The sequence below is a fragment of the Eleutherodactylus coqui genome, chromosome 2 (genome assembly GCF_035609145.1).
Source record: "Eleutherodactylus coqui strain aEleCoq1 chromosome 2, aEleCoq1.hap1, whole genome shotgun sequence".
NCBI lineage: Eukaryota > Metazoa > Chordata > Amphibia > Anura > Eleutherodactylidae > Eleutherodactylus > Eleutherodactylus coqui.
The window spans coordinates 203497285-203558037 of record NC_089838.1 but is presented as its reverse complement, the minus strand read 5'-3'; the positions used below and the strand labels follow the sequence as shown (position 1 = coordinate 203558037).

The following is a 60753-nucleotide window of genomic DNA, read 5'->3' as shown; positions in this document are numbered from 1 at the left end:
CAACCTCTCTTCATACAGTGCGGGCATCAGCTGTTTATAACAGCTGACACCCGCGGGCAATAGCCGCGAGCGGCCGCGCGGCCGATCGCGGCTATTAACCATTTAAACGCCGCTGTCAATTCTGACAGCGGCATTTAAATCCCCCGAACGATGTTCGGGGGTCCCGCGCGGCCCCCCCGCGGTAAGATCGGGGGAGCCTTGCACGTATCATGGCAGCCGGGGGCCTAATGAAAGGCCCCAGGGCTGCCTTAGCAGACTGCCTATCAAGCCGTCCCCGTGGGGTGGCTTCATAGGCTGCCTGTCAAAAAGCAGTATGACGTAATGCTATAGCATTACGTCATACTGCAGGAGCGATCAAAGCATCGCATCTTAAAGTCCCCCAGGGGGACTTCAAAGTAAAGTAAAAAAAAGAATCAATAAAGTTTTTTTTTAATTGAAAAAAAAAAAAAGTTGTAAAAGTTTAAATCACCCCCCTTTTGCCATATCTATTATTAAAAAATCTAAATAATAAATTAAAAATATGTATTTGATATCGCCGCGTCCGTAAAAGTCCGATCTATCAAAGTAGCACATAATTTTTCCCGCACGGTGAACGTCGTCCGAAACAAAAAATGAAGAACGCCAGAAATGCACTTTTTTAGTTACCCTGTCTCCAATAAAAAACTCAATAAAAAGCGATCAAAAAGTCATATGTATTCCAAAATGGTACTATCAGAAACTACAGGACATCCCGCAAAAAATGAGACCTTGCTCAACTACGTCGACGGAAAAATAAAAAAGTTATCGCGCGCACAAAATGACGACAGAAAATAATTGAAAAAAATTTTATGTCTTTAAAAAAAAAAAAGAGGAGTATAGTAAAAAAAAAACCTAAACAAGTTTGGCATCGTAGTAATCGTACCGACCCATAGAATAAAGTTATCATGTCGTTTTTGTTGCCATTTGTGCGCCGTAGAAGCAAGACGTACTAAAAGATGGCAAAATGTCGTTTTTTTTCCATTTTACTCCACTTAGAATTTTTTAAAAGTTTTTCAGTACATTATATGGTACTTTAAATAGCACCATTGAAAAATACAACTCATCCCGCAAAAAACAAGCCCTCATACAGTGACGTGGATGGATAAATAAAGGAGTTATGATTTTTTTAAAGGGGGGAGGAAAAAACGAAAATGGAAAACGAAAAATGGCCGCGTCATTAAGGGGTTAAATGCAACAATAAAAAAAATACCTTTTTTTAAAAAGCGTGAAAAAAAACGATATCAATTTGATGTTGGTGTAATCATACGGGCCTGCAGAATTAATTTAACATATTATTTATACTGCATGGTCAACGCCGTTAAAAATAAAAATATGAAACATGCTAGAATCGCAGATTTTGTTAATCTTGCCTCTAGAAAAAATGGAATAAAAAGCAATAAAAATATTATATGTTCCAAAAAATTGATTAAATAGAGACTAGAGTTCATCCTGCAAAAAACAAGACCTCATAGAGCTCCGTCGATGGAAAAATACAAATGCTATGGCTCTTGGAATGCTGCAACACAAAAGCAAATGTTTGTGTACAAAATTATCAAAACATAACAAAACTGTATAAACTTGGTATCGCCGGAATCGTGCTGACCCAGAGAAGAATGTTCCCACATTGTTTATTCTGCACACTGAACGCTGTAAAAAACAAATGGCAGAATTTATTTTTCTTCCCCAATCCCCTAAAGAAATGTAATAAATATGATCCATTATACCCCAAAAATGATGTCATTAGAAATATAATTTGTACTGCAAAAAACAAGCCCTCATATGCCGATGAAAAAATTAAAAAGTTATGGATTTAGGAATGCGACAATGAAAAAAATTGAAAATTGGTTGATCATTAAGGTGCAAACAGGCTTTGTCACTGAAGGGACCCTTAACATGGGACACAGTGCAGATGGAGATTTTGTCAATTAGTGTGCATTTTATTGCGTTTTTTAACTGTGGAATGTGTTTTGCGGAGCATCTTGTGAAAATCGCCCATGTGGAGGCAGCCTTATGGGATGTGGGACAAGAGAAAACTCTGCAGGCAAGCTCCACCCATGATGTACATGCTGCCTTTTATTTGTCTCTGAGCTGTCGGTAACCATAGTCCTGCCATTTTTTAAACATGGTGTACTCTTGTACAAAAATCTGCTAGTCATCATACCCCTCACATCATGCATCAATAGGAGTTCTGACAGTTAAGTTCAGTACATACTGTGTCTGGGCCCTACATTTAGCGTATACTGTATGTAAGTGATTGACTTTGCATAGTTATGTATTACATACACACCAGGAAAAGACTCCAACCTATATATTCAAATGATTCATGGAGTTCCTTTTACCTGATAGAGGCTAAAAGAGTGTCCTTTTAGTCTCCAATGGAGTACTATGCATTGTCACACTTTTTTTTCCCTGTGTAGGAAAGATCAGTAGACTGTATTTTTATTTACAGAGGACCCCCATAAAAATGGTACACCATTTTTTATGGTATACAGGTTTTTTTTTTACCAATGGGATCTTATTGGCAACGTATGTCTAAATATATGTCGTAACCCAGCTGCTATTTCTATGAGCTTTATAAAAAGGCTTTTGGTACTGGTGTATCTTGTCTCCACCGGAACTAGGGGTGGAGACATAGGTTGGCCCCAGCAGTGGATTGACAGATGCAGGTCTCCGGCTCTGTTACACTCCTGGCTTGTGTAAGTGTCCCACTGCCAGCTTCCTTGAGGTGTTGTGGCTACAGCAATGTGCTCTGGGCCTCCTGCATCGCCGCTGACGCTGAGCGCACACTGCCAGCAGGTCCAGCTGATCGAGGGCGGACAGGAGCAGCTGGTGCCAGCTGGGGGTGAGACTGCCAATCGTGCCCCCTGATCGAGAGCGGACAGGAGCAGCAGGTGTCACCCGGGGGTACGATTGCCAGTGGGGCCGGCTGATCGGGGGCCACAAAATCAGCAGCAGATGTGTTGGGCGGGGGTGCATGCTGGGGCGGAACACTCACACGGCATGATGTCATCCTCGGTCCTCCACAACCTGTGTGAGCTGCTGCAGCCAATCAACAGCTGGGGGTGGTCCCCTGTCAGTGAGCCAGGCCAATCCATGTCTCCACCCCTAGTTTCGGTGGAGACAAAATACAACAATACTAATGCTTTTAGTTTTTGCTTATTTCAACTGTACATGCCTCATGCTCACTTTTAATCCCCCATTGCTCTGGCGCCACCACTCCACATTCCTCTGCCAGTCCTTGTTTAGAGCGGCTGAAGCTGTAATATGCCATATCAGCACAGAAGCAATCCAACTAGTCGTTGGCTGCAGAGGTTATCTCATTATGTATGGCAAATGTACATGGAGGCACATAAAACATCAGCTGGTGTAAAGAGACCATAAAGTTTTTTTCTGTGAGGTGTATACACAGTTTAAAGCACTTGTTTTAATAAAATCCCTCAAAACACTTTATTTATTTGGCAAATACATAAGTACAAAAAAAACATTTCTAGTAGTTAATTTCATATTGGTGAATAATTCTAAGGAAAAGCCGTGGAACATCTGCAGTTAATGTGACTTTAGTTGAAGTTACACAATGTCAAAAACTTTCTAACTAATCTAAAAAATTGACCTTAATAAAAAAAGATTAGATGAGACAATCTAAGATTCATAGTTCTCATAATTAGTAGAACATACATTCTTTGATAAGAGACCAGATATAATAGGACAGTATATTCCGCTGAGGAATGCTGAGATATGATGCATTACTAGGACAGATACAAGGTTCCAGGGAATTCATATGTAATACAGTGCAATACATTGAGGTAAAAATCTCTGCAACATTAATGGAGTAGTTTCTACAAGCTATTTTTGAATAGTTAGGAGACACTGAGATGAACGCATGTTCTCTATATAATACGTTGACTATGGAAAAACTGCTTTCTTCACTGTGGACATTCATTGTGACTGATGCTATGGCCAAATATGAAAACCAGTCAGTGTTCAGGTTTAGGTGTTCAGGTAGCCTGATGAAGAGGTCTAAGTAGCCTTGAAAGCTTGCTGCAACATTATTTATTGTAGTTAGTGATTAAAAGGTATCATATCTACAAGATTATCTTGTTTCTCTATTTATTATGCTTAGTATTCAGTGTGAAAACTACCGGATTTAAGGATTTTTAAAAATATGGGTTGTGTCATCAAAATTATCTAAAAAATCACAATAAGGCTTCACATGAGCGTTTTTACGCGGCTAATTTAGCCTTGATAAAAAATTGTGACCATGTGAAGCATTGGATTTCTATCCAAAAGATAGGTCTTGCCCTATCTTTTGGCTGTGATTAGCTGGCAGCTCCCATAAACTTCTATGGGAACTGCCGGCAAAGCGAGGTGAAGGGAGTTTAGCAGCGGCTAGTGCCACTATTGAACCAGTCAAAGGATTTATGCCGAAGGAATTTCGGGCTGCGGCGTATATATGCCACACACGGCCATGTAAATGAACGAGAAAGTGCAAGATTTAGTCACTACTTATTCTCATTCACGCGACTTTCGTCTGCAATGCGGGAGGGCAAAAATCGCAACACTCGTAAAAGAAGCCTAAACATATGTAACAGATAAACTTGATTAATACAATAGGTAATTTTTTATGATACGTTCTGTTTGAGGCCACATATGGAACATAAGTCACATATGGAAATATTATAGTCAGTCAAATGTCACACAATTGGTTGGAAATGGGTAGAATTCTTGAAGAAAAAAAATCTCGTTGGAGATTTATTCAGCCTGGCATTTCTTATGCCTGGAGGCAATTATGTGAGGAGCAGAAGAGAGAAGAGCAAAAATTGAGGCATTATGATGACTGCAGAATTTGTGGTAAGAGGCATCGGGACATTAGGTCAGAGATGTATGGAGGGAAGAGTTTTTGGAAAGCCTTGTAGGCAGCTTGTCACATCTCTTGTTAAACAGGAAATCTTGTCTTCAAGGATGGCATAGTTAGCTCTGCATCTCATGAATTAGCTTGACTCTTCTTGGACAGATGACTCAGCCCTGCTGATTTGCATACTGAACAGGATAACTTCGGAATCCAATTGTGGAGGTACATGGGTTCATTAGGAAAAGAGAGGGCATTAGAAATTATTGATTTTTCATCCCCTGCTCACAAGGGAATTTAGTTTTGGGGGTCAGATGATGGTCATGAGTTCCCTTTAACTCTCTGTAACTCACACACATACATAAAAGTACCAGGGAGAAACATTATACAGCAGTACTGAGCAGTGTAAATGTGATTCCAGTAGTTGCATATCTGTGTCTTTGCTTTTGTCTCTTCCTTCCCCTCCTTGACTTCTATGAGCAGCATTTGTCATCATCCTCCTTCATTTTCTGTTATCCATCTTATTATCTCTGTTACTAGAGATAGATTTCATCTGACAACAGTAAAGTGACAACAATAAAGTGATGTCCAATAAGTTATCACATTGCTATCATATTAGCATAGGTTAAATTCCCTGAAAGGAACCCACAAAATTTTAAATTATTAAAAATTAACTTTTATTATAGATATCTTAAAAGTGTGGAACCCACTATTATAAACACACAAACAAAACCAAAAACTATTAAACACCCATGTAGCAAGAAAAACCTATGGAGTGGATAAATATACCATAGGTTTTCACAACAAATTAGACAAACGGCTTTATGGTTCAAAAGTTTTTATTTTGTCTGTTATGCAGATATGAAAGTTACAAAACTGTGGTATCATTTTCATCAAATAAACATTTTTACGTTAACCTCAGACAAACGGCTTTAAAGGATTCAAGAAAAAGTCCCCAGGATAGAAATTTAATGGGGATTTCTTGGCACAAGAACTTCAGAGTTAGTTTGTCACCAGTCTAGTTAGAGTGAGCACTGCCATATGAAGTCATTCCCCTATAGATAGCCATACATTCCTCTGTTAGACAGTTGTGCTAGAGTGCGCCAATCCCAAAGGTTACTCGGTAACGTCCCTTATAGTTTCTCGAGGATTAGGCTTAAATCATAGAGATGTATGGTCTAGATTAAGTTACAGGGCAGACAGAGTAAATGTATCTCCTATTACTCAAACGGACGTACAATATACCGAAAATAAACAGAATAGTCTGTCCAAATGCAGTAATTACTGCTCGTTCACGACCCCAGATTTACAGTAGTCGTGTAGCTGTCACGAGCTTAAGTATTGGCTTAATTTCCTCATAGCCACTAGACCAGAAAAAAAGGTTTCAATATCTGTATACTTATGCAGCATCACAATTGATGGTGCATAAATCCTCCGGATATCTAATTTCTGATGTCCGGTTACGGCGCTCCTAAAATCAACGTGTTTCCTCAACTACATTTAACTTGTAGTTGATTCATCAGGATTATAGAGCTTGATTTACGTCTTCCTTCACTGGTTTCAATACAAAACTGAACCCTTTCCTGTTACAGAGTTGTTGATTATGCATCCAGCGATAGGTACAATATTACAGATATTCCAACTATATATCTGGCGGAGGTAAAGGACGCTATGCATCACTGTTGTTTATTGTGCATTTAGCAAGTCCAATCACAGTGGCAGAGCTGTGATGTTTCACTTCTGATGTACACTAAAGTGTCATATCATGCCCTGCTAAAAAATGAGTGATGTAGTTGAGAGGAGCTAGTGCGGCTGCTCATCCACTCTAAATAGACTAAAATGAATTTGCAGCCTTAAGGCTATTGAAGTTCAGCCTCACTTAGCCCAAATCCTCTCAATGTTGAAACTGTGAGAAGACTGGATTAGACAGTTTAGAGGTGTTGGCTTAATTACTTGAAATAGTAGATATCAATGTATGTAAAGCCCAGAGTTATTTTGTGAGCACGAGGGTATAGGTAAAGGGAAAGGTGATAGCTTCCCTTCACTGGTAGGTAATCACATTCAAGCCTGCAGAACTGATAACTTCTGCTGCTACTTAGGGCCCTTGATGAACAGCCCGAGATTACTATTATGCTCACACACACCCACACATACAACCGCCGGGATCAGAGTCCCAAAATGATCTGACAGACTTGGTAAGTGGGAGTCTTGTCAGTGCTTAAATAGGGCTGGCTCCACCTCCCTCTGCTGAGGGCTCGTACTCACCATATTAGCATAGGTTGATTGAAAAGTTACTGACCATTAAAAATTGAATTAAAAGTTAAAGGGGTTGTCCCGCGAAAGCAGGTGGGGGTATACACTTCTGTATGGCCATATTAATGCACTTTGTAATGTACATTGTGCATTAATTATGAGCCATACAGAAGTTATTCACTTACCTGTTCCGTTGCTAGCGTCCCCGTCTCCATGGTGCCGTCTAATCTTCAGCGTCTAATCGCCCGATTAGACGCGCTTGCGCAGTCCTGTCTTCTGTCTTCTGAATGGGGCCGCTCGTGCTGGAGAGCTGCTCCTCGTAGCTCCGCCCCGTCACGTGTGCCAATTCCAGCCAATCAGGAGGCTGGAATCGGCAATGGACCGCACAGAAGACCTGCGGTCCACCGAGGGTGAAGATCCCGGCGGCCATCTTCACAAGGTAAGTAAGAAGTCACCGGAGCGCGGGGATTCGGGTAAGTACTACCCGGTTTTTTTCTTTTATCCCTGCATCGGGTTTGTCTCGCGCCGAACGGGGGGGCTATTGAAAAAAAAAAACCCGTTTCGGTGCGGGACAACCCCTTTAAATAAATGTAATGTATAAAAAGATTGTATTCACAGAGAGGGCAGCACAAGTCGACTGAAAATTTGAAAAAGCCCTATTCACAGACGTGACTTGGTTAAAAGTAATAAATTTTATTAAGTTTTATCTAAAAAAACACGATTGGGCACAACAAAGGACACAACACAAAATCTAAGTTGTAATGGAAAGGCGTTAACCCACCAAATAGTGGATAGAAAAATGATTGGTGGGTTTCAAAATTACAACTTGGTATTACTTCTGATACTCCGTATTTCTTAAATGTCGCACGTCACTTAGGAATACAGTCTGCATGGGGGCTGTTCATGGATTTCCCAAAAACCGGAACCCCAATTAGATATCTGTAGTTTTATTAATATAATGACAGAATTCGACCAGAGATACTCAGGGACTATTGAAAGTAGGATTGATAGAGACGAAGGGTTTAACATTTGAAAGAAATGAACCTCGTACTTACAATCTTTATCTATTCCCTCACCGAGGTTAAACCCTACTAGCTCAAATTGAACGCTAAGAGCTCATTTCCTGATTGAGGATTAAATATTTTAGTGATACTCTATCTATGGAGTGATACCCTAATTGTTTACCATCATAACTCTGTAAACATTATTGTTGTTATTACTACTCTCTAAGTACTAAGTCTCCTGAGGATCCACGTACACTCAGTGGTGAAACGCGTAGAGTGGGAGTACTGTTTATAATGAGTAAAAAACATTGACAAAATTAAAATCTCTGACACACTGTCCTTTTGAGCCGTTCACAAGTCTTAGCTCACTAGGCAACAAGCTCTGACAGAGATAACTATCTTCTTAGGTTGAATATCACTTTTTTGCAATCTGAAAGTTTCTGCTCAAACATTGTCGCCATGAGTAGGAGTACTGGCCATAAGGAATAAAAATTGACTAAAATCAATTTCCTTGACATACTGTCCTTTTGAGCTGTTAAAAACTTTTCAGCCCACTAGGCAGTATTTTTGACAGAGATATTCACTTCCTCAGGTTGAACATCACGTTTCCGCAACCTGAGTATCTCTGGTCGAATTCTGTCATTATATTAATAAAACTACAGATATCTAATTGGGGTTCCGGTTTTTGGGAAATCCATGAACAGCCCCCATGCAGACTGTATTCCTAAGTGACGTGCGACATTTAAGAAATACGGAGTATCAGAAGTAATACCAAGTTGTAATTTTGAAACCCACCAATCATTTTTCTATCCACTATTTGGTGGGTTAACGCCTTTCCATTACAACTTAGATTTTGTGTTGTGTCCTTTGTTGTGCCCAATCGTGTTTTTTTAGATAAAACTTAATAAAATTTATTACTTTTAACCAAGTCACGTCTGTGAATAATGTATAAAAAGAGAAATAAAAATTCCCCCAGTGTTGTTACAAAAGAACCATTGTAAATTCTAAATATCAAGACGGTGATTATGTCTTGTTGTCAGCAAAGGATATTAAACTACGTCAGCCATCTACAAAATAGAGCCAAAGCTCACTGATCCACACCAAATAACTTTAATTATCAACCATGCTTCTGTTAAACTTCTTTCAGAATCTTTAAAAATAACCATCATTTTCATGTTTCTGTTTGTATACTAGTAAAAAATTAAATTACTTGTTGTAAGTGCTAATATACATGGAAACATCGAATAATATGGACCACTTGGGAGCTACAGTACATTACTACTACCGTATATAGGGTGTAGTCAAGACGGATTCAGCGCTATATCTTAATAATGTGTTCTATATTGAAATAAAAATAGCATTCTTGAATAGGAAGACATGGATGTGCTACACGATGGTATGATGCACGTGAGCAGCAGAAAATCTACTTTCCACTTTTCTCCAAGTCCCGTGGGACCGCTGCTATGACTAAAGTAAGGAAAGTGTACTTAAAGTGGCCTCCTTCTGCTACGATACATGCATGGAGCCATCGTTGGACCTGGGTTCATTCCAGGGACTCTCAATGTGGATCGGTACCTGAATCTCCTGCAGATGACGATGGATGACTACCTGGATGATCTGCCCCTATCCTTACTTCCGTCATAGTAGCAATCCTACGGATCTTAGAGAGACGCGAAGAGGCAGGTGTGAAAGAAATGCTGCAAAGTTTTCTCTTTTTCCAAATATAGAAGGCATCTGATTTAGGCCTCATGCTCACGGCAGGTCTGGATTTCGCCTGCGGAATCCTGCATGGAGTCTGGCCCTGACCACGACGAGTGACCCTGCGTCCACACAGACCTGTCTTCTTCCGGCTTCTCTGTACTATGGATGGCCCGCACGGCTCGTCGTCAGACATGCACAGTACGGATTTTTTTTTAAAACTCTTGCTCGTCCTGCTCAACCGCAGGAAAATGGAGCATGCTGCGACTTTTTCATCCGTGAGCGGTAATCACAATTGGTTTCCACTCGTGTTTGAAGAATCATTTTTCCATAAAATGCTATAGAGGGTTATTGCTCCGAAACCCAGAGGCAGACGCCCACTCTGGGTTCTGCTGCAAAAATCTGCTTGTGTGCAGGCGGCCTAACTCCAAATTTTATTCTAGGGCAGGACAACAACCCCAAACACATAGCCAATTTCATTACTATCTCCAGTGTAAAGAAGCCACTATGTGTTATAAATTAGAAAGCTAGGTAGTGGTTGTAAAGACAGGGAGGGCAAAATGGGCAATTAAACCAATGATTTTCCATCCAACCACTATTATGTTCAAGATATAAAGGTAGAACTAGTACAGACTAGTGTCACGGACCGGACGGCAGACTGAGGCCCACCCTTTCCCCCCGGAGAGGTGACATTAGCATCACACTCCCCGATGTATTTCTTGTAAATAAGTAAGGTGTCAGCCACAATTTTTCTTCCAATATATGTATTGCATGGTTTGTCTTCTTTTGTTAGAGTTAGGTGGTGGTATGTCAACGTGAAGACAACGGAGACATCTACAAAAGTCTGTACTCCAGAATACTGGCGCACAAAGGTCACAAATTTTTGTGCAAGCTACGCTTGCACAAAATTTGTGCATCATTTTGAAAAGTGGGTGGGACTTGTCATGAGGGGGCGTGGTATCCTAGATCGACAGATTTATGTATTATTTACACCACAAACTGTATGTCTGGTTGGGGCCAGGCATTCATTTATGTGAAGCTGAATACATGAAGAGGCTAATGCTGAAAAGTAATCTTGTTAAACAGCATGAACAGATCCTCAAATGAATTGTCTTCTTGAGAAATCACCCTATAACAGTTCACATATTGTGAAATTGCTGCAGCATTTGGACTGCGTAATGTGAAACTCCACAGCAATGTACAGTGCAACCCACATTCACTTACAGCAGGAGATAGGCTGGCTGTGGATTCTCAAATCCGTAGCATGATCTATTTGTTGCTGAAATGTTGCGTGGAATTTATTCATTTCATCAAAATCTACACATAAATTTTGGTGCAGATTTACTGCACAATGTGTGATCACACCCTAGCAGTTAATGGAAGGGGGTAAGAGAGTCAAAGTCCTATTCTACTGAAAATTATTAATGTTAATGTTACACAACTCATCAAGCCTAAAGCATACATTGACATTGAATTCTGAACACTAATACATTCAGGCAACATTTCTAAAGCTGAAAACATGGTGGAAAGTTATACAATAAAACAAAAATATTTCTGTCCTTCACTTAGGCTGGGTTCACACAGGGCGGATTTGCCGCGGTTTTGCCGCAGTAGATCTGCCCGCAGCAAATCCGCCCGCGGCCGCTAATCTCGGGATTAGCCAGCCATGTGGATGAGATTTCTCAGAAATCTCATCCACACGGGACGGCTAATTCGCTGCGGTAAATCCGGTTGAAACCGCGACTGCGGCCGCCGCAGCTGAGGTTTCAAAAGATGCAGCATGTCTATTTACTTTTTTTTGTTTGTTTATTTTCGTTGCGGCCACACTCTCCTTTATGGGAGCGCCGGCCGCAACGGAAAAGCAAGCGGCCGGGCCACTTCAAAGTCGCCGCGGCTTAAACCGCGGCGGTTTTCCCGGCGGAAATCTCGCGTTTTTTGCTGTGGCCAAACCGCGAGATTTCCGACGGGAATCCGCCCTGTGTGAACCGAGCCTTAGACCTCCCTCACACAGGCGTTTGCAGAAATGCAGCATTTTTTAATGCTGCATTTACTGCAGATTCAGCCCAGTTGCAGCAGCGCTGGCATGTGTTATGCCAGCATTTTGGCTGCGTTTTCAGCACAGCTGAAAATGCAGCCAAGGGTGCTGAAAAAAAATCAATACTCAACTTGCAGGTGCTGTCAGGGTCCACGCCGGTGTTTTCAGAGCTTCAGGTGAGCTGTCGGGTGCTTGTCAAGCCAGCAAAGCATCTATTGCTAGTGACGGGGATTGAATTCCCCACCTTCCAGGAAGAGATTGGCTGAATTGACTGAGTGATAGCCCTCTCAACCAATCACAGCCAGCGCTGGATGCACCAATCACAGCCATTCAATGTCAAAGAGCATTGTTCTAAACATGTTCTGTTTAGAAGCGCAAAAAGGTGAACTTTGATCATTCTTTCTCTGTGCTCTATGGTTATTTTCCTGCTTTTGAGGATGTTTCCGAATTTCCGTAGAAGAATACCATTTACTAACTTTATTTGAGAATGATATTTTTGACTTTCTTGTGGTTTGTTGACCTCAACCTATTTCACGTTTAGAACAGTATCAAGTTAATAAAAAGGAGAATAGTTAATGCTTGACACGTCAATCATTCTAATGACAACCACATATTTGTTTTATCTATTCTTTCTTATTTCTGTCTAATGTGCATTTTGGAAATAGCTATTACTATAAGGGTACATTTACATGGGTGATTTCTCAGCCTTCCAAGATGCATGGGAAAAAAACATTATTTTTAATGGGGGCCTTTACATGTGTGATTTTTCTCTTAAAGCGCTGCGAGAAAAAGCGATGCAAAAGAAAAATTGCAGCATGTTCTATTTTTCGGTGACATTGCCCATTCTTCCTTATGGGAGCATAGGGAACAACGGAAGCGATTTTCACACAGAAGAAAATCACAAGTGCTGCGATGCGAGTGTGATGGGCTTTTCTCGTAAAATGCAGCGCACTTGTATAAAAATGACATCTTTGCAATTGCAATATTGGGCTGCGTTTCTCGGACTAATATCGCACTCACCTATCAAAATGCACCCACAGGCTAATTGCACACGGACAAATTTAAAGTTGCGCCTGATATTCTTGCGCACCGACTGTTCCTCTCCAGTAAAGTATCTTTTTGTGCATTATGTTACATGTTGTATGAATAAAATAGGTTTTATATTTAGAGTTTTATTTTAAAAAGTACTTTCTATTTTCCAGGTACATTTATATTTAGAGATGAGCGAACATGCTCGTTTAGAGCAATTACTCGATCAAGCATCGCTTTTTTCGAGTAACTGCCTAATCGGGCAAAAAGATTCGGCAGGGAGCCGGGGTGAGCGGAGGGTTGCGGGAAAGAGAGAGAGCTCCCCCCTGTTCGCCCGAGTAGGCAGTTACTTGAAAAAAGCGATGCTCGATCGAGTAATTGTCCTAAACGAGCACGTTCGCTCATCTCTATTTATATTGTTTTCCACTAGATGTAAACTTTTAAAGCGTAATCTCTAGAATGTAGAGTTTGAAGTGCTAATACTTGAATTAAATACAAACCTTGCTGCAGATCGATCGCTTCAGCTCATATTTTCCACTCTTTCAATACAGTTAATGTCACTTAATTAATACAGTACATTAATACAGTTCCTGCTTTCCTCTGATGTCAAATGCTTTAGGATTGCTTATTAACAGCCACAGCGGATGCTTAGTTATAGGAAAACACTCTTCCCGACAAACTGTGCCAAGTTTATAGCCACCGGATTTATAGCAGGCATAGAGAAAATCAATTCTCTCTGCTAAAAATATCACATGCGAAATTATGCAATCAGCAACATTCCAATGATGCAATACGTCTTTAGGAAATGTGAAGATGAGAAGTATAAAGCTCCGCAAAGGTGACAGTAGCAATAAGACGGGAGCCAGTACAGTAGTAATAATAAACTGGAAATAAAAAATAGTAGTGATAGTGGAAAAGGAGAGGAAAAGGCAGAGATCAGCCCAGGGGAGGAGCAGCTGTGAGGGACTCAGGAAGCTTCCTATCCATAAGAGGACTGCATGGGGTGGCACAGACAGTGCACAGATCAGTGACCTGCAACCAGCACTACTATCTGTCCCGTAGATGCCAGGATACTGTAAGTAACCAAACACACTAGCACAGCCCACTTGTATGTGTCAGCACCATAGGATTGAGCGGAGTCATATAATCCACCTGTGTATGAAGCTTGTGGCAACGTGTTATACACTTTGTGTGGGGCCTATTTGTTACATTTTGTCACAAGATTTGTAGATCTGCCTGAGTGGATTGCCACATTGGTTTGTATTACAATACGCTACTGAGATCAAGAGCACACATACAGCTTCTACTGCCATGTGCTTCTTATAAAGAGAATGGAATAAAACAAAGTACATGCTTGTGATTTACTCCCCAATTTACACCATGTACATATTCTTGTGCCCATAACCAGGATTGAGTGTAACATATTTTTGTTTACTGTTATTTAGATTGTATTTGTAAATAATTATATCTATTTTTTATATTTCCAGACTCGATTCTCCCACATAATATTGTCTCTAAGCCAGGACCACATCATCTGTCTGCATAATATGACAACAGGTAACGTTATACTTCACACTGAGGACATATATCTGCATGTTGAGGACCATGTTGGGAACTAACATAGAATGTCATAATATACAAAGGCTAAAGAGACCATTTGCTCATCTATTGTATTACTACTTTAACCTCCCATTCATATCTAATATATTGCAGATGTATTTTAGCAGCTCATATAAATTGAACCGTGTGAATACCACTATGAAGCTATAAACGGCTACTTGTGCTCTAAACATGATGTTACTCTAGCGTCTTTGTGATCACTGGATGCGGTGCTCATCATTATACAGAGTTCGACTATAAGGTGTAATGATGGGGTTATTATGTACATAAATAGTGCCTACATTTCTCAAACTGCAGTTTCAAAATAATGCTTAAAATCCAACCAGATGCTGTGACATTTTTACATTGTGGAATCCATAGCGGGCATCAGCAAATAGAATGCAATGGAAAAGCGCTTTTTCCTGCACAAGAGTGGAAATCAATTTTCCGCTCACGGAAGAAAAATAGCAGCATGCACTATTTTTGTGTGGTGTCCACACGGACGGCTTCCATTGAAAAAAAAAATCAATACTCATTTTTGATGCTTGTGTGAAAATGAATGGGAGCGTTGTACAGCATTTAGCGCAGCGCTAAACGCTGTACAAAAACGACTGTGTGAGGGAAGCCTTACCTTACATTGAAGGGGCATGGATCCCTACAGGAGATACATGACCACATTATATGGCCACTTCATCTAATAGATGTGGTTTTGTATTTGTACAGCGCCAGATCTATTCCTACTATTACCTGTGTTGTGTACAATGTATAATGATAAAGGAGGGGTTAAACACATTAAGGGTGCATTCACATAGGCACAAACATATTTCGGTTCTTGAATACGCTGCGTATTCATGGGACGAAATCAGCTGTCTTTTTACATGTGTAAAACAAATGCATGAAATCATATTTATTTTGCATAAATACGCAGCGAATATTTAGTATTGCTGCGCGGCCATTTATTCAGATGAGTTTTTACGGTTTATAATATGCACCAAAATACATCATGCTGCGCTTTTTTCACACGACCGAAAGCTGCCTGAAAATTCTGCAGCTGTGAATGAGCCCAGTAAAATCAATGGGCGCTATTCACTGAGTATTACGCACATGTGAATGAGCCCTGAGCTGGGGACTACATGCTAATTTATGGCTAATACTAAAAATAATTCCATCATTTAAATAGATAAAGGATGAACAGAGCTCTTAATGTAAGGACTACTTTATATTGGTCGGTCAGAGCACTTCATGTCACAGTGCCTGATGTGTTGTGCTATAGTAGCAGGATGCTGAGATGTATTACAGCTTCTATGATAAAGGTTTATACTCCCGTGTACTATATATATATGCAGTCCACACCCATATTTCCCCACTAATTCATATACATATGATTTAGATGGATGATGTAACTTCTAAAAATCTTCTTTCTACATCCATCACACGTAATGGTGTTGCAACAGCTAAGCTGGAAAATCTGATGAGGCTGCAAGTATTCCCTTCAGATGTCATACCTAGCTTCCTGTATGATGCAATGGGAAATAAAGCAAAGCTGATACCACAAGCCCCGGAGTGCTTCCAGTCATAAGATCAGATGGCATATATTTTAATATTACTGTCGGGTGTTTTCTGCCTCCGTTGTTGTATTTGTTCTGATATTTACAATAGGGGCATATCTACTTTGGCAGTGTTTAGCCACTTACTCACCACAAGTAAACTGATTCCCAGCCATGGACAAGCATGCTACTGTTTGTGAGCAGTCATTTCAGCCTTCGCTTTAAAGCCAAGAACAGGGAAATGTGGAAGTTATGGGTGTCAATGAGATATTTTTTCAAGTTATGGAAAAGTAGTTTACCTACAATAAGAGCCTTCACACTGGCGAGAAAATCGTGCGAGATTTGTGCATTGCAAGACACACAAATCTCGCACAAATAGGAAACCCTTTTGCACGGTACTGCGATGCGAAAATATGCAGGAAACAAATCGCAGCATGCCCTATCTTCCTATCAGCAGCGCCACCCCATTGAAAACGATGGGAGAACTCCGCGATCCTCTGCCACAGCTGTGACAGCCACGGTGGGGATTACTTTAGCCCCGCAGTGATGCGAGGCTATTTTCACGTGAAACCGCCTTGCATCCACGGGATTCACATTGATGGCAAGGGCGATATCAGACCTCAGTAGTCTACCTAAAAAAACGGACAGAATTTGACCTCCCATATACATTACCTCATGCTGGGATCTTTACCTTGACTACTGCTTTGATCTTCCAATATATGGAATTATTGGATTATGTCCTATGAGGCTTGCACCTTTATATTTGATATTTTAGTGCTGATGACCTCTCTGCATGTCCATCAATGCAAAAAATGAGTTCAAATAGTACAGTGATGGCAGGTTCTGAAATGTATAGTTCTAAATGATCATTGATCAGATTTACAAGGCCATCCATGCTCCTCTGGGAAATTTAAGCAAACGAGAAGGTGGAACTATGTCTCTACAGCACTACCTATTGGAAGGCAGCATTTCTGCAAGTCAACGTCTAACCTTTTAAGGTCAGGAGGAATATAGCCTTTGCTTAGGGAGAAAACCTATTAGGTTTGAGGAGACTTATGAGGCCATGCATGCTCCTCTGCGAAATGTATGCAAATAGGAAGATGGAACAATTCCTCTACAGCGCCACCTATTGGAAGGCAGCAAGCTGTGTTACACATTTCAGAATGAATTTGTTGCTGGAAGTAGATCTACAGCTTTTGGGGATCTATGGAAAAGGATTCCGCAGCCTCTGCACTGTTCTATACAGGAATCTAGCATTCTCTTTTTAAATCAACGACTTACTTGCCTGTTTCTGTATCCCCCAGAGTTTATATGAAAAGGTAACATACGTGCTAACTCTCAATGCAGTGATATGGGTGAGGGAGACTCTGTGGTCCTCATTGTAGTGACTAGTGGGGGTCCCAGCAGTGAAGCCTCTGGTGATTGAACATTTATCACCTATCCTGTGAATATGTGATAATAAATGTGTTCGTTGGGAAGATCTTTTTAACTATTTAACAATTGAAGTTTTGGACAAGAATGTTTATATTATATTAGCCAGTTACATAATCAATATAACACTTCATTAACTTCATTAACATCTTGGATACATTTTGTCTGCATGAATATACCAGCATTGAGCAAGAGCTATCAGGAATTTCCAATATTTAGCAATCCAGAGAGTCAGATGGGTTGTAGTGATTTAATAATAGTAATGTAATACTTGCCATAACTCAGCTACCTGAAGTCACAAGACATTGCAGCTAGTTATAGTACAACTATAAACAATAGGTAATACTAGGTGACCTGTCATTTACAATACTTCACATCAATATATAGCAAACAATGGAAAATGCAGCTCATATAAAATGTTTTACCACTCTATTATGTAGAAAATCTTTCAAATATTCATTTCATCAATATTTAACATAGCAAAATATTAATGTAGAACACATGACCAAAGTGTTACACTACATCCTCCTGGTAACGTGCTATGGGGTAAAGTGCAATCCAGTTTGAAGAGTAACTGAGAATGTAATAATAGAGAGTATAATAACCTATTAAGTGATAACTAGAAGAGGAAGAGGAGGCAATAGCAACTGATTAGGTGGAACTAAGTTAAGACTTGTTCACACCAGCAATAAACCAGTTAGGGATTTCCAGTTCTCTGTTCTGTCTTTGGAGCAGAGAAACAGAATTAAAATGGAATTATAAATTTCCGTTTTTATTCCTATTGATTTTAATTGTTTTTCAAAAAAAGGAAACGTTTGTTTGTTTCTGTTCCGTTCCATTTCCGCTTCTAAAAGGAAACAAATAGTGCAGTCTGCGCTGTAGATTGTTACATGTGGTGATAGAACTGTATCCAATCATTTCTATATTAAACCACTTGATTTCTAGGCTCGTATATGTACCTACACTAATATTTTTTAGGAAACAGTACACTTGTGCTCCCTGCCATATTTGGTTTGTTGCACATGTTAATTCTAATATTTTTTTCAAACGTATTTTACTGTCTGTTCAAGGCCTCTTTCACACAGGCGACAGCGATATCGCCACGAGAAAACTACACCGATATCGCATCAGTGTTCTGTACGATATCTGCATCTTCTCACAGCGATGTCGCGATTTTGTGTCGCTACAAAGTCTTTTTAGCTTTTTTTTGCTGAGATTTTCAGGGTGCGTGTGTGTGTGTGTGTGTGTGTAGGGGCTTGAATTCTAAGCTCTACCCCAAAAATAAGCCCAAGCTGCATAAAAAAAACAAACAAAAAAAGTCATGTAAGAGGTGCTGTCCGGCTCCACCACACGTCCCCTCAGGTCCCTGGCAGACTTGCTTGTAGTTTTACGTCAGCACTTCCTGGTCAGGAAATTGAAAACCCCCACCTCCGGGAAGCGCTGGCTGTGATTGGTTCTTGAGCACCACGGCTAAGTCAATCAAAGTCAAACCCTCCCCCTCCCCTTTGCTGGCTAATTGCGACAATAAAAGCCTATGGGAGGTGCTGACGAGGAGAGAGGGAGGGACTTAAGCAGTGCTTGCCATGGTAATTCTCCCACCCCCTCTTTCCCTAGCCTATGGGAGCTGCCGGCAAGGGGTAGGGTGGGTTTTTACCAACACAAGCCGCTGCTAAATTCCCACCCACCTCCCTCCCCCTCCCCTTTTCTGATAACTCTCATAGGCTCCCATAGAAATCTATGGAAACTAGCTTTTATCCTGGCAAAAAGATAGGATATGACCAGATAAGTGGCCGGCCAGAATGCACACCGTATGTCCTATCTTTTCCGGCCAACCAATTTTACGCCCCAATCACCCATCTGAACTAATGCATTGGAATCCGACCCTTCAGATAGCAAGATAGCCGCAATAAAGCGCTCGTGTTAAAGAGGCTTTAGATCTGGGCTGTTAGCCTCTGGATATAGAAAACAACGTTCCCATTCACTGGCAGCAAGCAAAAACTTTGTGAGGACTAGAAACACAACATATATTAGAAACCACTTTCTGGTAAGGCCAGATTGGGGAGAGGGGGGGGGGTTCCAGCAGATTTCGTGGCATGGATTGTACTGTGGATTCACTGCAGATACAGTATCACCCTGCTCATTCAACGAGGCAAAAACTTTGGTCAGAATCTTCAGTATAAATTGATGTGCTGTGGATTTGTATGTTTTCGGCAGCAGTAGAGTGTGAATGCACCTTACGGGTAACAATATAACTTGGTGTTTCTACTAGGTTCCCCTCTCAGAAAAGACACTTGCATAGACCTTGGAATGACCATCATGAGATGGTCACTCGGACTGACTGATAGATATTTACTGACTAAATGGCAGTCAGAATGTCCCAGTAACGTTCATATGCAGAATATCACACTACCTTGTAAATCGTCTTTGTATGAACATGTCAAGCTAGTTCTCCAGCCTGGCCTGGATTTACACAAGGGGATTTTCTACTGTTTCTGACGCAGAATAAGTATTAAAACTGCATGTTTTGGAGGAATTAGCCGGCAGCACTTGAGCTCAGTTACGTGTCTCTTCAGCTCCTGACTGCTACTCAGCTTTTACCTATAAAACACAGTTTGAGGCCAATCTCACACATCCGCTTTTTACTGTGATTCCCGTGGTATTTTAAATGTCACAGCAATCGCGGTACAACGCTCCCATTGATTTCAACGGGGCCTCGCAGACATGCGCTCGCTGTGATTTTCGGTCGTTGTCTGCTCTATTTTTCAGCGTTTGGCACACCTTATCACCCATCACAATGATGGGGTGCGCTAAAACCCACTGTCGAAGGCAGGAATCTGCGTCCGAAAATGAAAGTAAAATCGCGTCAAAATGCAGTGATCGAAATCGTGGCGTTTTGCCGATTGCATTTGTGAGAGTTGCCTGAAGCTGTGTCTTTGGTGCCTTATTTATGTTTTAAGTTTGGTTCTGGTGCTGTATTTATGTTGTGGGAGGCAGAAGTGCTGTAAAGTGGCACTATTATTGTGTGGGGTCACAAAGGGGACTGGGGTTAGACACATGGCTTCATATTAAAAAATATTAACCTCCGCCTTTAAAACCCCTGTGTTTGCACCTATCACCATTCTCTTACTTCTGACACTGTTCATTGATATTGTCCTACTGTCTCGTTATGATGGTGTCTATTTCCCATTAGACTGGTAGCTTTATTGTTGCTGGTTTAGGCCCACATTTTTTTGTACCACATTGCTTTGCAGTAGTAAATAGGCCTGTTTACCTCCCATATCTTATTTTCTTAAATGCCCTGGCATCTGCTTAGTCAACAATGCCTTACCTTGGCCTACTGATCCCAGGGTACTTCATTTACACAGCTACTCAACATATGATGCTTATGCTTGAGGCCTCATATCCACGGGCAGGTCCGTGCCCGCAGCCAAGTACATGTTTTTACCTGTCCGGATCTTCTTTCTTCTGCACTGCGGAAACATGCATGCTTTCCCGTTGATCCTCAGCATGTCTGCAGTGTCAATGGAAGCTGTCAGTGCGGGATCCGCGCGGAAATGGAGCATGTGGCAATTTGTTTTATGGACCAGAGGGTCTGCAAATCAAATACGCATGCTTTAATTAATTTGCGGACACCCATGCATCCCTATGGGTGGCTTGATTTGTGGATCTCCTGTGCGGATTCTGCAAATCAAATCCACCCATGGACATGAGGCCTAACTCATCCAGTTATAAGCCTCCTACACAGCTGTTTCTGTTTCAGTTAATGACTGTATTTCAACCTACATATGAAAATGACAATCATTATCACTTATCTGGTATAACTGGTTGATCATACACATGACTATAATCCTACAAAATCCCTGACTTTGTGCAAGTGTGCCTAGAATAGAAGCTGTATGAAAGCAAAGGGCGGTCACATCAAATATTCATTTGGTTTAGATTTTGCTTTTTGTTCATTCACTTTGCATTTTGCTAGTTGACAAAAATAAACATTTAACACTCCTATTTTTGAAAGCATTTTCCATTTGCAGCATGTTATCCACACCTGCCTTACACAGTACTGTAGGTTCTGCAATACCGGGGTATGATTACACGAGCATTCTATTGTTGGTATTTTGCCGCGATAAAATGCCGACCAAAAACCGCGATCATCTGAAGCATCGGATTCCAATGCATCCATTCAGATGGGTGATTTTCCGGCACGTAAAATTGGCCGACCGAAAAAGATAGTACATGTGGTGCACATTCCAGCCATTCGCCTATATGCGCCGCCAGAAAACATAGGACTTGTCCTATCTTTTGCGGGAATACACCAGCCGTTCCCGTAGACTCCAGTGAGAGCCTATGAGAGCCGTCAGAAAAGGGAAGGGGGAGGGAGGTTCGCAGCAGTTAGCACTGCTAAAGTCCTTCCCCCTCCTCCTCTTGCCAGCAGCTCCCATAGGCTTCTATGGGCGTTTCTATTGAGGTTATCAGCCAGTAAGGGAAGGAGGAGGCAGAAGGTTGTTTCTTTAAAGGACCACTTAATATAATTGGTAGCAACAGCAACTTAACTTTGGAACACAGGTCGATAAATATTTGCAGAATACAATGTTAACTCTTGAACATTACATCAAGATATGTAGGAGGAGGAATGGTACTCCTTGCTTTTATGTCTTTTTACCTCACCAATTGACTCATTCTGTTAGCTTGAAGATATTTTCTTCCAACGGCCAGCCCCAACACACTCCATCCACATCAGCCCCTCCCTCCTCTCCTCACCCATGCACGGCTCCCATGCACTTTTCAACTTCCTCAGATGCCTCCAACCTCCCCATACTGCCAAGAAACGCCTCATCCACCCGCACAAATCACCTAACCACGTGCTCACCCTCGCTACCCTGCTACTCCTAGCCGCAGGGGACATATCCCCCAACCCAGGGCCACCCCCTACTGCTTTCTACCAAAATGCCCCACCCCTGCCCCATTTAAATGCGCCCTATGGAACTCCCAATCGACGTGCAACAAACTCCCAACTATCCATGACCTCTTCACCAAACACTTTAACCTGCTCGCCCTCACCGAAACCTGGATACAGCGGTTCGATTCTATCTCTCCCGCTGCATTGTCCTATGATGGCCTGCAGTTCTCCCACACCTCCAGATCAGACGACAGGCGCGGCAGAGGAGTAGGCATCATACTTTCGCCTAACTAGCTGCCTATTTGAAAGAAAAAAAATCAACAACACCCGAAAAGAAATCTCCAAAAACTGCACGATTAGCCCTGATCCCAGTCTCCTCAGCTCTGCATCCAGCACCTACTCGCTTTCTATGTTAGAACCAACGACAGAGGAAGAAGTCTCCAGGCTGCTTTCGGCTACCCGCCCCAACATCTGCGCTAGAGACCATCTCCCCTCCTCTAGTCCCTTTCCCCAGCTCTCATTACTCACCTTACCACCTCTCCCAAACCTCTGGCACATTCCCCATCTCATTTAAACACTCCATCATATCCCCTCTGCTTAAAAAACCAACCCTTGACCCGACCGATGCCGCCAACTACCTACCCATCTCAAACCTCCCCTTCATCTCCAAATTAGTAGAACGCCTGGTCTACTCCTGCCTCACAAGCTTTCTCTCTGACAACTCACTCCTTGACCCCCTCCAATCTGGTTTCCCCTCTCTACACTCGACCGAAACTGCCCTCACAAAAGTATCAAATGACCTGATGACGGCATACTCCCTACTAATCCTCCTTTAACTCTCTGCTGCATTTGACACTGTCGACCATGACCTCCTTCTCACTATGCTCTGCTCTATTGGTCTAAATGACACAGCTCTCTCCAGGTTCTCCTCCTACCTCTTGGACCGCTCTTTCAGTGTCTCCTTAGCTGGTATAAATCCAAGGAAATAGGGTACTCAATTACCTTTGAAAGAAAGTGTCCTGCTTTATTCAGTTAACGTGCCATAAAATACAGGAAGGCAGAGAACTTGTTTCGAGCCCTACATTGGGTTCTTGATCACCTCCAGCTGGCACTATTTCCTCTCCACTTCCTCTCGCTGTCGGGGTACCCCAGGGCTCGGGCTTTGGTCCCCTTCTCTTATCTATCTATATAGCCCTAATTGGACAAGCCATCCACAAATTCGGCGTCCAATGCCATCTCTATGCTGACAACACCCAACTATACACCTCTTCCCGTGACATCTCTGAACCATTCCTCCAAAATATCACCGACTGTCTGTCCGCTGTCTCTAATACTATGTTCTCCCTTTTTCTCAAACTTAACCTCTCTAAAACTGACTTTCTCGTCTCTCTGCCTTCCAACCCACCTCCCCATAACATCTCCATTCCAGTGTCTGGCACCATCATAACCCCCAGACAGCATGCCCGCTGCCTTGGGGTCACATTGGACTCTGACCTCTCCTTTACCCCCCACATCCAATCTCTGGCCCAAACATGCACCTTAGAAATATTGCTAAAATATGTGCGTTCTTCACCACAGACACGCTAGAGACACTCGTGGTCACTCTCATCCACTGTCGACTTGACTACTGCAACTCGCTATTTATCGGCCTCCCCTGCATCGAACTTGCTTCACTCCAATGCATACTAAATGCATCAGCTAGGCTAATTTTTCTATCCAGCTGTTAGTCAGACACCTCTACACTATGCCAGTTGCTGCATTGGCTACCGATTTCTTATGTAATTGTTTGCATTTCTTCCATGCTTGAATGCGCTGCGGATTAAGTTGGCGCTATACAAATAAAAATTATTATTATTATATAGGCCCGTCAGTAGGCCTGAGGACTGCCCGTCTCTCTGTCTACATATCAAGTCTGAGTCTGGGATTATGCTCTCACAGCCCATGCTGTACACAATAGTTCTCAATGCCTCTCCCTCTATGCCACCAGGCCAGTAGCTTGTCTCATGGCAGCTGTGCTCAGCACCTCACACAGCAGGTCCCTCTGGCACTGTACGTGGTCACTGCCACACTCTCCTGCAGTTGTTCTTTCTACATCTTAATAAACCCTCCTATTGGTCCTTTCTATACAGCAAAACCACAGCACAGTGCTCCGTGCCATCATTTTGCCCAAACTTCAAGCAGTGTGCGCATCTGCTCTGATGACAAATTCCTCCTCCTGCAAGTTGGTTGTCAGGAACTGTATCTTCTGGTGTTCACCATCATTGACATAATTGGCAATCTGTAGAACAAGTGTGCAGTACAAATGGAGGCATACACGCCAGGGCAGCAACAGGGACACGTCAATGGGTTCAGAAGAACACAAGAATGGCAGGAGTTATTCTCTTACATGAAGGGGTGCACACAATACAATCCACTTTCTGAACCTGGCTGTAATTCCACTGTGTGGGGGATTTTGATAATATTGTTAGATTATCTGAGCAGCAGCGATGCAGTGGGCCTCCTACTCTTCATGGTGAATGGGATTCTATAATTCTCAACACTGCATCCACCTTATTTTTTAGGTCATGGAGAACCCTGTGCAGAGAAAGGACAGAAAACTTTCTGTTTGAATGGAGGCATATGTTACAGCATAGGTCCCAAGCAACTCTGCAGGTAAGTCGAATTTTATGTGTTCCTTAATTTCTAAATTCAATCTTTACAGCTGTCACTTATCTGATGCCATAATTCTACAAATAGTGCTTCAGTACCATATATGCCACTATGATGGATGAGTATATGGTTTATCTATTAGTCAATAAAGGAAGAATAGGCTGGCATTCTTTATATAGTATGTAGCGTATGCCATGTAGTTTCAACAATTCTCAGCACTTACTTACCCATTATATTTAATGTTAGCAGCACTTGGTTTTCTGTAACTCCCATTTAGCATGGAGAGATCCGTGTGCAAGTATGGCCACCTCTTCACTGTATTCAACAGAGATGCAGCTACTATGAATTGGTGGGACCCTTGGCTAATATGGGCATAAAAATAAAATAGTCAGGAGACCCCACTTCTGTCTAGAGGTGACAGTGAAACAAAGCAGAAAAGGATCCCGCGCTCTTTTGCAATTTGGATAATGCAAGACAAGTAGAAATACTGATGAGGATAACTTACTTCGTAGAGCTAGTGTGTTTCTGTCTAGAGGTGAGACATCCACCTATCTTTGTTTAAAAGGGTCTATCCAACTCTTTAAAGATGGGCCATCAATAGACTGGTGGGGGTTCAACCCACTGCCACTGAACAGCAGTTTAAAGGGCTGTCTGTGATGCGTTTTTGTAACCAAGCACAGCAGTGTACATTTAGTAGTGTACGTTTTTGGTATTGCATCTCAAGCCCATTCATTTGAATAGGACAAATCTGTAGTAAAATGTAATACCAGGCACAGCTGTAAACAGTACAACACCACAGCCTCTTTTGATCTGATCAATGAGGGTGCAAAGAGTTTGACTCCTGCTGATTAAATTTGTTGGACTTTCTTTAAGATAGGAAGGCAATCTTTAAAGAACTGGATAACTCCTTTAAGATGGAAATGTCCCTTTAATAACTAGAATTGCTTTTATCTTTTGCAGATGTATTGACAACTATACAGGCGAGCGCTGTGAAGAAATCCTCTTGGCTAGTGTGGAAACAGAACCCCAAAACAACTTTTTAATTAACTTCTTGGTTTTAGGGTCTTTCTTGGGCCTGATATTTTTGGGATTTGTTGTTTATTGTTGCAGGTAAGACAATTTACTAATTTGGCTAGCGTTATAAAGCAGCACACTGTTAGGCCGCCTGCACACGGGCGGGATTTCCGCTGCTCAAAGCCTGCATAGGAGTGCATTACAATACGCACTCCTATGCAGACGGCCGCGGTCTGGCCGCGCGAAATGTCGTGCGGCAAACAAACCGCGGCATGTCCTATTTTTGTGCGGGGCTCGCAGAGCCTCGCACAGATACGTCACTCACCCGGCTGCCCAGCAGCCGGCACATGAAAGAGCCGGGGCCGCCGGGAGCGGGTGAGTACGCGCTCGTCTCTGCAGGCGCTCGGGTCGGGTCCCACGGCGAGAATTCTCGCCACCGGATCCGACCCGCTCGTCTGCAGGTGGCCTAACATGTGAATTGCATTAAAATCAAAATCACACCACATCTTCAGTTGAAGAGAGTTGCAGCAATCCCGTGGCTATGCCAAATATTCCAGCATGGCCAGAATTTTTGTAAGAAGTGTTAGTTGTTTGTGACTTTCATTCTTATAATAAACTAAAGGAAGTCGATTTGGACACAGGATGCATCAACTTGGCAGGAACATCAACACCTTCAACTAAAGCATTTTATTATTTCTACATATCACATGTGTAATCTGTTTAACAGGTTTGAGCTAATTATACCTCTACATCATAGCACAGTGCTAGCATTAGTGCATGATTCTGGTATCGCTTTAGGGGTGCTGCTTGTACTGTACTACTTCTGTAATCCGTACATGCACTTCCGTAATACACTGCCCCCTAACTGGCGTTACTTAGCTGATTGACTAGATTTTCGTATCAATCATGCAGATATAGTAGATTTAAGTAGTTATGATTACTTTCTGTGCCACCGTTTCTTTACTCTTAACTGCTTTACAATGTTTTTTTTTCAAGAAGAGAAAAGTAGTTTTATGTAAAGGGGTTTTCCGTGGAAATACTATTGATGATCTATCAACAGGATAGGTCATCAATAGTTGATCGGCCGTGGTCCGCCACCCGGGACTCCGACCGATTCGCTGAGCGGGTGCATGCTGTCAGCGCCGCAATAACAGAGGTCGGAGCAGAAGTCTCCGCGTCAACCTCCCATGTAGTAGCCGATGCTTGCAAGTGCAGGCACGGCTCTTATTGAAATCAATGAGAGCTGTGCTTGCAGTTACAAGGGACGGCCACTATAGAGAGGTTGGCACAGAAACTTCGACTCCAACCTCTGTTATTGTGGCGCTGACAGCATGCGCCCACTCAGCTGATTGGTCAGGGTCCCAAGTGGCCGACCCCGGCCGATCAACTATTAATGACCTATCCTGAGGATAGGGCAGCAATAGTATTTCCACGGAAAACCCCTTTACTGGCATAAGAAAACTTGTTGAAGGAAGTTATCACACACAAGTTAAACTTTGCTACGCCTGTATGTGCCACAAATCAGCACCATCCCTGCACTGTACGGCTAGGTTTACCAATGCATCAGAGGCTCCATTCTGAGCCTCTGTCACAGATCTGGGATGCATCCTGGACATAATAGCACTGCACTAAATCATATGGGAAATTTACCCCCCCCCCCGCATGCAAGAAGCTGAACAGGCCATTTTTAGTCAATGGGGTCCATTTGCGCTGTCCGGGTGTAGCACTTCAGTTTTTTCTGTTTTTTTTGGATGGAGCGAAACATTGGAAATGTGATTCTAGCGTTGTTTACACTGGATCCAGATGTGAACCTAGCCTTAGTTGAATGTGGTTTCAATTACAATGACAGAGGAAACAGGAAATGCACTAACTTAAACCCATTGGAAAAGCACTGAATCCAGGCTGGTGCATACACACATCTGATCTTGTCCACTCAAGTTGATACCTTTATGTCGGCAAGTTTTATTTCTAATATTTATGTTTTTTGTAACTTCCCAGAAGAAAATTAAAGAATCGTAGTGAAGACGGGCCATGAACATGACAGCTGTGCGGACCCAGTGGAATTCCAGATAACCTGAGGTAGCAGTATAGTATATTCTTGTATGGATCTCCATGTAGGCTGGTTTCAGTGCAGTGGGTGTGGGGAATTCTAGTCTTACAGCCATAATAGGATTGCTTAATGTAGCCGTATTATGACCATCTGAAGCAGATATTGATCTGTATTCTCATTGACCTGTACGACACCATAAATTGCTGAAAATGTAACTATTTCTTTTCAATAGGTATAAGAAGACATTTGCTGCTTTATTGAAGATTGGACCTGTGAACTGAATTCTTTTGCAAGTAGTATGATGTTTTGTTTTATAGCAAACTCCCTTGCGGCTCCCGCAAACTTAGGATCCCGCGTGGAATATAAACTCTGCTGTTACGCTCTTTGGGAATCTCTCCTGAAACATGTACTGCACAACACGGATCTGATCACATGAATGTAGCAAGCTGTTTGATAGGTCATAAGATGCAGGACAGAATCTGCAACATTCACAAATATTCAAGCTACACTTTAAAGTAACTGCTCTAAATGGGCGGATATGTGAGCTGAAGTCAACCTAGGTGACAGACAAGATGAGGGATTAACATCAAATTATAGGCTGGCCAACCCAGCAAACAAATCAGAAATGAGGATGACCTGGGATCAGCGGCCAGGAAGAAAAATATAATACGTCATTAAGTTTATGCTTGATGCCATACTGATCCAGAAGGAAAATATTTGATTTATGTTTTTGCCACAGTTGAGCCTTGCATCTACAAGGAGGGTCAGGAAGCTGGCTTTAGAAAGGCTTCATACTGTACGCGAGCATGGATTAGGGCTTTTACCGATATAAAGCTTATTATATACATATGTGTACCAGTACTTCTTAGAACTGAATGAACTGTATGTAAGGAATGAAAATAAATGCTCTATTCCTTTGTATTAACTTACTTAGATGTATTCTGTATATACAATATTGAACACTGCTTTCTATGCCTGAGAGCCAATATTAAATGTTTTCTTCATGACTTGGATGTATGCACTTTGCTTTAGTCTCAAACTGTTTAGCGGGGCATTTTTTGGCTAGGGCACACAGTTTGGTATTTTTCACAAGTACAAATAAGATGAATGAATGTTATTTCCTAGGAAGTGAAAGCAGGCGTGACTTTTTGGCTTTCTTCAAAGATAAGACTGTGCAAGAAAAATAGACAACAGTCCTTTTAATTTTAGAATAAGAGCACAAACACTGACATCTGTTAACAAATATACAAGCTAACTGTATATAGAAGTCAAACATATAACTAATAAATGAAATCGCCTCAGTGCCGGTATAACTCGGACCACTTGTGATGTTGCCAGAGGGATTGAGCAATCAGATCCAGATTTAGGCTGACCAAGATGTGACATCTGCATCATCATCTGTTAAAGCTGCCTTGTGGCCCGCCAACATTATCTCCTTCAGGTTGCTTTCAGACAAGTTTATTTTTAGTCTAATGTAAATCTACGTACCTTTATTTACATGGGCCATATCTTAAAAATGGAGCATGAGCTATTTGTCTCCATATTGCCTTGAAGATACACCCATATCAAGATACGCCCATTATAGTCTATAGAAAGTCATTAAAATATGGATGCGTACGTACATCATTTGTGTTTGATCTGTATTTGCATTTATTGGTAATCTTTTCTATTGGGCAAATATGAATGTATATTTGCCCAGTAGCAAATGAAACCAAGGAAAGCAAATATAGTGGCAATACAGATCAAATACCTATTGACATACACTGTAACTAGTTATGGACGTATTCCAATACACTCATGTGAAACTGGCTTTAATATATCTGAAGCACCTAAGGAAATAACCCGACATCCTGTTTATTAGCCGTGGCACACATGATAAATTGCTGCAGGAAATGTGACTTTTTTTTTTTAATACTTACCTTCTGTCAGATGTAATTTGCCAATCAGATCCATGTATATAAGTATATTTAGCTTTGATACATTTTCATAGTTACACTTTCAGCTGCTGGAGTAAATGAAGCATATACTTTGCCAAAGATTCTGCAGAATATTAACAGACTAACGTTAGAATCAAGGACGGTAATGAGAAATAATCTTGAAGAGCACATGAACAGCTACAGTATAACCCATGAGTCCTCCCTCCTCAATTGTTCTAAACATTCTCAGAAACTAATCATCAGCAACACATCTAAAGTTCAATCAGCAGTGCTACACATACTACCCACTTGACCAGGAACTGACTTGCGTATATCCGCTCCATGTTTGTATCTGCAATATGGAAGTGCATGCCTGAATGTGGGTCTTCTCACCCAAGTTGCGAGCATCATACATTCCTATGAAGCTTGGAGTTTGGGTCAGGATGGGATGCCCTTCTGTATTACAGACGCAAACATGGAGCTGAAATATGCGTGTTTTTGGTTCCTGAATTTAAAATGAATCTTGCCTAAAGGCCCTTTTAGACAACGATTTTCGCTCAAAAACTGCTCACAGCAGTCTGAGCGATAATCTTTGTCTGTAACTGCACTGACATCCTGCAGTTTTCGTTAAGCCGTCGCTGATCTTTCAGCATGCTGAAGGATCAGCGATCAATTATCAGGAATTCACAGCAGAATACAGCTGATACTATCGTTTGAGCTGTATCTCGCTCCCTGATGACAGGCTGCGTATGAAGAACAGAGTGGTCTAGCTGTGTTCTCTATACCCCACTCGGAGCGCTCTGCTGTATAACAGCCGGGCGCTGCGAGTGGGGAACAGCTGGATGCAGAAGACAAGCAGGGACACCCTGCTTGTCTTTTGCGTCCTCTGCTTGAAGCGCTTGGCTGTATAACAGCCGGGCGCTCCAAGCAGAAAACAGCTGGATGCAGAAGAGAACCTTGCGCTGTTAAAGAAGACAACGATTATCGCTCGATAATCGTCATGTCTAAACCAGCCTTAAGACATGCTGCAATTTTTTTACACATGTATTTTATGCATAAAATACACGTCTGAAGACACCAATTTAATTCAGTTGGTCAGTGAACTGTCTGTATTTAATCAGTAAAAAATATGAACTGATTACAGACAGAAATTCCCCCGTGTGAATGGGCTCTTAGTGTGCTGTGACTATTATGGCTCCCCAAAAATACTATAAAACAGAGGCAACAACGCCTAAAGCCAATCCCACAAGTCTGTACACAGTCTTACCTTTTTAAAATTAACCATTTTTATAGAGTCATAATAGTCTTCGATCTGTGTGGACTAAAGTGTGATAAAACCATCACTCTTACCAGTAGACCAGCCTCATTCTGTAATTTTCCAACATGTGCTGAATAAACACAGATTATCACAATGTGCCAGTGGATGTACCCTGGATTGACAATGCATTGCAATGACGACAGAAATTACATAGGAGCCAAACATTACATGCTGCAACACAACAGCCTGAAACGTGTGTGTACCTGTAACCTGGATAGTTCCAGAAACAAAATGTGCTCCTTCCCTAAGGTTTCAGCACGTACCGAAATACTGCCAGTAGAAGGCTTTTACTTCCAAATCACTCCGCACTTCAACACATCATATTACTCAATTTGCAGAAATATTTTTTTTCAAAACAGAACAAAGCAATGAAGATATTATGTTTTGTTATGTTATATAGTTTTTATATTCAAGTACTATGCTGTATAATAAACAATATTTCATATCGGATAACCACATTTGATTGCCTCTGTAGTTGTAAAGAACTCTGGGACCCCCAATAGTGGAGGTAGTATAACTCTATGAAATCAGAAAACACAAAATGTTTATTAAAGCCACATAAAAGAGGAATGTTAACATTTTAATACAGTTTTTCTTCTATTTTGAGGCAGTATCACATAATATAACAGGAAATAGCTAATCTAAAGTTTCCGAAAGCAACCGTATTGAACGTCGAAACATTTGTTTGGTACAAATTTCTGTATATATGAGCAGTTGAGCACTCAATGTGGGAAGTATTATTTGGCGTGTCCAAAATGAATAATGGTCATCACTGTGGTGTATCCGTGTAAAAGATTGTCCTTTTCACCATTACACTCTCGCAGTGTAAAATTGCCACTAACCACCCGGTCACAACCAATCTCCCCATTGCCAAAAAAGCCAAACAAAGGCACATTGGGAAAGTGTTTCCGAAAAGAGTCAGCCTCAACATTTTTCTTCTTGTAGTGTTGCTCTCCTCGGCCAAGACATGCAAACATGAGCCCCACACTATTCTGCACTGGGATGTTCGCAGCTTTTAGACGCTGCATGGCAGAGTCCACAGTCTTCTCATCACACACATCATGGTCTAGAAGAACGGTAGCTCCCTGAATCTGTGGGCCGCTCAGTGCCAGTCCAACAACACCAATGCAATCTGTACTTCGACTCTTTCTGCAAGGCAAGAAGTAGAAGTGATCAAAGCCCACATTACTGAACGGACTGCAAAAAACCAACATAAATTCAGATTTATAATGTTTTTGTGTTTATCTATGGAATGCTGCACGCGAACGTAATTTGCTGCACGCAGCAAGTATGTAATGACATTGTGTTCTTGCTGCGGGCTGCCAATCGTCATGCACTATCTTGGCGTCTATGCACGTGTAATACACGCCAAGTTAAAACATGCTGCGATCTTTATTGTGTGCAATGTGTGTGATCAGTAGCATGGGATCCTATGGCAGATTAGTACAGCGTATTCAGTGCGCAAAATCCACACGCGGAATATACTGGTTGTATGAAGGAGGATTAATCATCAGCAACTGCTCAAGTTTCACTAACAGTTTGAGACAATCTATCCGATTGGAGTTTCTTTAGCACACCATTTGCCAATCTTGATTCCATTGTATCCACTTCTCAACTGAGAGCTGACTATCTATATACAAGTTTGCAGGCTCTGAATGTAAAGAGTATGTTCTCATGCACACACAGCAAACTAATGTCTTAAAAAAGACAGGAATCAAAACACAAAGTATATTAGACAGTTGTATAACTTTTCCATTTATATGAAAGCCATATATATATATATATATATATATATATATATATATATATATATATATATATATATATATATATATATATATATACACCCCCCTTTAAGGCTGCCTGTCCACGGGCATTTTTGCACTGCGTTCCCCCGCCACAGGGAACACAGTGCCCGCTTTCCATAGCGTTGCTATGGAAAGCACAGTCTCCCTGTCCACGAGCGAAGAATCATGGCGATTCCCTGGGACGTCAGGCTTATGCTTTAGAGGAGGATGAGGAGGGGAGTGTTTCTTCCTACACATTTGGTGGAATTGCCCCAGGCTTCGTAGATTCTGAATCCAGGTACTTTAATATTTTCCACTACAAAAATTGCCCTGGGAAGCTCTACTGGGTAAACAAATTCCTAACATCCCCAAACACACCCACAAATAGATATCCTATTGCTTCCCAGCTGTACGGATCGCAATCGGCCGCTCCTGGAGGAAAACCTCAGTTAGTAATGACTTTATGAAAACTAATTTATTTCTCTTGGATCATGGTCAATGAGAAGCTGGCAGCTATTCTTATGGATCAGGAATTGTTGTACGAAAAAACGTGGTCGTCTCGGTACCATTATTCGCAGACTATGGAACCCAATAGCCGGAGCTTTGACCCTTCCAGGGCAGTCTAGTTTACCTTCAACCATTCCATCTACTCCCCCAACAGACTTATGAGGAGCATGGTTCCAGCCAGGTTAACAGAATAAATTCATTTTTATTTTTCATTTTCAGGTTCACCCACATAATAAACCATATTACAGCCTCATCCCTTTCGTTTTTTCCTTATGTCTTCTTCCCGTCTTCTTGTCTTCCCCATTCATTACTCTCATTTATGGTTCTCTAATGTTTATACTGATTTATTTGACGTAATTCTTGTTTTATATGTTTTGAACATCATAAAACCAATAAATATTTTGTTAAACCCAATTAATATTGCTGCGTTTTTTCTCCCTTGACATATAGGACACACACAAAAGGCAAATGCTGGAGCTAATGGTGAAATATCTGCTCCTGTTTATTGACATGTACACTGCTAAATCTTGCAGTACACTTCTACATGATGAGGTTATGTCAGTATGTCTGGAAGGGCCTTTTTAATCGTTCAGTGTAAAATTAGTTTGCTTATCGTTCATTGTTCAGTTCCTGCAGGCTAAAAAAAAAAAAAAAAAAATCAAAATTTGGTCTGTGTAAACAGGCTGCAGCTCATCTATGTACCAGTGCCTGTTTACTGTGAATAAAGGCAGGCCATTGGAAACAATTTTTGTCCCGCTTCGCCTCCATTCACCAAGTAATCGTCACTCCTGCAGGAAAGTACAGGAGCAATATTTGCTGGGGTGACTGTCGGGCACTTAAGCGCCTGACAATCGTCCTTTGTAACAGACAATAAGACTCTAACAGACAATTAGACAACAGGGTCTCTGCAGTTCTCTGTGGACAGTCTATAGAACACAGCAGCAGCTCTTCCCACCATTTCTCATGTACACATATGGCAGCTCATTCTGAAAAGTCATCTGAAAAGCTAGGCATGCTTTAAGTAACTTAGCAGATGCATTGCAATACTTAGATTGTGTCATTTTATAAACTGGTTACTACTGGAAACAGGTGACAAAATTCGGCAACAGACACATCCTTATCAGTTTTGTTGAGTTCGTGTTTTGAAACAGTTGTTTTTTTAATCCCCTAATGACCCAGGATGTACAGTAATGTCCTGTATGTCCAAGGTTTGTATGAAGGGGGATTGGCAGCTGATCCTGCTTCATACAATGTAGGTGCTGGCTGTTTCTCATAGCCGCCAACAATGGCTGCGATCAGCGCAAACGCTGATTACGACTGTTAACCCTGGAAATGCCGCTGTCAGTTCTGAAAGTGGCATTTAAATCCCATAATTAGTTTTGTGGGCTCTGGAATGCCCCCCCCCCTCCTGCAATGAGATCGTGAGGTGCTGTTCGGTTGTCATGTAGTATCTACTCCAAAATGGTACCAATAAAAACTACAGGATGTACTGTAAAAAACAAATCCCTCACAACTATCTTGACAGAAAAATCTAAAAAAATTATGTCTGGCAGAAGACGGCAGCATAAAATATGTTTTTTTTAAAAGATATTATTTTTTTTTAAGTAGTACAACCAAAAAAATTATATAAAATTAGGTGTTGTAGTAATCAATAGAATAAAGTTGTTATTTTTGCCGCAGTGTGTACGCCATAAAAGCAAGATACCCCCACCCCCACCCGAAGATGGCAGAATTTAGGATTTTCTCCATTTCACTTGACTTAGAAATATCTAGTTTTTCAGTACATTCTATGGTACATTTAATAGTACCATTGAAAAATACAACTGGTCCCGTAAAAAACAAAAAAACAAGCTCCCTAGATGGCTATGTTGACAGAAAATAAGAATTAAGATTTTTTTGAAAGTGGGAGGAAAAAACAAAAATAAAGGCCACATTCTTATGGGGTTAAACTTTCCAGAATGCAGAAAAATAAAGCAAGCTCCGTGCAGATGCTTAGCCAGAAAGGATTGCTGGGAGATTTAAGCTGTGAAGTATGCAGTACTGGGAATGCAGCTGTAGGTAGTAATACAAGAGTAACTCAGATCACTATAAAATAAGTAGTACAATGTATCTGCAAAGTTACTCAACTCACCAAATAAATTACAATACAAAAATGAAGCTTCTCCACTTACGCTTGGGAAGAGAATGATACAAGGTATTCCACTTGCCCGCCAGCAATTATAATATTTTTCTCATTTAGAGGATTAAGGACTTGATGTAGGAAACGTGTCGCTCCGTGCCTCCAAATGTCGTATCCAAAGATCAGAACCACACGCAAGTCTGGGTTATTTTTAAGGCCTGTAAATCAAAAAAGACAATACTTTGGAAAAACATGGCTTGCATTACCCCAGAAACAATGGGAAAGACTACTTAGACTGGATGACCCGCCGCATGGTGCACCAGCGTGAAATTCTCCCATGCATAGGTGAATAAGGAGCAGCTAGTGAACAAGGTCAGAAAATAGTAGCTTGTGACCCCTGGCTGGATTGTCCAACACGGCTAACATTTGTAGCAGGGAGGCTTCATAAATATTGTGTGCAGTGCCATTTCCTTTAGGCCCACTGTCCATTGGCGAGGCCGGGGAGAGAACTGACAATTCTCTTCGGTGAGCCTATCTGACAGATAGGCTCACCGCGGAGATAGTGTCATGTCGCAATTTGAGTCCCGCGAGCAGAGAATCGCTATGATCTCCGCTCGTGGACAGGGGGCTAAACAGTCCCTGTGTCTCATAGTCCACAATTAGGGGGGCCCGGCAGCTCCAGGCCACAAATTTTATAATAATCCGGCAGCATGCTCATAAAGCGTTCTGCCTGTTCACTGAGAGAATTGTGCCGCTGTTCATATCAGTGCAGGGCAGAAAGGAAAGTTGACTGCAATGTGCACATCACATTCAGCCTCCTGACATGACACATCACTGAAGCCTGGGGAGGTAAGTCAACCCCAAACCATCAGCTATAGTGGCTGACTGTGTATTTGTGTGTGTGTGGGGGAGGAATGGAACACTGCACCACCACCTAAGGGCTCCTGTCCACGGACGGATTTGCAGTGCGTAGTCCGGTTCGGGATTCCGCCCCCGGACTCCGCATGCAAATCCAGCCCATAGCATGCAATGTAAAAAGACGATTTTCTGCCCACGAGCGGAAATCAATAGCGATTTTCCATTTGCGGAGAAGAAATCGTAGCATGCTGCGAATTTGTGTGGGGCTTCGCACAGACGGCTTCCATTGAAGTCTGTCCCGCAGCTATTCTGCAATAATCAATATGAAGAATCACTGTGGGAGCCACGTCATCGCCAAAGCGATGGCGTGGAGTCTTCTGTACTGCGCAAGCATGCCAGAGTTCAGGCCAGCACATCTGCTGCACAAAGACTAAGCCTGACAAGTACGCGGGGTCACCGGCTAGGCAACGAGTCGAACTGCGGGATTCCGTATGTGGGTTCCGTCCTGCCCGTAGACAGGAGCCCTTATACAGAACATGATTGCACTGCTAGTCCCACTACGCTCGTTTAATTCTGTGATGCAAAGGTTAACCACAGATCTATATGTAGAACACATTTACAGCTATTGTGTTTTGCTAGGATATGATCATGTGTAAAGATATTAACCCTTTTCATATACCCTCCTGGACCTCTTGTATAAACCCCTCATTCACATTGTGCCACCAGGGAAAAATATATTAACCCCCTAATATACCCTAAATCACAAGTATGAACCTCCAATTTCTACCTTAGACAATTAAGGAGCAAAATATTAACCCCTTTTACTCTAGAACACCGAGACAGGAGACGCTACTCTAGACCGAGCTAGTGACATTAACCCTTCCACTTTCTTAGATAATTGGGAAGTTTTAATTAGTACAAAATATTTTCTTTGTTTCTGTTGTCTAAACTTTGATACATCCTATAGTCAATTGCATCTTAAAGTCCTAAAAGTACAGTAATATATGTGAATAGGTCAGAATGGCAATATGAACATACAAGCAGCACCAAGGCCTAATGTCCACGTGCGGATTTTAATTATAAAATCTGTGCGTGTCTCCCGTGCAGGAGATCCGCAGCTCCAGAAGCCCAAAGGGATGCATTAGTATCCGCAGGACAAGTAAATGCACGCCAATGTAATTTTTTTTCCCGGCGTGCAGGTCGAAATCGCAGCATGCTCCATTTTCCCACGAATCTCCTGCATGGACGACTCCCATTGAAGTCAATGGAAGCCGCCCAGGCCCACGGCACAGCCACAGCTGTTTTTGTGCTGTGCAGCGGATCCGCAAGAGAGCAGGAGATTTTAAAAAAAAGTGTGCATGGCGCAAGCGCGTGGCACCCCGAGCACATCAGTCGTGCTGAAGAAAGGACCATGAAAGGAACTTGAGTCATACTACAATGGTGCAGTACAACCGCCCAAGCAGCTGACAGGCAAAATCATAGTATGTAAAATCATGATAATTCCAATCAGAATAACCTGCACAAGCTCCTCCTGACTCAATATAATCCCCAAAGCACTTTATTATGGACATTGGATGAAATTCTCCCCTTTTTATAGACTACCCAGGAATGGATGACACCTCTTAGTGAGCGCCAATACGCCTTTTTACTGACCTCATTAATGGGCTTTAAACCTGCACAGGAATCTTTTTAAGGTGAGGGATTGGCTGATTACTGACAGTACAGCCAGTACAGATGAAACCTTAGATCCTGGCAGTTTATCCCCCTTACATGCCACAATCAATGCAACTGCATGTAAGCAGATGAAAGGGCTCCTCCTGTCACCCACTGGCACCTCACAGTGTGATTGCAAGGTACTAATGGGTTCCCATGGCAGCAGGAATCCTGACAAAGGGTTCAATATCTGTCATGTAACTCAGACTATTAGGCCCCGCCTCCAGCAGAGTCTGATAGGCTGCTGTCATAAGCCTAGTAGAGTGCACTACATAAGTACTGCAGTGTACTATCCCAGTGATCGAATGATTACATCTTCAAGTCCCCTTCAGGGACTAAAAACTAGCGTTAGAAAAGTTTCAATAAACTTTAATTTAACCCCTTAAGGACATGGCCTATTTTGGGCTTAAGAATTTTTGGCGGATTTTCATCTCCATTTTTCAAAAGCCATAATTTTTTTATTTTTCATATAAGGACTTGTTTTCTTGCATGGCGAACTGTAGTTTTTATTGGTGTCATATCTGGGTACATGCCTTCACAAAGTAGACTAATTGATCAAACCTAATTTTATTCTTAATTATATAAAAACATAAGGGCACACTAAACTAGCCAGTAGGGACTGGAATGCCCTGGATAACTAAGGAAAAACGTTCTTGGGACACACAAACATTCAAACATACATCAGACAAACATATTATCAGTAAGTTAATGAGCCTATTAGTAAATTTATGCGAATATTCGCATCCAGACCATGAGCTCACTTAATTCATTTATTTTCTTGAAAATTTACTTGGGGGATACTCTGCAGGAAATAGCTAAGATGCTTTATCATTCCAGAGAGCTTAGATAGACAAATTGAATCTACGTAGATAGCAGCAGGGAAGGGGTTAACAGCAGAGGTCACTGCTCTGATGCACTCTTGCTGTTGCAGGGGGAGACAGGCTATCAGTGACAGCCGGCTCCAGCTGCGGCATAGCACGAGATCTCTTATGATCTCGCGCAATGCCCAGGGCATAACGTATGCCCTGTGGCACTAAGTACCCCTCTGCCTTGACGTACAGTTATGCTCTGTGGCAGAAAGGGCTTAAAGAAAAAAAATCCAGTTAAAAAAAAAAAAAAAAAGAAGAATACCCATTTTCCCCTAAAAAATACTTTGTAATTGGATAAAATACAAATTTTTTCTAAAAGAAAAAAAAATAACACATAATAAAAATCACCACGTTTGTAACGACAATGAAAACATTTAGTTATTTATTACACATGGTGAATGCCACAAAAATAATTTAAAAAAGTAATGCCAGAATTGCTATTTTTGTTCACCTCCCAATGAACAGAATAAAAAGCAATCTAAAAGTCAAATGTACCTCAGAGTGGAACCAATGAAAACTTGAAGGCCTCCAGTCCACAGGCGAGTTGTAATTGCGTTATCCGCAGTGATAATCCGGCCACGGGTAACGCAATCAACGCTTTCCACAGGAGAACTATGGAAAGCACAGCCCGACGTCTACGAGCGGAGAATCATAGCGATTCTCTGCTCGCGGGATTTAAAGAGCAGCATGCTGCGATTTTCCACGGTTAGCCTATCTATTAGATAGGCTTACCATGGAGAGCTGTCAGTTCTTCCCCCTGCTCCCCCCGCAGTGGAATATCGCTAGCGATATTTCGCCCTGGCCGTGTACAGGCAGCCTAACTCTTCCCACATAAAACAAACTCTCACATAGTTATGCCGATGGAAAAATAATAATATTGTGGGTCTTCGGCTGGGTTCACACGGGGTGTAACTGCCGTGGAATTTCTGCGCGGGTTTTGAAGCTGCATTTCTCCCGGGAAACATTGTGGTATTTCCGTGCGGTCATTCCGTGAGCTTTCCACAGGATTTCAGTCCCATGTGAACCCAACCTTAGAATGCCAGGGTGCAGATGCAATTGGTTTTTTTTTTTCTTTAAAAGCGTTGTTTATTATGAAAACATAGTAAAAAAAATCTCTCACTATTGCATTAATCGTGCTGATCTACATAAGAAACTTCTTATGCTATTGTGACCCAACACATTGTATGTTCCCCAGACTGGTGCCATTAAAAAATACAAAAAATAGAAATTGACCCAAGATAAAACAAGCTCTCACACGGCTATGTAAAGGAGTTACGGCTCTTGCAATGCTGTCCGACAAGCGAACTGATTTTTATGCCAGCTTAAACTAAACAACAAGCGAGAGCTTCACCAATCTCGTTAGTCGTTTAGTCATTGGCTCGCATTTAAAATGAACGTTTATCATTTACTTACGTTCGTTCAAACGATTTTTTATTTATTTTTTTTAACTATAATCGTTCTGTCTAAACGCAGCCTAAGGATTGTGTACAGAAAGAGATAACTGATGGTACTAGTCTCTGGATTCAACAACTTCAATCACAGTTTAAGGCAGCACTTCCATTTGTGCTTTACCGGTGTATTCGCGGCGATACTCACCAGCCTCTTCCAGTTTCGCCTCATCAAATACTTTATTCTTGGAGTCCTTACAGAAGTGAAATTTTTGGATTTTTACACCACTGATTTTTGGAAAGAGAAGTGCAAAGCCAGACTCTCCGTCTTCCAATTCCATGGGTGGATTACTTGCTGAACCCCCGGGAGTCACTAATGTGAAGACAAGTATATATGTTAATAAACTATACATTCCACTAGCAGTCATGTAATTGGTAATCTATTTGCAAAGACCTTAAAAACCTAATGGTAAAGTGCGTCAATAAATGGTGGGCTACACTGACTCCCCCATTGTTGTGGGGCAACAAAGAACCAACGTACTTGCTAAACTTTCCTGATTTATGATAGTAGACTGAATATGGTGTCACATCACTCTCACACTTAGGATAAATTTAAACTGGCGAATGCGATATCGGTCCAAGAACTCAGACATATATCACACTCTTAAACCTGTCAATTTTCCTGTGAGTGTTATGCAATTTGCAAGAAAAACACACTTGGGAAAAAAAAAAAAAATGGCATGTTGTTTCAATAGTAAAACTAGAAAATCACATCGCACTGCCTTAAAAATTGCATCTACCTGCGTGTGTAATGCGATTTTTTTTCCTCCCATAGGAAATAATGGTGGATTCCTGAACAGAATTGCCGAAAAATAAAATATGCTGAGATTTTTCTATCTCGCAGTGTTGCTGTGAGAGAAAAATCACCCATGTATATAAACCCATAAAAAATAATGTGTTATTTTCACGCAAGATTTCAATGCATCTCACAACGTGTAGAAATTGCTTGATTGAAAATTGACCATGTAAATACACCCTAACCCCTTAAGCACAGTAAATTTATGGTGCTTGGTCCTGGGTTTTAATCCCAGCAGATAGCCAAAATAAAGTGTGGGATTAAAGCTCCTGCAATGTAGTAGGAGCAGCTCAGGTCCTCAGCTGTTAGTCACAGCCGAGGACCCTTAGGAGAAGGGAGAAACAGACTCATACTAACTCTGCCAGTGACTAGTGTAACACTAGGGGGATGTTTTCACTGTAACTGGGGCTCCTATGGATGCCCCAGCTACAGTGGAAAAGTATGAAATAAAAAAAACAATGTGAATGACCCCCAGAGATCTTACATGACGTCATTGGGGACATAGTAAAAAAAAAAGTTACAAAAATAAGTAAAAAAAATTAAGTATAAATTAAAAATATTATATATTAAAGAGAAAATTATCCACTGCCACCCAGAACCATTGCCATATGTGCCCTGTAATGGGAAACTATACAAATTATATATAAAAGCGTCAGAAACAAAATGAGGAACCCATTCCTGTACTTCATTTTAGCACACTGTATTTATTTAAAAACTAAAGAACTATAAAAAAAAAAAAAAAACACAGCAAAAAATAATTTTGGTAGCTGAGGAAAAAAAAATTGGGTAGTAAAAAAAATAAACCATATGGGTTAAAACACTAAAAAGTGTCTGGTCCTTTAGGACCAAACCAAAACCTTTTAAGGGCTGTTAAGGCAGCAGAAATACACTCTTAGGGTGCGGGCAGACGAGCGTAGGCGTATTTACGTTCGCACGAGCGCAACGTATAATCGCCCGAGCGATCGTTTTTCACCGATCACGACCAGAGCTAGAAAGCGTATTTTCGTTTGTTCCTACTTTGCAAACGGTCTTTTCGGCCATCGAATATGTGTTGGCGCGTATTTCGATCGCATATGTTCCGCTTTTTTTTCGGGTTGCCGTTTTTACGCGCCGTAAAATCGCCCATGTGAACGAATACATTCGAAACCATTGCCTCAGATGGTCACGTATATACGTTTGGTTGCAAAAACGCGCCGTTTATGCGCTCGTCTGCCTGCGCACCCTTAGGGTGGCTTCACACAAGCGTGTTTATGTGCGTACAGTTGTGCGCACAAAAACACGCTCCTATTAGAAACATTGGTTCCCTATGGTGTGTTCACATGTCCATGTTTTACAGGCGTGCAAATGCACATACCCGCAAAACATAGGACATGTGTGCACCGTAGGTCCGTGGTGCCCGTCAATATTCCCCAGCGGGGAGACCCCTTGTCACTGAACACTGTGACAGCACTGTTACAATGATCAGTGCGAAGAGGACTCCCCATGGAGAATAAAGAATCCCCTGCCACACCTGTGGCAGAGGATCGCGATGTTCTCCCATTGCTTTCAATGGGACCGGCACTTCTGCAGTCCCATTGAAAGCAATGGGCTGCTGGCAAGCACTGCAGGGATTTTTGGGGAAGGGCTTTAAATATAAGCCATTCCCTGAACATCATCCCTAGAATGTGTTAAAAATAAAAAAATATATACTCACCTCTCCTCAGCTGCCAGGACTCATGCGAATCTAGCCTGTCTTCTCCCTGCACTGCTCTGAAGCTCTTTCAGCAGGTGGGGATTTAAAATTCAAGATGGGAAGAATTCCCTCTTCACAATAATACAGAGGTCCAACATTGACTATATATATAATAGGGCAGTGTCACGAGATCCAAGCATTCTGGTCGGACAATTAACAAATTTACTTAATTGTTCCTGGCACACAAAAGCAATGCGATGAGATGGACAGTCTTATTTTGTCTGTTCATGTTCCCTCTGACTTGTAAGTGCAGTGGAATAGGTTAATACTATACTGTAGGTCAGACACACTCTTTAAGTTAATGGCAAAATCAATAAAAGTTTAGTGTAGTGGCAGCTATGGAAATGGAGACATTACTATTTACAGGGGAAGAAGTGCTGGCTTTGTCTATTATGAGTTAGAAAGAATGCCATTACTATGGAGGAGAAAAGGGGCAGAAGAGACGACATTAGAAATTATGGAGGCAGAAAGTGGGCATTATTACTTGTGGGGCAAAAAGGGGTATGTTTAATTATGGGGCCAAAAGAGTTAGCATTACTACTGATGGGGCACTTAAAAGGAGCATTTGCTTCCTGAGGCCTAATTAGTATCTGGGGCACTATGAATTCTGTCGAGTTTTGGAAAACGTAGGGAGGATGATTGAAAAGCAAGACACCAAAGATTTCTCTGTGTTAGATTTTGAAGCAACAGTTGGAGGCATTATGGTGGTCTGGGCTCGGATAGAGAAGAAAAGGGAGAGAGAATGACACCAATCAGAGATGACAGGTGGTACCTGCACTGTAGTCAAAGTTATTAGATACAACTGCTAACTGACCATTGTCTAGAGGTATACTATTATTATAGAGGGGTCACTAGCAAGCACTTATTGGGGACACCGCATCATAGTCAACTGCTCCATACTGTGGGCAGCCTTAATCTGTCCCTGCTCCCAACAATGATTGTGAAAGACAAGAGTGACTTCTGGTATATCTGCATACAGGGGCTTCTTTCTTATGGGGGGCACACAGGCAGTCAACAGAAGCACCACCAAATCTAATGCTTTTACCTCCTTCTGGGTAATGCTATAGCCCTTGTCATTCATTCACAAGGCACTACGAATATAATGCTGAGTTTCTGAGCTTAGATGAATATGTCAGAAAGTGGTTTTTCTTAGAAATAAAAAGAGGAAATCACATATCAGCACATAACTGTGAGGGCTCATTCACATAGGCGTATATACGTTCCGTATTATGCACAGATGTTTTACGCGTGTAATACAGAGTGCTGAATCTTTAATGATTTGCATTAGGGTATTTTACATGTGTCTCCCAAATAGCCCATTGAAGTCAAGGGGGATTGTGTAAATACGCAGTGAATGCGCATGATACATCTGTATTTACACATGAAATCAATGGACCTGCTTGCCAGTTTTGTTTGGCACATGGAAAACGCCGTTAATATATGCGCAAAGAAAATGCAAGTCTGGCCATATATGCAGGAATACATAGTGTTTCAGTCCATGAAAACACTGTATATTCATAGACCAAATCTGCATACGCCCATATTAGTGCGCCGTGACTGGGGGAAGCTTGAGAAATGACATTTCCTTCTACCATACCAACAGTACAAACTCCTTAGTAAATACGTATGCTCACTGCAGCTCTGCTACACAACATGTGGTATATTACCTACAATTCCTGGTGTGGCAAGTCCTAAAATTTCACAGTCCGTTGGCAGAAGTTTCTCGAGGTAAGCCGCAGTTTCTGAACCATGTTTCTTTTTTGCTACAAAAGAAGAACCAGCATCACTTATAAAAACATCTACCAAGGCTCCGTGCACACAACTGCGCAAAATAAAACCATATTTCACACCTTTTTTACAGCCATTTAGTGAAATTCTTTTTCATGGATCAAGTTTGCTGAAGCACTGAATTCATGGAGTTTGTGGCACTTTTTAAAATTATTTATACCAACTTTAGAGGCGCATTAGTGACTTGATGCTGTATTCGGAACCCATAGGATATGGATCTCAAATACCGCAACTATAGACCTCTATGTGGGCCCTCTTCAGCTACCGGAGGAGCCGAAAAGCAGCGAAGACAGCTAAGAGGGGACAGCGGGGAAGGAGGTAGGGGGACGAGGTGTGTATAATATAATACACATGCTCACCTCCCACTCTGCACTCTTCCCCCGCCGCTGCTGCCGGCTGCTCCAGTGCGGTTTACATCAGCAGCAGTGCTCACATGGGTTGTTTACCCACGTTACGGCTGCAGCCAATGGGAGGCCGGCAGGGATGCCATCAGTGACATCCTGTAAACTTGCCTCGGGCTTCTACATTAGAAGCCTACGTGACAGGTATATGGGACGTCACCAGGTGTGCAGGCTGGGTGACATCACCTGTCAAATGCTGCAGCGCTGCACTGCCGAAACGGCGCTCCAGCGAGTATATTTCTATTATGTAGAGCAGGACAAAACTATATAAAAGAAATAACTTGGAAAACTCCTTTAAGAGCTCTTCTGTGTCCGGTCCGCCTCAGAAAATGTTCCAAAGTCTTGCTTCTCTGCAGTGGAAGAAGGGGAGAAGTAGGACTAAGCATGTGGAAGAATTACTGAGGTGGACAGAGCAGAGACAGCAGGTGGCACCTGGTGTGGTGAGCGGCTGCTTTTGTAGCTGCAGCATGCCTTCTGCTGGTCTGAAGATATGAAGCAGGTGCAATTACTGTAATGCCATCTTGTTCCTTTACCACTTGCTCAGCATCTCTTCTGACAAGCAGAGAAGACACTGTAGCTTCAGAAGCAGCCACCCACCACACCGGGGATCCCTCCACATACCGAGTGGAGAGAAGCAAGACTGAAAATGTGCGACCACCTAGGAATATTTACGGAGGTGGATACAGAAAAGTTAATCAATAGAAACAGCAGGTGGCGCCATTCTAACATCAGCCCTGGAAGTACTGGGGATAGAAACTTTTTTTTTTTACAAGTGCAAATACAAAAAAAAGTTTATAATTTTGGGCTGGATGTGACTACAAGCAATATTTTTTGTGGAGACATTCAGTTCTGTGCTTTCCTATCTATAATTTGCAGTTTCTAAATGGTTAACAAACAAACAGCAAGTTTAAAACCAAAGCCTCAATTATTGACTTTGCCTCTTTAGGCCGGGCTCCCATGACCACATCTCAGATATGCGCGTGGCGCACAGCCAGTACGCATCGACTGTATGTGTGTGTAAAATAGTAGATGGCGATGGACGACACGTAGCGAATGACGTCCGCCTGAGCCCGGCCTTACTTGTATCAGGGATCTACAATCACAGCAACTAGTAAAACTCAAGGAATAAGACTTTGCAGATGATAGACATTAGCGTTACGACTGCCGTACCTCTCTTTGGACCACAGTGTGCCCCACGATCATTAAGTGACTCATAATCCGTGAAGTACAGGAACATCTCTGGTATTATGTAGACCTTCTGCAGGAGGAAGCAGATTCTGCTATCAGTGCCTGTTCTCCATACGTGGACTATTATATGGCGGATGTAGGTTTTACCCATATGAGTGATACATATTTCAAATACCTGACTTTGTGATGTGAAATATACGCACCAAGGGATCTCACAGATTGTATAGATAAGAGGCTCATGTGGCGCAGAGTGCTAAGACAGAAGAAATGTAGTCCTAAGCTCTCATCACAACCTGAAGGTTGCGGTTTAAATCCCTGCATGGCTCAGGTGGTCGGCTCAAGGTCGACTCAGCCTTCCATCCTTCTGAGGTCGGTAAAATGAGTACCCAGCTTGCTGAAGGGGGGGGGGGGAATAAATAAATTACTTAAAAGCGTTGCGGAATAAGTTGGTGCTATACAAATAGCAAGATTTATGGCAGAATAAAACTTTTAGGGCCTCATTTAGTAAAACGGTCTACCAGTAAGACTATCCTTGTTGCCCATAACAACCAATCACAGCGCAGCTTTCATTTTACCTCAGCAGCTTGAGAAATGAAAGCTGCACTGTGATTGGTTGTTATGGGCAACAAGGACATCTTACTGCTGGACAGTTTTACTAAATGGAAATTTCTGTTTCCATTGATATTAAATGTATATATCAGAGTGTCATTAAACGTGAATTATGAGGGTTTCGCATTGGTAAGATGATTAGTAATAACCCTGTATATTGTGTCTGTGCAGATATCTGTCAGCACATACCTAATGGGTACTTACAGACAGTCCTAGAAAACATTGCTGAGTCCAAGCAGCCACTGATCACAGTACAAGAGCCACCATCAGATTTCATTGCAGCACTGAAGGGTCTAACAGCTGAGATTGGAGCTTCCTTGAATCCCAGCAGTTGAGATTGCAGTGCAGTCAGGGTATTACAGTGTATGTGCCATGTGGCGAGTATAGTGGCAATGTCTGTGTCATCACCTTGATGTACTGTATAGTAAGGCTACAAGTTGACTTGATCATGACACATCACATGGCGTGGCCATAGATTACTGCATTGCCATACAAATGTAACTGAATTTGGTTGAGTTGTGACTCAACAACTGCAAGAAATGCTGTAGGCTTGGATTTCCTGCGATTGTCTGGTTGCAGCAATGGACATCCACTATTTTGTAATGTAGCATGGAGATACAAGATCTTTCGCAGTGAGACATATCGAGGCCATGCAGCCCTAGCCAAAAATACTCATGAGGTGTTAGAGCCTCTGTAATACACTGTATGTGTGCTGTCCTGGAGGGCGCAAGTGAGATTATGCAAGTTCCAACATTAGATATCACCAGTGAAAAATAAAATTCATTCCTACAAATACCACTTTAGAAGAACAGTGAGGGAACTCTCTCATACCTCTAATTCTTCTTTGACAACTTGGACCAGAGAGTGAGCACCTAAATCCAGCTCTGCTGCCCCCACGGATGATAACCATGCCACCTTCTGTCGGGTCTTCAGTTTACGCCAGGCACACTCCCTCCATAATCTGCAAACACTAAAACCAAAACAACCTTTATGAAGTGCTCTCATCAATGACCATTCCATCCCCGGCCATGACAAAGTATTCACACCCCGTCAGCTTTCCTGTTCGTTGCATAACAACCTGGAATTAAAATGGATTTTAAAAGTAGGAGTGTATAAGTATTCATCCCCTTTGTTATGAAACCCTTAAAGGGGTTGTCCCGCGGCAGCAAGTGGGGTTATACACTTCTGTATGGCCATATTAATGCACTTTGTAATATACATCGTGCATTAAATATGAGCCATACAGAAGTTATTCACTTACCTTCCCTGCGCTGGCGTCCCCGTCTCCATCTAACTTCAGCGTCTAATCGCCCGATTAGACGAGCTTGCGCAGAAGGGTCTTCTGCCTTCGGGTCTGTCCGGCAGCAGCGCGTTCTGGCTCCGCCCCCTTCTACGCATCATCGCGTAGCTCTGCCCCGTCACGTGTGCCGATTCCAGCCAATCAGGAGGACGCCAGCACAGGGAAGGTAAGTGAATAACTTCTGTATGGCTCATATTTAATGCACGATGTACATTACAAAGTGCATTAATATGGCCATACAGAAGTGCTTAACCCCACTTGCTTTCGCGAGACAACCCCTTTAAGGTGACCCCTGCATACCTGTCCGGATTTTTCTTTATCTGTACTGCGGATGTGACAGCTGTCGTTAGGCGATGACACGGATCCCGCGATCCTCCGTGAGTAGGACGTCTTCCATTGACTTCAATGGAAGCTGTCTGCACAGAATCCGCCAAAAAATAGAGTATGCTGCGACTTTTCCCCCACGAGTGGAATATCGCAATTGATTTCCGCTTGTGGGCAGGAAAAAACGCTTTTCCATATCATGCTATGGAAGGTATTTACTGCGGAATGCGGAGGCGGATGCACGCTCCGGATTTGGCAATGCAAATCTGGCCGTGTGCAGGCGGCCTTAAGGTGTATTCATATGGGGGTGGTTTGGTTGCAGTAAAATCTGCAGCAAAACCACATCCGAAAAAAATGTGCGCTTTTGCCACAGTTTATGGTTTTTCACCACAAATACATGCGCCTCCCTGTGTGAATGCACAATTAATAAGGCCTGGTCTAACCAATTAACTTCAGAAGTCACATATTTAGATGAATAACGTCCTGGGTGTCATATGATGTAATTTTTAATACATCTGTTCTGAAAGGCCTTCGCGTCCATGACTTCACTGAGCAAGCAACATGCAGATGAATGAGCGCTCTAAACAGGTCAGAGACAGAGTTGTGGAAAAGTATACATCAGGGTTGGGTTACATAAAGTTATCTCAAACTTTGACAGTGGAAAGAATATGGCACAAGTACAAGGCTGACAGGAGAAGGCCGGCCACCAGATCGGCAAGGGGAGCAATAATCCACAGTGGAGACCAAAGTATTTGTCCATGGGACCACTATAAGTCGTACACTCAACAGAAGGGGCAGAAAGAAGCCATTGCTTAACCCCTTAATGCCACAGGACAGCAGTTTATGTCCTGGCTGGGTGACACAACGCAACAGGACGTAAACTTACATGACCCAAACTTAGAAGTGGGCCTTTGGGAGCGTCTGTGACTGACAACCAGCCTCCCCCTGCAACAGTAGGAATCGGTGAGAAAGACAATCCCCACTGTTAACTCCTTAAATGCTGCAATCAATGTAGATCATGGCATGTAAAGGGTTCACAGAGAGAGCACACGCTCCCTCTGTGCCCTCAGCTACAATGATGGATAATGCACTATGCCGCAGGCCCAAGCTGTCCAGAACTAGTTCAAGGAGCATTCTGGAGAGTCCTTACGAATGGCGTTGCCTGCATGTTCACCCGGCAAGAGCCGAATTGAGCATTTATGGGATTTTGTAGAGAGGCTCATGCGCACCCAAGACCCTGCACCTACACATACTAAAAAGCAACGAGCGGCTACCCAGACATCATAGCTCAACATCCCTCCCTCAGCTACTTGCGGAGGTTTGATGGGTTCCCATGACAATCGGATGTAACGATCATGCATTGCAGTACAGAAGTCTTAATTATTGTTTGTGTCACGATAAAATATTTTGCACCCTCAAAATGTTGGGTAAATCAAATGGTACCCCCACTTCCACTCCTGAATCAAATTTTAATTCCAGGTCATAATGCAACAAAACTGAAATAACACCGGAGGTGGAGGGGGGAGGGGGTGATAGTTTTGCAAGGCATTGTACACATAATTTTAAAGAGGCGTAGAAGCTGGGTCCTGCTATGCAACTAACAAACAGCTTCCTGCAATAACTCGCTGTGGTCCACGCTGGGCTAATATATAAAGAGATATAATTGTGCTCTGTCAAATTATAGGTAGGCTTACAGAGGTGTTACCCTCACAAGGGCCAGATGGGAACACTGCTGAATACAAGGTGGCTGGGCTGAGCTCCACTGTTTCCATAACTCATAGAGGTCAATAGGAGTTACAGTGAGCTACGTATGTTGTTTCAGCAGCTCTTGAGGGATGACCCGTCCGCACTGTCTTCTGCACCATCCGCTTAGCGTATGGAGTTCGGAAGAGGGTTCCTACCTGACTGTGGGTCTCTGACCCCGAGGCCCGGACACACTTCTGAACCCCATACGTTAAACAGATGGTGCAGAAGACAGTGTGGACGGGCCTTTACTGAAACGGCGTAGCTCGTCTGCTATACAGTTTGCTCAACTCCCATTGCCTTATAGGAGCTACAGAAACAGGACAGCGCAGGGTCCATGGCTATTTGTGTCCTCCTGCCCACCACATTCACTGTGTCCAGGGGGACAGAAAAGAATACAGCTGCAGGTCCAAGAGGAGGGACTCGCACCTTTCACTTTTACGGCATGTTTGGTGGATATGCCATAAAGCTATGAGATAGGAATACCCCTTTAAGAAGAGGCAGTAAGAAGACTGCATCTCACATGATGGTCAGTAAGGCCCCCTACACACGAGTGACCACGATATTGGGCCGAGAAACTCAGCCCAATAACACGCTTGCCAGCATGCGCTTTCACGGCAAAACCGCCTCCCATCACTTCAGTAAAGCAGGGATCCTCGCGGCCTTGTATCGCACGCCGAGCGATGGGCTTTACTTTCCCTGTTGTAATGGGTGCAACGTTCCAAGGAAAACGAAAACATAAGCCATGCAGTGCAAGAACGGGGCTCATATTGTTGCGAGATTTATACGTTTTACAACGTCCAAATCTTGCGCGAGTTTCTCGGCCGTGTGAAAGGGCAGTAGAGTGTAGATGCAGCAGAGCTCAGTCTGCGATTGTCAGCTGGTGTTTTCTATAGAAATACAGTTGTGAAATCTGAAGCATATCGGTGCTTTCTAAAAACTTCTGACACAGTGTTGATCACTGGGGGTCCGGTGGCTGAGACCCCCAGCGATCGCTGAAGAGCTCCACCGAATGCTGTCACTACTAGCCAGCTGCGGACGCCCATCATTGTGTCCGTCTTCCAACTAGCCGGCAGTGATGGCGCTCTGGACAGCGCTGTAGCTAGCTGGTTCTAGCAATCGGTGGGGTCTCAGCAGCCGGACCCCAATGATCAAAACTTTTCACAAGTCCCGATGGCGTTTCTAAAGTTTTCAGAAAGCGCAGTTAAGTCAACTCTGCTCCAAGTGTAGAGCCTGTAAGGTAAGCAGTGCGCTCCTCCAGCCACACTGTACACCATACTGGAGCCCCTGGGGTACTGACAGACCCCCCCTGCTCTGGGAGTAGCACTAGCATGCATGCTGGGCTCTGTAGTCCCGCACCACCGGATAATGCCCGAACTACACACACCAGGCTGCCCGCAGCAGAGCTTTGCTGGGCAGGAAGCTCATGACCCTCTCCACCACTTCCGGCAGGGTGCTGAGCACGTAGAGGTCCGGGCTCTCCGGGCTGCTGTGTATCTTGGGCCCGTTATTCTCCAGCATTTCCCCACACGCATCCATTTCCATTACAGATATTAACCCAGAACAACTACTGCAGCTTCCGCCGGAAGTAGCTCAACGTCACAGAAAGTCTCACCGCTGCCATGGAAACCACGCACGACGTGCTGGAGTAGCGCTCCGCCATTTTTGATTCGGGAGCGACCTGCAGTTGTCTTCTGTGTAGTGCGTCTGCCGCAGGAAACTGCTGCGCACCCGGTTAATCCCTCCGTCATCCCTCTTCTGCACGTCGTTATTATTAGAAATAATGTAGTATAAATGGCGTTGCGTACTTTCTGTGGCCAGGGTTGTTGCATGGATACCGGCTGCCAGTATAGTGTTCACACGGCGCGGATGTGCTGCAGCTCTGTAGCAGATTCCACCCTTTCATTTTGATGCTCAATTGGGCTCTTGCCGGGCGCACGTGCAGGCCACACCATCCGTAGGGACTCTCCAGAATGCTCCTTGAACTAGTTCTGGACAACGTGGGCCTGCAGCATGAGGCATAATCCCATCATTGTGGGGGTACATGAAGGCTTGCAAACTTTCACCAATCAGAGAAGCCTAGCGGGCACTGGTCAATGACTTTCATTGACTCCATTCATTGTACATCGCATGCGTAATACATGGTGAACTCACCCTCATGGGAATCAGCCCTAGGGGCTTCTTCAGATGGGTGTGATCATCAGGGCAGCATAACGGGACGAAACAAAAACCCTGATTTCAAAGGTTCCATTTTCAGTAGCGGTACTGTTGCCCGTTAACCCTTTCCAATCCAATTTGTATCCTGGTTTTCCTAGGCGGCTTACTCTTTTTCTGCTGTTATACAACAGCGCTATCTGCTGGCTAAAGCCAGTACTGCATGAGGTGACACATTGGATAGGCTCCAACAGCAGAGAGGATGGCAATATACAGTAAGAGAACCCCGACGGATGTCTTCCAACATCGGAGTTGTACAGCCTGAAATAATAATGTCTTCAGGCGTCAGACAGTGGATTGGAAAAGGGTTAATACTACGTGTGAGAAAGAAAGAGCAGGACTTATCTTCCCCCTTATTTATTTTTTTGGAAAGTACAAGAAAAAAATAATCATGTTCCTCCGCAACAAGCATAGTCGTGCATACGCCCGTGTATTTGTGCCCTAAGGATGTGTTCACGTATCGCTGATGTCACCCTTTCAATTATTACATTAACATACCCTCATGGGAGCCACTCTATAAAGACGAGCACACATAAATCTAGGTCTGATGTGACCCCAATTTACTTGTAGACCTAGAGATACACCACTGATATCTATATCATGTGTGGGCTGTAATTAATGGGGACAAGGACTAGAAACCAAATGACTGATGTGTATAAGGGCTCCTTCCCACGGATGGATTTCCGCCGCGTAATACGTGGCGGAAATCCGCTGCGTTGCCCGCAGCTATTAGGTTCTATTGAACCTAATAGCTCAATGCTCACGGTGCAGAATTCCGCACCGTGAAATCACCCGACCTCACCCGCGGCATGTTCTATTTGCCGCGGGTGTACGTGTGGACGGCTTCCATTGCAGTCAATGGAAGCCGTCCATCACGCTATCTTCCGCTGTAGCACAGCAATAGATAGCGTGAAACCGCTTCCCCGCCTACCGCCGCCACGTCATATGACGCAGCCGGCCGCGTCATGTGACGCTGTGGGCATGTCATATGACGTGGCCGGCGTGTCACATTACGCTGCGGCGCGTCACGCCAAAGCGTCATGCGGGACGTAGCACGCCGGATCCGCAGGTAAGTATTGGGGTCTCTAGGGGGCGCCGTGACGGGGGCCGCCGTGGTGGAGCCCGTCACGGCCGTGTGCAGCCAGCCTAAGCAATGGTTATTGAATCCCCATACAACCCCACACATACGATACATCTCTGGTCTAAAGATAATGCCTATCTGAATAGGGTCCACGGGATAGGGGTGGCTATTACCCTGAAATGATGTCTATCGATAGATACTCGAATCATCTTGTGACTATGATAATTAGATCTTCAGGTTAGGATACCCCATGTTAAAAAAAAAAAGCAGGTAATGGTGGCACTAAAATATGATTACTGATCTATACTCGCCCTGTTGTGGTATATGGCCAGGTTTGTCATGTCTTTAGCCCTTACGCTATAATCACTTTGCCTTTTTTTCTTTCTTTTGTTAATGGCTGGGGTTACACACAATTTTTTTTATAAGTGCCTGTCAGCTTCTTTAACAGGCTGCAGCACGCAGGTGAGCACTGCAGTTTCTTTACTATGTATCAGGCACAGCGCTGTACACTGCATAGTGGCAGTGCCTGGTAAAGCAGCTCAATATTCACTTTAATGGGGTGGTGTTGCTTTCAAGCACTGTGACACCACGGGTCTGAGAAACGGGTGCGGCGCTCACCCAATCGCAGTCTCTCCAAGCAGCTTAGCAGCAGTCCATCTAATGTGCAAGTCACTAGGGATGCCCCGAGGCTGCTTTTACATGAGTGAACAATGCAGAGCTCTCTCCTGGAGCCCGTTTATACAGATACATCGGTCACAATTTAGTTTGAACAGTTTGCGAACACAGTTCCAATCCTTCTCATTCGCTGCATCAGTGAATGTAAACGATTGCTGTTCATACACAATGTTGTGTGATTATATGTCTGTGTAAAATGAATGACGAAGAAGCGAATGATTTATCGTCCATCATTCAATCCACTGGCTGTGTTTACACTGATCAATATCGTTCAAATTCCCACAATGGGATTTTTTGGAACAATAATACTTCAGTGTAAAAGGACCCTTCTAATTTTCAGTTCAAAACCAGGTTTCAAAAGAATTTTATCTCTAGCAACAGAGATAACAAGGTTGAACACAGGACGTGTGTTTGTGGGGTGTTTTCTCATGCTGCCCATAGAAGTCTAGGGAGAACTAAGGCAGGTGGAAGGAGAGCAACTCACAAAGACATGGCTGCAGAAGATAACTGGCAAGTGATTCACAGCTACTAAGATAGCATGTACACTGCTCAGTACTTCCCTGTGTGCCCTATAAAGAGTAGAACCTGCTGTTTTCTCCATGTACGGTGCTTAAAGTAGACAGCATCACAGCTAGTTTCCACCCACCAACTCAAGGGAAAAAAAATTGATACACAGGCGGTAGCGGGAAAAACTGGTGAAAATGCAGGAAAGAAGTCATAATGTCCCACAATGTGTACGTGAGGAATAACACTAAACAGCTTACCTGAAAGTACAGGTATACTTTATGGTTGTGCAGGGGGATTATAGTCAAAGATTCCCTTTAATGTGTGGAGAGCTGAAGAGGCACATATTCAAGGATATTAATGCTTACCTCTGACCTCTCACTCCCCTGCAGTAAGCCGGCAAAAGATTTGTGATATGTATTAAATAATGATGCGTCTTGGAGTCCTCCATGACAGGAGTCTGGGGGCTGCATTACAGGGCAGAGAAAAGACTGTTTCCGGGATTTACATTACATTTTTGCCCTTGCTATGTACAGCAGGAAAGCTGCACACATGCTAAATGTATACACCAATATGCCAAAAGTTATGGGTCAGAAACAAATATTGCGTAGGACCCCCTCTAGTCTAGTAAACTGCAGCAACATATAGTATCATTAATTCTACAGTTAGCAGATACGAGGGGCTGCTGATAAGTCTTTGGCTTTGTGTTCTTTTTTTGTTTCTATGGTAACGAATGTTACATCACATGAAAGCCTTGTGTGTCTAATATAGGTTTTCAAAATGTTGTGTTTGTAGCTTATGGAAACAGTGATCTAGGCACGCGGGAAAACAAAATGGCGGAGTCTAAGGCGAAATTCACAGCAAATGAGAGCAGAGGAGTGATAAAATTCTTGTTTCTGCAAGGAAAGTCCACGAAGGATATTCATGGTGAGATGTCGCAGACATTGGGGGATCAATGCCCTTCATCTTCTACAGCTAAGAACTGGGTTGCCAAATTTAAAATGGGCCACTTCAGCACCAATGATGAGGAACGTCCTGGACGACCGAGAGAGGTTGTTGTTCTGGAGCTCGTCGATGCTGTGCTCAAACTGGAGAATTTCAGCTAAAGGAATAGCAGACATCATGGGGATTTCTCATGGACGTGTTTGTGTCATTATCCATGAACATTTGAACATGAAGAAGCTATCTGCAAAGTGGGTCCCCAAATGTTTGACAACAGATCAGAAAAGCATGTGAGTGAAAACCTCCCGACCATTTGTCAGCGTTTCCGGACTGATAAGAACTTCCTGGATCGACTGGTCCCTACGGATGAGACCTGGATTTATTTGTATGACCCTGAAACCAAGGAGCAGTCAAGAGTGGAGGCACAGGGGTTCTCCTCAGGGTGTAAAAATCAGCCACTAAGGTGATAGCGTCTGGGATAAGGAGGGCGTGCTGCTAGTGGACTACCTTCAAAATGGTTTCACCATCAATGCGAGGCATTACCTTGAGCTTTTGGACCAATTGACGGCAGGTCTGAAGGCCAAAAAGGTGTGACACGCTGTCCAAAGGAATGTTGTTCCTGCAAGACAACATCTCCGCTCACACTGCACAAGCGGTGCACTAAGGCCGCCTGCAGACGAGCGGGGCGGATCCGGCGGCAAGGATTCTCGCCGCAGGGCCCGACCTGAGCGCCTGCTGGGACCTGCGTATACTCAGCCGTGGCTCCGTGATATACCGGCTTGCCGGGGAGCTGGTGCATGCGCAAACCGGAGCCGAGGGCGGGTGAGTGATATTTCCGTGCAGGACTCTGCGAGCCCCGCGCAGAAATAGAGCATGCCGCGATTTGTTTGCCGCACGAGATTTCGCACAGCCAAATTGCGGCCATTTGCATAGGATTGCGTTTGTTAACGCAATCCTAGGCAGGCTTCCAGCGGCGGAAATCCCGCTGCGGAATTTCCGCTTGTGTGCAGGCGCCCCATGGCTACCAGCTGACCACCCACCTTATTCACCAGATCTAGCTCCCTCCGACTATCAACTGTTTCCAAACCTGAAGAAACACCTCAAGGGTACTAAATTTCACACCATTTCTGATGCCATGTCTACTACGGATGACTGGTGTGAGGCACAACCCAAATCCTTTTTTTTTTTTTTGCAAGGCTTACAGAACCTGGAATACCGATGTAAGAAGTGTGTTGACATCAGTGGAGAGTACGTGGAATAAATGTAAAGTTTCATCTTCCTAGCTCATTTCTTTCTGGGTAAAGCCAAAGACTGATCAGCAGCCCCTCGTATGTCACTGGTTTTAAAACTAGTAAAAGACAAACAAGAAACTAGGCGATACATTCCCTTTAAGAAACAGTATATCAGATCAGTGAGGGTGCCAGCAGGACACCTGCACTGATCCACTATTGAGGACTTAATTTGAGAAAGGCCTGACCAGCATATCAGCAAACACCTTTAACCCCTTCAGTGGCGGGTTTCCTACCACCCTGTCAGACCCACCAGGGCAGATTTTTTAAATGGGCCAATCATTTAATCGCATTCCAAGAGCCATAACTTTCATTTTTCCATTGACCAGGCCATATGAGGGCTTGTTTTTTGCGGGACAAGTTGTACTTTTTAATGGCATCATTTGGGGGTATATATAATGTATTGCATAACTTTTATAAAACAAACTGTAGGGAGATTGGAGAAAAAAATTCTGCCATTTGTTTTTTGTATTTCATTTTTTACGTTTCAGCGTGCAAGCTAAGGGTGGATTCAGATGACCGTATATCGGCTTGGTTTTCACGCCGAGCTGATATGCTTCGTCCTCATCTGCAGGGGAGGGGGGGGGGGGGGGGGGTAAGATGGAAGAGTCAGGAGCAGGAACTGAGCTCCCGCCCCCTCTCCACACTATTTGCAATGAGGCGAGGAGGGATGGGACGGGGCTAATTCTCAGAACTTAGCCCTGCCCCCTTTCATTGCAAATAGTGCAGAGGGGCGGAGAGGGGGCAGAGAGGGGGCAGGAGCTCAGTTCCTGGTCCTGGCTCTTCCATCCCCCTCCCCCCTCCTGCAGATGAGGACGACGTATATCGGCTCAGCGTGAAAACAGAGCCGATATACGTTCGTGTGAATCCAGCCTAAATGTGATATTATTCTGAGTGAGCACAATTCCGGCGATACCAAGTTTATACAGGTTTTTTTAGGTTTTGCCATTTTTGTACATTTAAAACATTTTTTTTTCTTTAAGGTTTGCTTTTGTGTCGCCACATTCCAAGAGCCATATTAGTTTTGTTTTTTTTCATTGCCAGAGCTGTAGAAGGCCTTGTTTTTTGCAGGATGAACTCTAGTCTTCATTTATCTAATTTTTAGGAACATGTAAAATTTTGATCGCTTTTTGTTCGTTTTTCTAGGGGCAAGAGTAACAAAATCTGTAATTCTAGCATGTTTTTCATTTTCACTGCATTCTCTGAGCAGTATAAATATATTAAAGTAATTACTATGATTAATTAGTACGAGTATGACAGTAATTTTGATCACTTTCTATTCCTTTTTTTGTATAGTGAGATGCTAAATTAGCTATTTTTACCATGTTTTACTTTTCTTTTCCCATGCCGTGCACCCTGCAGATTAAATAATGTACTAACTTCCTTCTCCGGGTCATTACAAATGCAGGGATATTTTACATTTTTTTTTTTTTTTTACAAAGTAAAAGGGAGAATGGTGGGGTTTTGGCACTTTTATTACTTTATAATTTTTACAATATTTTTTTACGTTAACTTTTAATTTACATTTTTGTCCCTTTAGGGGGACTCGCATACTACTTTAATTATTTTAATACTCTATGCTGAGGCATAGCAGGGTATTAGACAGGCTATGATGCTCATACAGAGTCTGAGAGTCATAGCCTAATTTAGCTGTGAAGCATCTGAGGGCTCCTTCACACTGGCGATCGCGATTTTGCCGTGACAAAAATGGCAATTGTGTTCATGAGATGTGTGAGCGTCAGCAATGCTTTTTCTTGCAAAAACATCACTGCTGCCGGCAATTTACTCGGGATAGACCATAGGAATTTGTAATGTTAAAACCGCATCGCATGAAAATCACAAGTTTGTGTGTTGTGATAAAAAGGGGGCTCCATAGGCAAACATGGAAGCTTAAAAAACACACACACAAAAAAAAAAAAAAACGACACAGAAAGATAGGACATGCAATGTTTTCACTCTTGCGATATGGAGTAAAGAACAACAATTGGGTAGGTTTCTCTAATTTCAATTTACAAATTAGCGATACAGTCTATTTAATGTACAATCCCCTATTCTATTAAGCAAAACAGATATACCTGTGTAATTTGTCTCCTTTCAGTTTTTGGACAACAGCTAAGCAGTGGCATACAATATACCATGCCTTGAAAAAAAATTTTGGCTAGAAAAATGTATAAGTCCTGCCAGACAATACCTTAGAGACTACAAGCAGAGCTATACTTTGATGATTTGTCACAATAAGCTTTAGGGCTTATTTCAGACGACCGTATATTGGCCAGGCATTATGCTGGCCGATATATGGCGTCCCTCTGTGCAGGGGGAGGAGGCTGGAAGAGTCGGGAGCAGTGCACGCAGCTGCCGCCCCCTCTCCGCCCCTCAGCACTATTTGCAATGAGGGGGCAGGGTGGAGCTAAGCTGCAGGACTATGCTCCGCCCTGCCCCACCCCCTCCCATTGCAAATAGTGCAGAGAGGAGGCGAAGAGCTCAGTGCACTGCTCCTGGTTCTTCTAGCCTCCTCCCCCTGCACAAAGGGACGTCGTATATCGGCCGGCGTGAATATCCGGCCGATATATGGTAGGCTGACGGCGCCCTTAGTGTGTACATGAGGTACAACTTGCCTCTTGCATGTTAGTCATTTTCCTCTCAGCAGGCTGTATTTCTACTTGTCAGTTTTCCCTGAGCTCAGCACAGGGATGAATAAAGACTAACAGCCATTAACATTCACCACACTCTGCACACAGTGGGATATGCTGCTGTCTCTCTGCGTACCACCCCCTCCCCCTCAGATACAAAATGAAAGACATTATACGGCAGTACTGAAGAGTGTTACTGCTGCACTAGGGCAAGATAACGCACTTACTAAAGCCCTATAATAGTGTCTCTGCCTCCTGCCAGCATGGGCTTACCCAAGACAGCATAGCATGCAGTAGCCACCGGGTCCAGTAGAGATTGAGACATTGCTGTAGCTTTCCTACTATAAGACAATGCACCTCTTAGCTCTTCTGGCATGTCTGTTGTAGTAAATCTGTGTTACTACCCCCCATGAAATAATTGGAGCTTTTGGTTTTTTTTTACCTTAGAACTGCTGTTCTGTTCCCGCTATTCATACTAGAAATGTATAAATTGACAAATTACAATTTCCGTTTTACTTATCAAAGCAGTGTGTACCTACACAGATCTGATTAGCTGGTGTCAGGGTGTAGAGACTCCCTCAACAGGCAGTAGTCTAGTTGTCAAGTCCATCGATGCATGGGGGAATACAAGTTTCTATGAAAACAAAACATGTCTCAACAGCTGACAGGTTTCCCCCTCTCTCAAACGGATTACAAAGCTGCAATCGTTTTTCCAATCTTAAGGCATTGAAGACCACTTTTGGCCACGTAACAGCACTACAGAATGCCTCCTTCATAAATAGTTGAAGGAATTCCATTGTAAACCCATTCTGCATCATTCACTGATCACAAGGTTGTGATATCATACAACTTAAATTGAAATGATGCATGAAGTCATAAAGATGACTGTAGCCCAAAACAAATGCAGTTGCCCGTTTGTTGCACACTGCAAC

The 60753-nt window shown here is 42.8% G+C and overlaps 2 protein-coding genes across 3 annotated transcripts; one reads left to right on the top strand and one right to left on the bottom strand.

Annotated features, from left to right (window-relative positions):
* Positions 1–13696: 13696 nt before the first annotated feature.
* On the top strand, positions 13697–29077 carry NRG4 (neuregulin 4). 2 transcript variants are annotated; one of them, XM_066592249.1, is made up of 6 exons: positions 13697–13958; positions 14371–14440; positions 24919–25009; positions 25967–26116; positions 28019–28099; positions 28303–29077. In XM_066592249.1, exons 2-5 carry the CDS (start codon positions 14431–14433, stop codon positions 28053–28055), a joined length of 288 nt encoding a protein of 95 aa, XP_066448346.1. In that variant the 5' UTR covers positions 13697–13958; positions 14371–14430; the 3' UTR covers positions 28056–28099; positions 28303–29077. The 2 variants fall into 2 exon arrangements, with proteins under 2 accessions (XP_066448346.1, XP_066448347.1); XM_066592250.1 differs by having other exon boundaries at positions 28019–28102.
* A 2754-nt stretch (positions 29078–31831) lies between these two features.
* Positions 31832–52056, bottom strand: FBXO22 (F-box protein 22). Its single transcript, XM_066592247.1, has 7 exons — positions 51874–52056; positions 47951–48089; positions 46493–46580; positions 44801–44896; positions 40754–40918; positions 35770–35935; positions 31832–32453 (listed from the first exon to the last, which is right to left on the bottom strand). The coding sequence occupies exons 1-7, from the start codon at positions 52029–52031 to the stop codon at positions 32042–32044; spliced, it is 1224 nt and encodes a 407-aa protein (XP_066448344.1). The 5' UTR covers positions 52032–52056; the 3' UTR covers positions 31832–32041.
* Positions 52057–60753: the final 8697 nt, after the last annotated feature.

Excerpts from the sequence above, each read along its gene's own strand:
- NRG4 (XM_066592249.1), top strand. Across the intron at positions 25,010-25,966 it reads GGTCCCAAGCAACTCTGCAG|ATGTATTGACAACTATACAG; the intron begins GTAAGTCGAATT and ends TATCTTTTGCAG. Across the intron at positions 26,117-28,018 it reads TTTGTTGTTTATTGTTGCAG|AAGAAAATTAAAGAATCGTA; the intron begins GTAAGACAATTT and ends GTAACTTCCCAG.
- FBXO22 (XM_066592247.1), bottom strand. The coding sequence starts at position 52,031 with ATGGAAATGGATGCGTGTGGGGAAATGCTGGAGAATAACGGGCCCAAG. Across the intron at positions 40,919-44,800 it reads TGCCACACCAGGAATTGTAG|TGACTCCCGGGGGTTCAGCA; the intron begins GTAATATACCAC and ends TCTTCACATTAG. Across the intron at positions 35,936-40,753 it reads GGCGAAACTGGAAGAGGCTG|GCCTTAAAAATAACCCAGAC; the intron begins GTGAGTATCGCC and ends TTTGATTTACAG.